The 69,694-nt window shown below is 29.0% G+C and overlaps 11 protein-coding genes across 19 annotated transcripts; 4 read left to right on the top strand and 7 right to left on the bottom strand.

Annotated features, from left to right (window-relative positions):
- Nucleotides 1–17,957: 17,957 nt before the first annotated feature.
- On the bottom strand, nt 17,958–22,989 carry Pka-c1 (Protein kinase, cAMP-dependent, catalytic subunit 1). 3 transcript variants are annotated; one of them, XM_074242893.1, is made up of 2 exons: nt 22,317–22,989; nt 17,958–22,193 (listed from the first exon to the last, which is right to left on the bottom strand). In XM_074242893.1, exon 2 carries the CDS (start codon nt 21,532–21,534, stop codon nt 20,473–20,475), a length of 1,062 nt encoding a protein of 353 aa, XP_074098994.1. In that variant the 5' UTR covers nt 21,535–22,193; nt 22,317–22,989; the 3' UTR covers nt 17,958–20,472. The 3 variants fall into 3 exon arrangements, with proteins under 3 accessions (XP_074098994.1, XP_074098992.1, XP_074098991.1); XM_074242891.1 differs by having other exon boundaries at nt 22,359–22,989; XM_074242890.1 differs by having other exon boundaries at nt 22,379–22,989.
- Nucleotides 22,990–23,898: 909 nt separating this feature from the next.
- Nucleotides 23,899–26,526, top strand: Fzy (cell division cycle 20 protein fzy). Its single transcript, XM_074242451.1, has 6 exons — nt 23,899–24,306; nt 24,379–24,518; nt 24,742–25,116; nt 25,213–25,510; nt 25,590–25,906; nt 25,998–26,526. The coding sequence occupies exons 1-6, from the start codon at nt 24,197–24,199 to the stop codon at nt 26,327–26,329; spliced, it is 1,572 nt and encodes a 523-aa protein (XP_074098552.1). The 5' UTR covers nt 23,899–24,196; the 3' UTR covers nt 26,330–26,526.
- A 459-nt stretch (nt 26,527–26,985) lies between these two features.
- In (inturned planar cell polarity protein) lies at nt 26,986–30,981 on the top strand. 3 transcript variants are annotated; one of them, XM_074242449.1, is made up of 6 exons: nt 26,986–27,131; nt 27,406–27,629; nt 27,703–27,988; nt 28,102–29,779; nt 30,150–30,316; nt 30,399–30,981. In XM_074242449.1, exons 1-6 carry the CDS (start codon nt 27,129–27,131, stop codon nt 30,885–30,887), a joined length of 2,847 nt encoding a protein of 948 aa, XP_074098550.1. In that variant the 5' UTR covers nt 26,986–27,128; the 3' UTR covers nt 30,888–30,981. The 3 variants fall into 3 exon arrangements, with proteins under 3 accessions (XP_074098550.1, XP_074098549.1, XP_074098551.1); XM_074242448.1 differs by having other exon boundaries at nt 26,986–27,136; XM_074242450.1 differs by lacking the exon at nt 26,986–27,131 and adding an exon at nt 27,230–27,338.
- A 189-nt stretch (nt 30,982–31,170) lies between these two features.
- Nucleotides 31,171–33,515, bottom strand: LOC141527134 (F-box only protein 6). Its single transcript, XM_074242452.1, has 4 exons — nt 33,290–33,515; nt 32,260–32,818; nt 31,788–31,937; nt 31,171–31,639 (listed from the first exon to the last, which is right to left on the bottom strand). Exons 1-4 carry the CDS (start codon nt 33,295–33,297, stop codon nt 31,448–31,450), a joined length of 909 nt encoding a protein of 302 aa, XP_074098553.1. The 5' UTR covers nt 33,298–33,515; the 3' UTR covers nt 31,171–31,447.
- Nucleotides 33,516–34,108: 593 nt separating this feature from the next.
- Rpl18a (ribosomal protein L18A) lies at nt 34,109–35,462 on the bottom strand. The gene is made up of 3 exons (XM_074242148.1): nt 35,386–35,462; nt 34,885–35,064; nt 34,109–34,507 (listed from the first exon to the last, which is right to left on the bottom strand). Exons 1-3 carry the CDS (start codon nt 35,401–35,403, stop codon nt 34,172–34,174), a joined length of 534 nt encoding a protein of 177 aa, XP_074098249.1. The 5' UTR covers nt 35,404–35,462; the 3' UTR covers nt 34,109–34,171.
- An 88-nt stretch (nt 35,463–35,550) lies between these two features.
- Nucleotides 35,551–39,825, bottom strand: LOC141526953 (uncharacterized). 3 transcript variants are annotated; one of them, XM_074242126.1, is made up of 5 exons: nt 39,731–39,825; nt 39,581–39,635; nt 38,120–38,988; nt 37,757–38,047; nt 35,551–37,688 (listed from the first exon to the last, which is right to left on the bottom strand). In XM_074242126.1, exons 3-5 carry the CDS (start codon nt 38,972–38,974, stop codon nt 35,850–35,852), a joined length of 2,985 nt encoding a protein of 994 aa, XP_074098227.1. In that variant the 5' UTR covers nt 38,975–38,988; nt 39,581–39,635; nt 39,731–39,825; the 3' UTR covers nt 35,551–35,849. The 3 variants fall into 3 exon arrangements, with proteins under 3 accessions (XP_074098227.1, XP_074098224.1, XP_074098225.1); XM_074242123.1 differs by having other exon boundaries at nt 39,700–39,818; XM_074242124.1 differs by having other exon boundaries at nt 39,581–39,655; nt 39,700–39,774.
- Nucleotides 39,826–40,373: 548 nt separating this feature from the next.
- Nucleotides 40,374–47,067, bottom strand: LOC141526954 (RNA-binding protein squid). The gene is made up of 4 exons (XM_074242127.1): nt 46,943–47,067; nt 45,966–46,206; nt 45,057–45,665; nt 40,374–44,733 (listed from the first exon to the last, which is right to left on the bottom strand). The coding sequence occupies exons 3-4, from the start codon at nt 45,474–45,476 to the stop codon at nt 44,218–44,220; spliced, it is 936 nt and encodes a 311-aa protein (XP_074098228.1). The 5' UTR covers nt 45,477–45,665; nt 45,966–46,206; nt 46,943–47,067; the 3' UTR covers nt 40,374–44,217.
- A 319-nt stretch (nt 47,068–47,386) lies between these two features.
- Nucleotides 47,387–53,425, top strand: Syngr (synaptogyrin). Its single transcript, XM_074242708.1, has 5 exons — nt 47,387–47,405; nt 48,515–48,636; nt 49,196–49,422; nt 50,377–50,524; nt 50,642–53,425. The coding sequence occupies exons 2-5, from the start codon at nt 48,535–48,537 to the stop codon at nt 50,849–50,851; spliced, it is 687 nt and encodes a 228-aa protein (XP_074098809.1). The 5' UTR covers nt 47,387–47,405; nt 48,515–48,534; the 3' UTR covers nt 50,852–53,425.
- Nucleotides 53,426–54,219: 794 nt separating this feature from the next.
- Nucleotides 54,220–56,170, top strand: Arf102f (ADP-ribosylation factor 2). Of its 3 annotated transcripts, none has more exons than XM_074242052.1 (2): nt 54,220–54,376; nt 55,492–56,170. In XM_074242052.1, exon 2 carries the CDS (start codon nt 55,502–55,504, stop codon nt 56,042–56,044), a length of 543 nt encoding a protein of 180 aa, XP_074098153.1. In that variant the 5' UTR covers nt 54,220–54,376; nt 55,492–55,501; the 3' UTR covers nt 56,045–56,170. The 3 variants fall into 3 exon arrangements, with proteins under 3 accessions (XP_074098153.1, XP_074098151.1, XP_074098152.1); XM_074242050.1 differs by having other exon boundaries at nt 54,232–54,515; XM_074242051.1 differs by having other exon boundaries at nt 54,232–54,525.
- Nucleotides 56,171–56,750: 580 nt separating this feature from the next.
- On the bottom strand, nt 56,751–61,066 carry LOC141526903 (E3 ubiquitin-protein ligase ZNF598). Its single transcript, XM_074242048.1, has 3 exons — nt 60,656–61,066; nt 59,855–60,382; nt 56,751–59,635 (listed from the first exon to the last, which is right to left on the bottom strand). Exons 2-3 carry the CDS (start codon nt 60,281–60,283, stop codon nt 57,359–57,361), a joined length of 2,706 nt encoding a protein of 901 aa, XP_074098149.1. The 5' UTR covers nt 60,284–60,382; nt 60,656–61,066; the 3' UTR covers nt 56,751–57,358.
- Nucleotides 61,067–61,935: 869 nt separating this feature from the next.
- Nucleotides 61,936–63,652, bottom strand: LOC141526904 (large ribosomal subunit protein eL13-like). Its single transcript, XM_074242049.1, has 4 exons — nt 63,541–63,652; nt 63,123–63,272; nt 62,492–62,741; nt 61,936–62,258 (listed from the first exon to the last, which is right to left on the bottom strand). Exons 2-4 carry the CDS (start codon nt 63,263–63,265, stop codon nt 61,989–61,991), a joined length of 663 nt encoding a protein of 220 aa, XP_074098150.1. The 5' UTR covers nt 63,266–63,272; nt 63,541–63,652; the 3' UTR covers nt 61,936–61,988.
- Between the last annotated feature and the right edge of the window lie 6,042 nt (nt 63,653–69,694).

Raw genomic sequence — 69,694 nt, 5'->3', positions numbered from 1 at the left:
GAAACTACCCTTAAACTCTTTTTCGGGCGAGACTTTGTGAGTAGCAAAAAAAAGTTTGCTCCCTTCAATTAGCAGTCCAGGTCAGTTATTAAAATTTAAAAACTTATTTGTGTGTGCTGGTAATTAAAAGGGAGCTTAACGTTGTCAATCAAAAATAAACCAATTTTATTATTTAAAGGTAGAAAATCGACTGTCTAATTTATATATCTATTTTATAATAAGTATAAATGAAATTAAAATAAATTGGTGTAGGTTAACATATGGTTTATATTATTATAACTAGTGCGAGTACTAGTGCATTGCGACTGACAGATATTGGCCTTATTCATCTCATTGTAGGAAGTCGCTTAATTGGAGAATTAGCTTATTAGAAAATAGAGATAGATATGAAAAATTACATAGTAAGTGCCATACACAAATATGTATGTATATTTATGTCTTGCGACTTGTCAAGATAAATTTTATTAAATAAATTTTATTAAAAGACAAGCTTTAATTTATGTTAAAAAAGTAAAAACTAGATTAATCTAGTTTATTATTTATTTTTGTTTATATCTGTTTTTTTTTTTTTTTTTAATAACATGAATAATAATAATAATAATAAAATTTTTTATTTATATGACTTTTGTAAAGTGGGTCAAGAAGCAATAAACTTAAAATTTAAAATCTAAGTAGATTTAAACAGCCAGCATCAGTAAAATGTTAACTTTTATTTCGGATAAGAAAAATACAATGACGTTGATATTACACCTTGACTGTAAAACACTAGTGTAGTATAATATCTAAGTGTAGTAGACGAAATGCACGATTTTATCTCGTTTTCCATCTTCCTCAAAATATACAAGTGAGTCTCATCTCATTCTTATTCTATTTTCTATATACCAGTCTATGCTGTGCTGTACTAGTTCACTTTGCATTACTTTACTTAACTTAACTTTACCTAGTCAGATACATATACAAAATGGAACCGCAAGATATCCACTTGGCAACGGAGAACCGAGACTAAAGTACATTTGCATAAGATTGTCGAAGTCTACTTGTATATTATATATCACCATCACTATACCTACCTACCTACCTACCTACCGTACGGCGTAAGCTCCTGAGCATCACAAGACGGTTACATAAGACAAATTAAATGAATTAGTTACGTTCTCGGAAATATGTCAACTCTGCATAACAACTATATTTATATATTATGTATATCCGAGTATTAATATTCTCCACAATTTTTTTTCAATTTACACAATCGGGGTTTCAATTTTTTTTTTTCTTACTATCAACATTTTTTATTCATTATAAATATTATTAAGGAAATAAGCAAAATTTTGTGACCTTATAAATAATTTAAAATTAATCTAAAATTTTATTCCAAAACTACTATTTTTCTATTATTCTACTCACAATAAGCAAGCCTCAAAGTCACAAAAAAATTGACAATTAAAAACAGATAAAGCTTGTACTGAATAATTGGAAAAAAAAAAAAAAAAAAACTATTCATAATAAAAATTTGATTTGAAATAAAAAATTACCTAACACTCGAGACTATTTTTGGACGACTCATTACACTTAGTTAATAATAAATGCGCGAGTAGAGAGTATAGTGACAGTACAATATTCATACAAGTACTTTGTTGTGTACTTTAAGCCCGGAACTACGTAACCACGTATAATTCGTTCTCTTTGCTCTCAGAAACTTAAACTTTCATTCCAGCCCCCGTATTATGTACATACTAAAAAAGTTAGATCAACATCAACAGGAGAAAGCAAAAAACAGTGCAGCGCTTTTTGCATTTAAAATGTTACTTTATTGTATTTTATCTCTGTATTACTTTTTTCATTCGGACTTTTTCTATTCCGGATTGTTTTAAATAAAATAAGAACAAAAAAATACAACATCCTTGTACTTTGCTTTTGGTAAATAAAATTATCAACAAACAAAGCATTAACTACTTCATTATTTTATTTCGTTAGATATATTTGCGTTAGATAAGAAGAAGAGGATCGAGGCAACGTCTTTACTTAAACAATCATTCATAACTTTCATGTTATAATAAATGTTACAACTTAAATGTATATATCACTCACTTTGCAGTAGCATCTATAGTTTGTTGGTGGCGTCGAAAATAATTATGTGACGGGGCAATTGTTAAAATGTGACGATTGTTCTACTGATAAATGTATACAGTTATAGCAATAGTTATTATATTTATTATAATTGAATTGAGAAAGCTCGTTCTGGTATACAGTAGCTCGAAATTTCTTAATAGGAGAACCGGCAGACAATAATATCCTCAAGAAATAACCGAGTGAGGAAAATAAAAATCGGGATATCTAAATGAGACAGGCGGAGGAAGAGATCCATTTGTTGAATGAAACAATCCGACGAGTAGAGGCGTTGTATTTATACTTTTAAGAAATACGAGTAGAGTAATAGAAGAGCTTTTACGGCTACGATAAACTATTAATTTACGACAACCACCGGCGCGGATATACGAGCTACGATCTTTGGTTGAGCGTCAAAAATTCCGAAGAATACTTGGATAACTGGGAGTGAAATTCTTATCACCTACTTCGGTGCTATGTTATATATATAAATCCGCGGAAAAATTTCATCGGAAGAATTCCTTGGGTTCTTTCTTTTACATCCTAGACAACTTTATTTTACAGTTTAATTTTATGTTACACTGGAAGAAAAAATATAATTTAAGATAAATTTGTATATTTCTTCAGGATATTCACTTTTAATTTATGAAATTCACGTATTTAATCAAAAATTTATTTACCAGAAATAAATTTTGAATAAGAGAAAAATTTATTTTTTTACGAAATTTATTAAAAATTTTAAATTATGGAACCTTAACAAAATGATTGTTAGTTTTGGAGAAAATAAATTGCAAGATAAAAAATCTTAAATCAAAAAAACTTGTTCTATATAAAATAATTTTGATCAACAAAATTTCTCTCGAATCTAAAGTAGTTTTTTTTAATGAATTAATTGTTGAATCGAGCTTTTAGGACAGCAATTTTTATTATAAAAAAATTAAAAAACACTATAATTTATTTTTGATAAAAAAAATTATCACTAAAAGGAAAAATTTATTTTATCAATAATTAAAGTTGAAATAAAAAATTCAGAAAATGATTTTATTTAAACTGCTTGTTACGAAAAAAGTATACGACGTATAGAGTTGTTCCAATCCAGTAATTAATGAGTAAATTTAAAATTTCGACGAGGGTGAATCAAAGATATTACATTAATAACAAAATATTCCATCACACGCAGTCTAATAATTTTTTATTGATGTAATATCTTAGATACCTTCTCGGTACATTAAATTCACTTATAAAGTCTATATCTGCAGATACCATTAAAATCACGTCGGTATCCTTTTCCGCATCTTCTGGAAAGTGCATGATTAGAAGAGCAATTAGGACAGCCTGAAACTGCTTAAAATTCTTATGACTTTTGAACGGCAAAATAAAACTTTTATTAATAATTACCTTGAACAATTGCGTTGACAATTATTACCAAAACTACTAAGCTCAAAAATGCTTCATGCCTAACATGATTTAAATTACAACCAATTATTAAAAAAGAAAAAGAAGTAATGATTTAAAAAATGTCACCAGTCGATTTGTAGCTACGACTAATGTTCTTATAAATATATTTAATACCTACACGCTGTTGTTATTTAGTCCAATAAATGCCTCTAACCTTTTGAGTTTTAGTCTATTTCCGTTTCATGTTTTTATTGTACCGTAAATGCTGTTAATTATAGAATTTTTATGATGATTAAGAGATATTTTAAGATACTAAAGCACGTATGATCAATAAAATGACAATATAAATAAAATTTGACGCTGTTTTGGTTCTTTTAGAGTTCATGGCCGGTAAAAAATACGTATTTTTTTTATTTTTAAAACTTTATTTTCTATTTGATAAATCTGCATCCGTTTTTACTAATTAAAAAACTTAATTATAAATATTTAAAGCACTAAAAATTAAAAAAAAATTTATATTGATTCAAAAAAAATTATTCTTTTGATATGTAGCACCCGAATCTATTCATATACTGTTCTTTCTTAAACATCAATACCATGGGCGGCGGTGGTGAAACAGAACATCCTGTAACTATTTTAAATTTTTATGACACATTGCGTGACTAAATATTTTTGTTTTCATTCACTAATAGTTACCTTGCTGCACAATTAGGTTAATTAACACAATTAAGAGTATTGAGTGGAAGAAATACTTGATGAGTAACATGTTTAATTTTTTAAGAAATATTAACTGAGTGGATGTGAATTTTCAATGGTATTATATAGTCGCTGGTTAATAATGACGGGTTTTTTAGTTGGGTTATTCCTCATTTATGGATTGGGGAAATAATTACTATTAAATATTCTTAATTATTTTTAATTAGAAAGTAATTGAATAATTATTACGCGGGCTATATATAATTGTAATAAAAAAATTTTAAACATAAAAAATTAACAATTCAATTTCAAATAAAATATTTTTGAGCTAAAAACAACATTTTAAAAATTTTAACATTTGAAATTATTTAATTAAGAAATTGATCTTGTTTTAAGTAAATTTTAACACGTCTATAATTTTTTTATTTAATAAAAAAATTATTAGTTAAAAAATTCCTTTTTAAAAATTTTTAATAATATATTTTACTTTACTATCAAAAAATAAAATAACGGAAAAAAACTTACTTAAATCATAAAAAATACCGGTGATTATTTTAACCTATTTCAACTCACAGCAGTAACGATCGATACAGAGGGTGCGTTTTTGGTTTTCCCTCCCTAATATTTCGTGGAAAAAAAAATTATTATCCTCTAGACTGAAGTTATATGATAGAACATGAAATTATTTTATTTAGAATTTGTTTCTTGAGATTGTAATCCCTGTAGGGCTTCAACGATTAACCAACCAAAGTACATAATTTATTTAAGATGATTAAATTTTTTTTTTGAACTTGAAAGTAACTGCGTAAAAATAAAATTAAAAAAATCATTCATAATCTGTGACCTATTTTAAAAATATGAAAAAGAGTTGCCAGTTAAACACAGAGAAAAGAAAATGGAAAAACTTTTTTTTGGCTTATCGCGCTGGCAAAAGAAGATATTAATGTCGCACTATACTATACAGACAGTACAATACTTTAGATGTTTTTTTAGACAGTATTTTTTTTAGTCGGTCCAAAATTGTCGTCCTCGCGCACTTTTTTATTTATACTCTCCAGCAGTACAGCAGTACAGTAGAGCAAAAGCTCTCTGCTGTCATTTATCGATTACTCATACGTACCGAGTGGGATATAATATCAAGCTGGCACGAGTACTGCCGCATGAAAGTTTAAATAAAAAATTAAACGGACGCTTTTATCCCCGGAGTAAATTGAAATATATTCAAAATAACACTGACAATACCGTTCATTTATTTATATTTATTTGTGGCAAGTGTTTTTTTTTTTTTTTTTAATTTATTTTTTTTCTTCAATCGTTACAACGCCGGGAACAGAATTGAGGGAAAATAAGAAAAGGAAAACAGAGTAAAGTGAAATGAAATAAAGTAAAATATAAAAAAAAAAAAATAAATAAATGTACAAATGCACTGAGAAAAGAAGAAGCGCAATTGAATTGTCAGTTGCATTTTTATTGGACTGGAAAGTATAAAAAGCTTGTTTAGACGCATAAAGACAAAGCCACGGAAAATGAGAGCACCAGAAAGATTCGAGTAATGAAACGGAGAAAATTTAATGCAAGGAATACTTTTTCGACTTTTAAACTCGCTATTTCATTTGTTTCATTTTTATCTTTTTTACTTTTTCATCAATAACTATTTGAGCGACTAAGTAAACTCGTAGATATGACGCGGATTTTCTCACACCTACACTTGCTTTTATTTTTCTATATATATATAAATTATATCGCACTTTTATTTCTTACTTATTTACTCCTCGCTCTTGAACTAAAATCCCGTTTAAAGAAATACTAAATATTCTCCTATTTATTTTCCTGCGTTATCAAATTAATTTGATAAAATATATTTAATAAAAATAAAAATAGTGGGTATCAAATCGAATTTCCCGAGACTACTCCAGCAAACAAATTTATATTAGTTGAAAAAAAAAAAAAAAAAAAAGCTAAGGAAATAAGAAATTTTATTGAATTACCAGATGAAAAGAATCGAAAGAAAAATTGATTAAGTATCCTTGAAATAAAATATAAACTAATAAACCTCGTTATTGATACTGTTTTTTTTTATTTATCTTCAACTCGAGTTAAGTTCCCATTCCGGGTAAAGTGAATTAAAAATCGATTGGAAATATTCATGTTAATGATTCATAATAATTGAATGGTAATATTAAAATAATAAATATAATGTAATGCAATGCAATGTCATAAAACTTTCATTGTTTTTATTTTCAAGCTAAATCGAGCACCAATTTGTAATACGACAACGGATAGGAGTAAATAATATATTTGTGTTATAAAAATATGAACATACTTTCTCATTGATAAATAAATGTCTGCTCCACAGACCGTGGAGCTGAACCATCGGATTTAATAAACGCTACCTAACCGTGATCTCAAAATGTTTTTACCTTGACCTATTTATTTACGAGCATTACGTCAGTGTACGATAGAAAAATAATAATTAATTCAATAACTTTGAATTTATTAATAGCCTATTAGTTTTGAAAATAGAAATATGATTGTTATTGTTGTATTAAAAGTTACTTCCTGTGGAACCAGAGGCTTGCTATTGACTGTCAAGGATTATTTTTTCTTTAAAATTTTAAGAGATCATTAAAAGGTCAAATGGAATTTTTTTTTACTTGTTATTGAAAGCTTTTACGCAGTCAAAGCTGTTTTGAATTTTGGGTTTTTTTAATTATAATTTAGATTAGATAATAAAGCAAAATTTCAATTTATTTGTGTTCAAAAGTCACGGCACTCTAAACAGACTAAAGCTAAAAATTTATGAACTAAGAAATTTGAATAAAAATTCCGTGATTCAAAATTTTGTTATTTTTTTATCAGAATACGAAACAACTTAAAAGTTATTTTTAACAAATTTTTGTGGAAAAAAATTTGGTGACAGGATACCCTAAAAATAAAATAACTTATAAATACTCAGAAGGTCGTCTAAATAAATGTTAATATCAAAACAATAAAAAGACCATAAATCCATCAGCTCACCTAACCGCAATCAGTGTGATGAGTGAACGAAACTATCATTGCTATAATCTGAATGTGGTATCTGTGATTTCCGTTCACGTCTTATCTACCTCAATATCTAGCATATAATACGTCATTGTGCAAATTTGTATTACATTTTGCGCTAAGCCAATCAATTAATAATTAAAAATGACAACTGAATTCCATTTTAGAATATTCAAAATTCACAAAGGTTCAATTACCCGAGTACATAATATATGTATAATAATTAAGACGTCAATATTATTGAGGTGGATGCACCGGTAATAAACAACCATACGAATTAATTAATACAGCTGGAAGTGTGTAGGATGCAGATCAACAACATCTAATCGAGATGATTTGTGGGATTGAGAAGACCGATTATCTATTATTAATAATTGTATTACTAATGGGTTTATATGTTTCGGACTAATTCTGATAATAGGTTAAAGGTTTATTGTTATTGTTATGGATTATATTCAATATTCAACTCTATTTAGATACTTAGTCAATTAATACTGTATTTTGATTATTCAGTACATTATTACAATAAATTTGCATTATACCTTTCAGTTTAAATTGCAAATACACATTCTATTACTACTCTCTAATTGGAGTTATAATAATCGATACTATATGTACAAGTTATGCTTTTTCTATGGTAGGTATCGTCAACTATTGATATCTTAGAAGTCCTCAGTAAAGGCGGATTATTTGTGCCAGCTAAGCCGAGAAAACTAATGGATATTTCTCAAGATAGAAAAATCTACACCGAAAGAAAAATTTCTTGACAAGAAATTATTTAGAAAAAAAATTTATCTTCGATAAAATATTTTCTTTCCTAAAAATTATTTTGGTTAAAGTAAATTTTTTTTTACACTGATGAAAAAATTTATTTATTTTTAATAAATTTATTTATTTGGAAATGATTTGTTAATTTATTTTATATAAATAAATATTTTTTAATTATTAATACACATTTTTTTGGAGGAATAATAAATTTATCAGCAGTTAATACTAACTCTTAATAAATATTTATGAATTCATCTAATGTCAAAAAATCGTTTAATAAAAATTAATAAAGTTTATTAAATATTTAAAATTCTTCTATCAGTCTTTATAAACTCTAAATATTGTATAATATAGACAAATTTAAATAAAAATATAAATAAACCGTAACTACTCGAATTTTTACATAATAAAAACTTTAAAAATTATTAATAAATAATTCAACTACCCGTATGATAAAAAAAAAAACCATAATTCCTTCTAATGGTTATTTTATTCAAACTGAAACTCGAAAAGTCCCGAATAATAAATAAATATGTAATAAATATAAAACAAAATAAGAGAGTAATCCGCGGATCTTTTGGTTAAACAAGAGAAAATGTTAAAAGTTTCTACACACTAATACTTACACGGGTTTCGATGTTCCAGATAGTTAATCAAAAGGGACGAAAGATAATCACGAATAGCCGGAGGCTTACAAGTTACTCGAGAGTTAATCCACGAGAGGAAACTAACTACAGAGAGAGCAGCATAGAGGACAGATAATGTATTCCCAACGACGCTCCTCAGTTAACAGCAAGCGAGTGAAGAGATGAGGACCAAATGGAATAGAAGAAGATTCGAGAGATGACACGCTATATACTCCTATCATATACTACATTCATCTATATATACTCCTTTACTTCCACATACCGCTATTATTACATTAAATCCATATGTATGTGATATCATCTTCATCATAATCATCGTATAGCACTAGCCGGTAATCGGTAGTCAGTCCTGGTGTTCAATCTCAACGATAACCGATTCGGGTCTCGATTTTCATCCTTCAGCCCCCGAGACTCTATCAAGATCACACAATTAATGCCAGAGGTAATAACAGTTTCATGTCGCATAAACAATGAGCTTGCTAGACCCGCCTACGAAAAAAAAAAAAATAATCTTGGCTCGATCTTGGAATTGGAAGGACATTCAAGTTCACTGATGGCTTCTTCATTTTTATTTTTAATAATTGACCTGGAGTTGTGCCTTTTCAAGGTTTCATATCATTCTCACCAATAATCAATTTATAACGATAAGTATTTAGACTTCATTCGAAAATTCTCTATCTCTAAATAAATAATTAAGAAATGACCTTGTATCTTGTGAACTTTTAACATTTTTCAAGATATAAGCTCATCCCGAAATTACACTGATCAAGACCTTTCATTTGAGTACCCACATCAATTTTTCATATATTTATATATATTATATATATGTAAATATAAAAAATATATAAAAATGCATGTGAGTACTCAAATGAAAGCTCTTGATGAGTAGAACATCGGGATGAGTTTAAAAAATACACTTTCGTAGAATTTGGGTTTTAATTAAATAATTTTGACTCTGATAATTTTTTTGATAGTAAGATCAATCATTTTTAAAAATATCTAGGTCCTTATGGCATCTGTAATGCGATTTATAGTCGGTTTTTAGCGATCCGAAGCTGATATAAATAATGCAAAAGTAGAATCGATTGCTTGCAAGTGATTGGTGATTTATGAAGCTTTTTGATTTAAAATTTATATAGAAACCAGTGGAGAGAAAAATATGAATGAATGAATGAATGAATGAATCAACATTCTAAACTTAAACTTGTAGTTTTATTAAAAAAAAGTTAATAAAAAATGAATAATGCATGATTTATCATCGAGACACGTATAGAGACTATATATACGCTTAATAGTGATTTACCTTCTCGGCTTTTATTATTTATTCAATGTTCGAGCGAGACGTCTTTTTATTGATATCAATGAAATTACGATTACAAACACCGGTCAATGGTTTAGTCATCAAACGTGAGTATGAAGCTGTTATCAGTTGAATATATGTATTACACAATACCAAGGAGCAAAGTTAAGTGATCGATAACAAATTTATTTTATGGCACTATTATTATATATAGGTTTTCAAGTTCAATAATACATTGCGTATCGTGAAAGATTATATGTATTTTCTGAAACATTTTTTGATGTCTAGATAGCTCTCTCTCGAGGCGTTTATTTACCGAGTGACTAAGCTTTCGCGATAATGCGCTGGACTTATGTTTGCTATTCAAATCGGTTATTGCTGAATGGATAATTGCTAAGAGGGTTTTGTTTAATCATTTGAGTGCCTGACTTTAAAGTTGTTGTCTTATTTTTAGTAGGCTTAATGCTAGCTCAAGCTAATTAGTTTACTGAGTTATAATTTATTCGAATAATTTTATAATAAAAAATGTGGAAAAAATTTTGTGAATAATCAATCGAAAATAAATTATTCAACAATACGACTTTTTGATCATTAAATTGTCAATGTAAGTTGATGTTTTGATTGTTAATAAATAGAAAAAAATTTTTATTACTTTTCTGAGACTTGAAAAAAATTATTTTTAGAATTATCATGAATTAAGATAATTTTTTATTGCAATTATTGATAATTACGCCTATAAAAAATTTAATTTTTGGTAAGTGTTTAATTTTATGGTCTATAAAATTTATAAAAACTAGCAATCTTGCAGTCACTATTTTTTAATAATCACATATTATTTTTTTAAATATAAAAATTTTTAAAGAATTATTTTGAAAATATAGAATTCTTAATAGATAAATTTTTAATAAATTTATAAAAAAAAAAAATGAATTTTTCCATTTTTTAACAGTCAAAAAATATAAATTTACTAAATAATTTTCTCATTATCTCAATAAAAATTAAAAAAACAAGGTATTTATATTTTCCAAGTATCCAAGTAAAAATTATTATAAGGAGAGGGAATAAAACTGTAAAACTAAACATAATATAACATAATAACATCCAAGACATACAATCTTTACAATAGGATTTTATTTAAATTATAATATTTACAAAAAATGAGATTGGTAAATTTACTTCTCCATAAATGATTCTTACTAGATCAAATAATACATAGTTTTATTTATTTATTTATCATAATAATAATTATTAATATTATTATTCATTATTTTGTTTTAATATTCATTATTTAATCATCATCATCTTCCTTTTAACACCTACATATATTTATATATTTATATAATATATATATTTATTTATTTATTATTTATATTTATATATTTATAGCGAATAGTAATCTAAATTTACGAACATAATCACAAGGCGACACGACCGAATTAATAATGCTTCGATGCGTGGTTAAATTTGTATAATCATTATCATTTTCCCTTTTCACTTAATAATTTAAATTAATTACTTGTAATTTTTTCCAGCAAAAAAATTAAAACATACATCAAGCTTTTTTCTGATAAAACAACAATAATAATTTTTTATTTGTTTTTCCACTCAGTAATTATAATCGAGCTGATATAAATAATTAAATTTATTTTTTTATCGAGATTCTTGCAACCGACGGCGCATCTTCTTTACTCACCATTTTTTTTTTTTTTTTTTTTTTAAATATTTTATATTATTTTATTATTATCATACCATTTAACCACATTCATACATGTATTTCACACTATACACAGAGATTCTTTTATATGATAATAATAATAACTGATAATGATAACTATTAATTTTTTTAAACAAAAATAATAACAACAATTAAACATATAATTTATCCAATCTTGTTTCTACACGCACTCGCTATAATCGCATTTACAAACTTAAAAACAAAAAAAAAAACATTTACAAACTTTTTTAATTGCTTTAACATAAATAAATCAATGTGCAATAAATGCAACACTAGATTCAATATTCGATAATTATAATTTAATAACTCATTAATTAAATTTATATTGTTAAACCTAACAAAACTAAATTAACAGTTATGCTTTTTTTTCTATTTTTAATAATAGAAAATTAAACTTGCGCAATACAATTAATTATTTGATAATCAGTGTCCCAAGTAATTTTCATTTAATTACACTTAAATTAGTCATCACAATAAAATGTCAAATAAAAGTTTTTATTCACCAATAACACAAACACCAATATCCATTTTTATTATTTAAATAAATAAAGTACACAGAAAATTATTACAAATCTCCTAATTTTTTTTTAAGTTCAACATATTAGGTACAAATAATACATAAATATATCATTAATATTTCATTATTATAAATATTAATATTATTTTTTTTTTGTTATAGTTATTTTGTTTTCTTCAGTAAATAATTAAATAAACACAAACATTGTCAATACATTAATATGCAATGTGTTGTATTTGTAATTGAGAGTAGGACAGATAATTTCGTCTCGTCTCGGACTGCAGAAACGTGCCCTGGTAACATCGAAATGTCAAGCACGTGTTCACAATTTATAATTCGTATCTTTATCTTTTTATCTTTAACTTTCTTCAACCATTTCATGTCTCACTTTTGTCATACTCTATTAACCAATCACGTTTATCACTACTGAAATGGAAATTGACCCCCGCGCTCAGGAAATGTACTTAAAATTAAATTTGCATTATTATGCAAAAAATTTTTTTTTTTTCATTATTATTTTTTAGACTTTTATCTATTTTTAATTATTTAGATTCAATTGAATTATTTTTTCTCAAGATTTATTTGACTTAAAATTTTTTTACAAAGCTTAGGAATTTTTAAAATAAAAAATTAAACAATTTTTTTTTTGTTTTTTTAACTAAAATTCATCAAAAATTTTTTAAATCCACACAATTAAAAAAAAAATAATTTAATTAATAAATAAAACCCTAAAATATTAATTATTTCAATTAGATAGAGTATAAAAAAATCAGATCTTTTTATAATAAAATAAAAATTAAATAAAAATATTGTAACATAAAATCTCTGATAATTTCAAAGGTTACTGAGTAAAATACCAACAAATTATTGGAAGCGGCATTTATAATTAATAATGACGTACAATAAAATCTGGCATAAAATATTATCCTCGGAATTAAAACAAATATTTATTTATCATAATTTAAATCATTACTCTTGTTGTAATTATCTGAGCAAATTTAATAAATTGATCCCGCTTTTAATCATATACAACATGAGATGAACCTTTAATGATCGGATTTACCAAAATGAAACTCAAATATAATTTATTATTTTTCCATTATATATTCAAAATAATTTTATTTAAAGTACAAAGTGTGTTGTGATATAGAATAATTTATCTCAATGATTATTTGCGTAACGAGCAACACAATTCAATGTTAACATACTTTACTCTTCCGACGCGTGACGTCACACAGACTAAATGTTTTAAATAAAAAATACGTCAATCGATATTATCATATATTCCGTAGTGTTATTAATGTTGTTGTTTAATGCGTTATTGCGACGCGTGTTAAACATCTGGCAGTATTATTCCAACACAGGTGTATATCTGTACGGCTAACTATAACCCTCTTCCCGTCATATATTTTGATTACACTCCCGGGCTGTCATTAATAAATTATTTCCACGACAATTATTTCTGTTATCATTCATTATTCAAAAATTGACACTTAAAATAATTAATAAGAATTTCAAATCTATTATTCAATAATTACACATTATAAATTATTATCATTCATCTGACATGAACGAAGATAATATCAAATAAATTTTATTCAAACTCTGAGAAAATTTTTTTGTCTGAAGAAATTTAAATATTAAAAAAATTATTTATTATCTCAGTGTAGTGGTCTTTAAAATTACAGACGAAAAAAAAAAAAATGAAAATTTTTCTGATGCCAAGATTCATCAAATTATCTTACAAACGTCTTTCGTCAGGATCAAAGTTATTATGCAATATATATAATAATAATAATTTTATGATGAGACGTATGCCCTGTACTTATTACATTATATTATAATGAAAAGAATTGGATAATAAAAAATGAAGAAACTCATATATATATATATATATATATATATATATATATATATATATATATATATATATATATATATATATATATATATATATATATATATATATATATATATATATATATATATATATATATATATATATATATATACGCATTGAGAAATACATTTAGCGTAAATCTTCCAGCATTGATAACCTTGTGCCGCAATAAACCCAACTCTCAATTTCTCAGATATCCCGATTCCCTCAAAGATATAGAAGTAATACCCGTCGTTTTCCGTACCGGGAATCCTGATGCTTTCTCGCTCGTAAAAAGAAATTTTTCAACCGGATTCAATCCCAAGGAGCTGTCCCCATACTTTTCCGCTACCAAAAATACTCCTACAAGATAATAATACTGTCTTCTGTACTCTCTTTTTTTTAATCTCTCAAGATTATCATTATTATTATTATTTATAGTGACCTTTGTCATTCAAGCGTCGCACATCGACCAGCAATTAAATTGTACGGCCTTATATAAATTTTTTTTTTAAATAATTCAGTCCAATAATTTGGTGACGAAAAAGTGGGCGGAAATTGTGACTGTTAATTTTAAAGTAAGTGAGACACAAGGCAGTTGAACAAAGTTTTTGGAGCAAGATGCTACGTCAGATCGCTTGATATAATTGTTCAGTATTGAGTTAATTTATATTAATTTTTATTTTAATATTTAAATATAAATAATTTAATTAAAAAGCGGCTTGTCTACTTTACTCGACTCGCCCGAAATATTTTATTGTATATGCGTGTACGTATATATATCTGGCACGGCTCTTCTATCGATTGAGAACAGTCGTTGGAAGAACACACCAGCATGGATAATTAAATTACCTGGGTCGATGAAAAACACTTTTAGAAACCGGATTATTGCAGTACCACGATACATTATATTCTTTTAGATTATTTTATCTCTCTTTCATTCTATTTTGTTATCTCGCACTCTTTTTATTATATATTATTATTATAATTATTAAATATTTCTCCCTCTCGGTCGCGACAACTATCAACATTTTTACCCAATGCAGACAGGCAATATTTTTATTATTATTATTATTATCATTATTATCGTAATAATAATAGTAATAATGATAGTATTGATAAGAAATATTATAATTATCGAAGAATAAATTTTATCGGATTCACAAGTGATTATTAATTCACTGACACAATTTTTTTTAATAATAAATACGATAATTAAAAATTAATTGTATTAAGATTTCAAGAATAAAATAGAATATATATTTTATATATATATATATATATATATATTTTTTTTTTTTTTAATTAATAATCATATCTATGAAAATTTAATTCAATAAAAAAATTTTGAGTATTTAATTTTTTTATTTAAAAATTTAAATACTTGTAAAATAAATTTTTATAATTCCAATTTTAATATTTAAATATTTATTGTTTAATCAGCAATGTAATTAAAATTTTCTCTTCAGCTACACATAACAGTATATATTTATATAAATAATTTAAATTTAAAACTCGGAGAATTATCAAAGATTTAAAAATTTAAATATACAAGATCTGAATAAAACAAAATGGTTCTCTGCGCAGAGTGTACGATATTACATAAACATTTATTTATATTTTTATTGTTTTTCATATTAATAACCTCCAGATTTAAAGAGCTTATAAATAGCACAGAATGTTTCATGCACTAAAATAATTTATTTATAAAATTAAAAAGAACAAACACATTAAATATTAAGAACTCAATCAAATAATATTTAAAAGAAAAAAATTAGGCGGTCTTAACCAGTGAATGGAAAATATTACATTCTGTGCTGATAATACATTTATTTCTATTTAAAAACTCATTGATTTATTTATTTGTTAGTTTATTTTTTTTTTTTTTTACGTGTAGCAATACTGCTGAATAGCATGAAGAGAATCTAAATATAAAATATCGCAGTGTTTATATGTATTTGTCTATTATATATTATGAATCTATATATTGTATGAAACACAGAAACAATGTATAATGTACAATAGAAACCTCCGTAATAGGTACTCTAGTCGAGCAGTGACGATCTGGGGATTATGACAATTTTTTAAATTATTTCAAATATACTCAGATAAATTTTAAATGTTAATTAATACTTTTTTAATTTTTAAATAAATTTTAATTTTTCACGATCTGGATTTTTTTCATTATGATAATTGATAATTACGACAATAATTCGGAAATTCGCTACTGCTACATTTTTTTTTTTTTTAATTATGGAAATTAATTAGATTTTTTTTTTTTTAACAATAAATTAAAATTTTTTTTACAATTACATTTTGAAAAAAAATTTAACAAAAATTTATTTTTTATTAAATTATATATTTTTTTTTTTTTTTTAGTAAACTAGAAAAAAAAAAATTTGCAATTTTTTACGAGTGAAATTTAAAAAAAAATTTTAAAATTGTAAAAAATTGAATTTTAATAAAAAAAAATACATTAAAGAATCTCGGATGGTTTATGTTAAATTGATGTAGATTTCTATAATTAACCGTACCGGTAATCCGCGAGCTCAGCAAAGGAATTTTAGGTGGATTTTAACCCAGAACGATAATGCTGTTAGTACAAGAAAAGATGTTCTCTTAATTCCCGTATTAATAACTTGATAATTACTCATTTATATTTAAATAGAAGCAGTAGCTAGTGACACACAACATACAAGATTTATCAATTATAATATTAATAGTAATTATTAAAACAATGATAATAGTATAATGTCGATAAAATTCCCAGCAGACTTGAATTCAAAGCGAGCTCTAGATAATTTTATTAAAAGATTTATTTTCGGGCCGACAGAAATATTTAAAACTGAAGGATTAATTAAACGGATGTTTTATGAATTAGTCCTTGATAGTAAAAAATATGAGGTATGCCAGATAATAATAATGTATGGCATATAAAACCATCTGTGATCTGTAAAATAGTCTAGTCACGATACAAGATATATAATAACAGCTAATATTAATAACAATGAGTAATTAGTTGGCGTAACTTGCTGACTATCAAACTGAGATAATTAATTAAATGTTAGCGTTTCAGTTTAGTTGTTAATAAATGTAATAACACAAAATATGTTGTTAATTAACAAGACAAGAGCTCGCTAAGCAGCAATGGTGGTTTCAAGAGTATAAGTGTTATATATATATATATATATATATATATATATATATATATATATATGAAAAGTTTAAACTATTTATTTGCGACCGCAAACGGGCACGTGCCAGCTTCTTCTTGACTATCAGACTTTATAACTTTATACTTTATTGTTAATGTACTGCGTATGCTTATACTCCGTGTATGTATTTATAGGCATAGTGTAATGTACTGTATGAGTGTTGATAGACGTATTACATTATTTATATGACCGTATACATTGTATAGGTGGATTTTATTACGATTTATGTTATTATTACGTGCAGAGATATTTTATAAATTTAAAATACTGCGACCGAGCATTCATAAAATAATTTATATTTATATTTATATGGCTCATCTATAAATAATAAAATTACCAGGTATTTCTAAATAGTATGTACAATGAGTGCCAAGACATATGTCGAGCGCGAGACCTAGTAGTTTTTAAAACTAAGGGCTCAATATTTGAATATTTAATTGTACGCTTTTTTTTTTTTTTTTTTTTTTTTTTTTTTTGTGTTTTGATAAATTTTATGGAAAAATAATTTTTTAATAAAATTATTTTAATTTTTAGAAAATTAACTTGACTTATTTTTTTAAAATAATTGAAATATATTTACAAATTTTTAAATAATTTTTTTGAAAAAAAAAAAAAATGTCAATTTCAAAATAAAAAAAAAAATAATTTTTCCATGATGTTGTCTAGCTCCTAAAATAAGAGAGATAAAATATAAAAAAAAAAAAAAAAAAAAATAGATGTGAAAATGGTTTTTGAGGTAGGGAGGACTATATATCCTAGAATAGATGTAAATATAAATATATGTAATCTAAAACGTGAAATAATTTTTTCTATGCTAGAATATATAATATACAATACTTGAGAATTTCTCGTAATGTTATACTCCCTTCTAGTGCAATATGATGATTTAACATATTACGCTCATTGACATAACACATTCACATCTGATGTACTCTCGTATTAACAGTCATGTCGAGACTTTATTTAACTATTATTATAATTATTAATATTAATATTATTATTGTTATTGTTGTTATTATTATTAAAGATTGCCTCTGCATATATACACTGGCACATATTGCGTTGGCAGTACATTACATATATGCAGCAGCAGTAGCAGTAGCAGCAGTTACGCCGACGAGGACGATAAACCTAACTCGGGAAATAATATCCAGATGAGATCATAACATATCGCTACTCACACCATAAATTGTAAATCGTTTATTTAATAATTATTATATTAAATATTTTTACTAATCCAACATAAAGACATTACACCATTAATAATTAATAATTAATAATATATAATTGTCAACTGGATATTTTTCCTGAATTAATATAATGCTCTGCAAAAAATACTTTTAATTTTACTTCCATGTATCCTCAATATTTTTTACATACAAAGCGATCATTAATTACTTTTTAAAGCTGATAAAAATAGCATCGACTACTGTATGCAATTAATTTTTATTTATTATTTAGATTTTTTTATACTGTTATAATAATAATAATAATAATAATAATAATAATAATATTTTATTATTTAGCACATTAATGGTTATTTTTCCGCTACTGCTATTTTTATCATTTTCAATGGATTGCTATTAACGACCGCGAAAAGCTGTTGCCGAGAGCCAGTATGTCATAAAATTTAATATATTCATCCACATACATTCATACATAATGTAACACACTCAAGGTTCGTTTAGTTTGAATCTCCGTTATCGAGTCATTGTGCTCTTGACACGGAGGAACAATAAAAGGAATCATGATACATATTCACACTTTAGCCTCTCTCTCTCTCTCTCTCTCTCTCTCTCTCTCTCTCTCTCTCTCTCTTATATTCTTTCACACACGTTCGTGAAATTTTTATGATCCACCCATAGTTATAATGTATAATATAATATATAATAATAGTAAAACTCTCTCAGTCTCAATCGTACTCCCTTTTAAATGGCTGCTCCACGATTAGACGGTGTTCTGCCGATAATCTTCCAATCTTCATTTTCTTGACAATAAAATTGATAATTATTAAAATTACCAACTCAAAAATACTCCTTGTGAATGAATTAATTAATTAATTAATTAATTAATTAATGACTGATGATGAAAATGCGGATGCAATTGGACGTGTGGTCTTATTTAAAAATATTTATGCAAGGTGCTTTGTATTAAAACAAAACTCGATAAAACATCAACTATTACACTTTAACTAATAAAACTGAATAACACTATTAGAGTTTTTTAACAAAAGTTCAAGTGTAAACATCAGAGATGCAAGTGCATCGAAAAATTTTAATTGGTGTCTTGTAAAGTAGAGATCAGTTTTTTTTTACTGATGTTTAATATAATAGATTAAAGATTAAAATATATAGATTTTAAGATTTAGTTTGGTTTTGTTTGGTTTATTTGTTTCAGTATACTGTAAAGAGATTATCTTCAATAAAGTGCATGAGTACACTAGTACTAGTACTAGTATATAGTATACTTGTAGTACTTTTCATTTTATAAATCCTCGTATGTCTCTAAATTGGCTGAATGATGAGCATTCACAAACGATTATCGTGGATGATAGTTATTTGCTACTATATACTCGATAGAATAATGTGGTTGATTTTCTTTTACATTATTAAACTCTTCTGGTGAGATGATAACGACTAGTTTTTTTTTTATTACTTCCATTATTACTTTTAATGGGAACCACATTTTATTATTTATTATTTATTATTTATAATCATACACAAAATCAAGAATCACAGCGAAATTGCAAAAGATTCCAGATAGCTCCTTGGAATGACGGAGGCCAGGTATGAAAAATAGATAATAATCATTGATACAATCACGTACATAGATTATGATTATGATTATTATTATTATTATTATTATTATTATTATTATTATTATTATTATTATTGTTATTGTTGTTGTTGTTGTTGTTGTTATTGTTGTTCTTTTTCTTGTTAATTAATAATTAATTGTCATTACAGTAGTAATAATGTAAAATGACAACAGTAACCAAAAGTAGTTTAACATTTCTTATCGAGCGGTACCAATTGACCAGTATTTGTTTTTTGCCAATAAATAATTCAGCTTGACTGAATATTTACTCAATAAAGTCCAATAGATTAAATTGGCATTATTTTAAAATAATTTAATACCAATATTATAATAATAATAATAATAAATAAATTTAAAATTCAGCGAATTCTTTGGCGCATTTTTCGGTATTTGAGATTCTCAGTGGCTCTTCCTCGTAATCATCAAAATTACTAGTGTCGCCGGGGCCCTTGCACTTGGGTATGAAGGGAGCTTCAATGCGTTTCTGGAAGACAGCAATCCAGTCGGTGCTGGCGAACCATTTGTGTCCCTTTATATCATTAACGCCAGCTTTGAGGTTCCCGTACCTCTTGGTCAAGTCAACTTGAAGTAAATTACGCAGCAGATCCTTTAAATCGTATCCAAAGTGGGATGGAAATCTTACTTTGCCGCTTACTATTTTTTCGTAAATTTGGATCGGCTGGTCGGCAAAAAATGGCGGATAACCGGCAGCCATTTCATAGACTAAAACTCCGAGCGCCCACCAATCTACGGCTTTATTGTAGCCCTTGCTTAGAATTATTTCGGGCGCCAAATATTCCGGAGTACCGCAGAGCGTCCACGTTCGCCCTTTTACTCTCTTAGCAAATCCAAAATCAGTGACCTTTAGGTAGCCCTGAGAATCAATCAGAAGATTTTCAGGCTTCAAGTCACGATAAATGAGATCAAGATAGTGTAAATACTCAAAAGCAAGTACTATTTGAGCGGCGTAAAAACGTGAGTGTGGTTCGGAGAATCTTCCAACTTTTCGTAAATGTGAAAACATTTCTCCACCGGGTACATACTCAAGTACCATATAAAGATTTGAATTATCCTTAAAATGAAAACGTAACGAAACGAGAAATGGAAAACTTATAGCCTGTAATATACGCTTTTCATTGAGCGTATGCTCGACCTGTTTTAACTTAACGACTTTCTGTTTATCCAAGATTTTCATAGCATAATACTCCTTGGTCGGCTTGTGCTGGACTATCATGACCCTCCCGAAGGAGCCGGTACCCAGTGTCTTGATCCTCTCAAAATCATCGAGCGCAGCGGTGTTGGTTGGATTCTTCTTCCATTTTTCCTCAAACTCTTCCTTGGCCTCGTCCAAGAACTCCTTGACACTCTCAGCAGCGTCAACCTTTTTGTTAGCTGTCGCAGCATTGTTCCCCATCTTTCCACCCGTGCTCGAGCCCGCTAAGGCTCCACGGATATCGAATTTTTTCAAAATTGCTGCGGCTTTACTCGTTCCTTTAAGGGCGATAATTCAAAACACTCCTGCTCGCTGGAGTGTTTTAAGCTCTCTGATGTCCTGCTCGCCAGATCCTACCCCAAAGACTATTTAAATGGTTTTATTTATAAATTATCAGTCGTTATTCTGACTGATGAATCTTATACGTGTTGTAATATTATTATTGTAGTTGTTGAGTAATTAACGATTAATTATTTAAATTAAAATGGCCTCGAATAATTACTGGCTCCTTGGCAATGTTGGAGCTTCGATCAACCAGGCGCGTGACAGAACGCTCGATTATTCTCACAAAAAAAAACTTCACGGGGGTCAACAAAATAGGTCAACACTCCTCGTCTGCACTTTGCGCCATCTTTCCTGTCAATTACAACCACCACTGCCGTCGTTTCTCTCTGCTCCAAAATCCCCACGTACCAAACACACACTAATTGTTGGGTAAGGTGCTTACCAACTTAACTGTGATAATTATTATTCCAATTCCTATTTAAATATCAACTGTTATCGGTGTTATTTAATCACCTCCAGTGAACACACTTTTTGTTGGTCAATCCATTAATATTGATTATTATTTATCTTCAACTCTAAAAATAACAAACAGATAAATAAATATATTATATATATATATATATATATATATATATATATATATATATATATATATATATATATATATATATATATATATATATATATATATGTATTACTATTATTTAATAGAATAAACCAAAATATCAATTATCACGCACTTCACTGGCACTGTACTTACGACACACTCGTTTGTTAATTCGGGCTTATGTAAAAATAATAAATTGTACACACTCGCGTATGATGATATCGCTCAACCCCTCGAGCCCGCTCCAAACCGAGGACGTCGGCACACTGTACACCGCACTCTACAGTGAGCTGAGGACCGCCACCAACGCCGCTGACGACTCTCCACATCAACTACCTCAGCACGTCACACAGTCACACTTATTTAAATTTACATCTGTGTGTACCTACACCAGCTAAGCCCTCCGTCCAATTCTCCGCTGAATGGAGACCAGCTTGCTCTCGGGATCTATACAATAGCTGCGCAGAGACTACCAACCGCAGTCATCCTTTTTATACCTTGTTTTTCAACAAATTTTCGGCTCCTACGGCTCCTGCTGCTCCGTAATGATTTATGACAGCTCTCAATGACAACAGTCTTGCACTATTGCTTCTTTTGGTAATCGATTTTGACAGTCGACTACTGTTAATTATCGATTCGGGTCATTTTTAATCGACTTTTTTAATATCGATTGTCGTGGTTTTGAAAATTTGGATAGGTGTCGCTTTTTCCCGCATTTTTGACATTTTTCCGGATTTTTTTTAAAATAAATTAAAAAATGTACTTACTGTTTTTTTTTTTTTTTTTTATTTTTTTCAATGTCACTCGTGTTAATTTTATAATTATAATAACGCAATTATTAATTGTCATTAAATAAAATTTTAATTGCAATAAGCAATATTTAAAAAAAAAAATAAAAAATTTTTTTTTCAAAACAAAATCTTGTTTTTTTTTTATAATTCATTTTTAAAAATTATTTCCTTTCAAAATAAATCTCGAAAAATATATTCCAACAATTCAATCAAAAATAATATCAATTAAAAAAAAAAAAAAATACTGACTCACCAGTGCTGCAAATCTTGGAAAGAAGAGACTGGAGCTCCTGTTGTCGCTAAAAAATAAAATTTTTTTTATACTTAAATTATTTATTTATACCGACATATTAATTACAATCAAAATAATTTTTTATTGAATTATTATGAAATAAAAAACTGCGTTATCATATCCAAGCAAGTAATAAATATCTTTAAATCATCTCTTCATTTTAATTATTATAATTTTTTATTGTTATTATTAATTCCATGTAAATGTTAAAAAAAAAAAAAAGAAACCCCACTGGTGCTGTCAATTTAGAAGTGCAAAAAAAACCGCATTCAATACTTGACACAATAAAATTTTACTTAATTTATGATCGCAACTTATAAAACTACACACTGACACTTATATTTATTTAATTACGCACTTGAAACAAAAAAATATTAAAATATAACTGCGATAACGTAAAGCTAAACCAACGGCCGTGTTCACCTTTAACGAATCGTAGAGAAGTGAGGCCACCAAAATGGCGTCACATCTTCCAACCAATCAGAGCGCGCGGAAGTTCTACGCAGGCGCCAACTGGCGGGAAAAATTCAAATCACTTATTAAAGTTGAATAAATTTGAACACATAACCATAATAACGGTTATTAAAAGTTGAATTTCGGTAGCCATAGTCAAAACACGACGTTACACGCTAAAAAAACTTTTTATAAATGTAATTTACTCAAGCATTAATAAAATAAAATTTTTTAATTATTAAATAAATAAAAAAGCGGCTAAAATATTGCAAGTAAATTTTTTAACATCTGAGTAAATAATAATAAAATAAATCGTGTGAAAAAATAATAAACAGCGTTGATAAAAAATATTGACATTTAGATTTTGTTAATAGACTTGTTACTTGCTTGGAGATTGTTATTTAGTATTATTATTAATAAATCAATTTACTAATTATGTCACACTTGAGATTTCAAAAAGAATTGAGCAACATAACCCGCATGGACGACGCTATCAAAGGACCTGCTCCTCGATGGCAGAAAAAATGCCTGGAATCATCCGCTAAGTGAGTTTTTATTTTTTAATATTATTCTTTATTGATGATAATTTATTTTGATTTTTTAATTTTATTTTTTAGCTTGAGTACGTCGTTAAATAACTCGAGAAAGCCGATGAGCAATAGCTCGATGATGAACATCATGGTTCCCGGCAAAACACCAACAAAACGTGCGGAAACACGGACAAAAAAGACACCCAAGAGTGGGAAAAAGTCTCCAAGTATGTATTTATATTTATAAATTGTAAGATAAAAATTTATTTTACAAATTTAATCAAATTATAATCTTTAAATTTACTGCAAAAATTAAATGTCATTAATTTAGCATATATTTAATCATTTAAAAAATTTTATAACAAATAAATTATGGCAAAAAAAATATTAATAATAATATAATTCAAATTTTAAATATAATCACAATTAATAAAATTAATTGAAATTTAGGCCGCAATGTGACGACTCCGAAAACTCCAAGTGGTGGAGATAGATTTATTCCTTCAAGGACAACGACTAACTTTGACCTGGCCTACCACAAGCTGACCCAGGCCAAGCTTGAGCAAGATGCCAATAAAAACGAAACCAGTCCTTCGAAAAAAGAGATGCAAAGATTAATTGAAACTATGACTGGGGTGGATATCAGCAACCAGCGAGTCCTGTCTTACCAGAACAAGGCTCCAGCTCCTCCAGAGGGCTATCAAAACCCCTTGAGAGTTGTTTACAGTCAAACAAAGACCCCAGCTAGTGTAAAAACTTCATCTCGGTACATTCCTCAAGCTCCTGATCGTATTCTCGACGCTCCTGAAATTGTTGATGACTACTGTAAGTACTTTATCTATTTTTATTTTTATTTTTTTTTTTAATTAATAATTACAATTAATTATTCTTCAAGAGTAATTTATTAAAATTATTTTACAGACTTAAATTTAGTTGACTGGTCACCAAGTAACATTCTAGCAGTTGCTCTCGGCTCGACAGTCTACCTTTGGAACGCCGCTTCTGGAACAATAGAACAGCTGTTCGAGTTAGAAAATAACGAAGTGGTTTGCTCAGTAGCTTGGATCCAGGAGGGTCCTTATTTAGCAGTAGGAATGCCTTCTGGTAGTACCGAGCTCTGGGATTGCAGTCAAATGAAACGTGTCCGAATTATGAACGGACACGCTGCAAGAGTTGGCTCTTTGGCTTGGAATTCTCACATTTTGACTACTGGCTGCAGGTAAATATTTATTGTCTATTAAAAATGTAATTAGTTGTTAATTATTGAATAATAAAATTATTTACTGTTTATTGAACAGATCAGGACAGATTGTACACCACGATGTACGACAACGCGAGCACGTAGTATCAGGTGTAAACGGGCACTCTCAGGAAGTTTGTGGTCTCAAGTGGTCACCCGACGGTAAATATTTGGCAAGTGGTGGTAATGATAATATGCTACAAATATGGTCAGCTGTTGGTGGACAACACCACGCGCATAGTCAAGCTTTATACTCGTTTAATCATCATCAAGCTGCTGTCAAAGCTCTAGCCTGGTGTCCATGGCAGACAAATATTTTAGCTAGTGGTGGTGGTACTGCTGATAGGACAATTAGATTTTGGAATTGCAATAATGGTAATTTATTAATTTATCAAACATAAATTTTTTTTTAAATTATAAAATTTTTTATTTAAAAAAATTTTATAATTTAAAAATATTTTTTTAGGCACCTGCTTAAACACCATCGACACTAAATCACAAGTATGCTCATTACTCTGGTCAACGACCTACAAGGAAATAGTATCAGGACACGGATACGCCCAAAACCAGCTAACAATATGGAAGTACCCGTCGATGGCTAAAGTTGCGGAATTAACCGGACACACCAGCAGAGTTTTGCACCTGGCTATGTCTCCAGACGGCACGACAGTGCTCAGCGCTGGTGGAGACGAGACACTGAGACTCTGGAAGTGCTTCCAGACAGATCCTCTCAAAAAGAAGAAAGAGCACACTAATATTAAATCTGTTGCTTCAAAATTAAAACAATCTATCCGATAATCAATTAAATTAAATTAACTTTTATTATTTATATTTATATTTAAACTTATACTTTGATTATTTTGTTTACCAATTACAGGACAAGGATCTTTACATCCTGACTTAGAATAAAATCTACCTGAATTAAACTATTTATAAAATTTTTTATAATTGGTGATTGCGATTGTTGAAATAAATAGCGTGTATTTTGATATAAATCATCAATTTTTAAATAATAATAAAATCCATGATAATCTATATTATTAAGAGAGTAAGCAAAAAAATTTTAAAGATCTAAACTCATCCCGATGTTACATTCATCGAGACCTTTCATTAGAGTACCTACACCAATTTTTCATATATTTTATATATTTATATATTTATGTATATGTATATATGAAAAATATATCAAAAATGCATGCGGGTACTCAAATGAAAGCTCTTGATGAGAAAAACATCGGGATGAGCTTATATCTTTAAAAATGTCAATATTTAATCAAGTATTAAATATTTAATCAATATTTAATAATGCAAAAATTTATTTATTTATAGTTCACGGTGTTCAGATAGTGACTGCAAGATTGCGAGTAAATATTAACTGTTGAGACCCGCAAAGTTTTATTATGTATTGCTGAGGTGGAGCTTAGCAGCTCGGAACAATTTGATAAATAGCCTGGATTATTTTTAATGTATGATGAAGGAGGATTGGCGGTTCGTTGAGTCCTCGTGGAGATAATATATACTTTATACATGCCCATTAATCCCCTCTACGATTATTTTGACGTAAAAAAACAGTTACGTTCCCCTGAATCCTACACCAATGGTAAGGTGAGCTTGGCTTTAAAACACAGGTATAGTTTCAGGTAATCATCTGACCCCTTGCCTGGCATTCTTTTATTGTTATTTAGCTTACCGGTTTTTTTTTTAAGACATTTAAGTCAAGCTCAGCTAGTCTATAGTCTGTATATTTAGTAGTTATACTCTGGTTTGTGTGTCGCGAGTCACGAGTCCAAGTAAATAAATAACACGGGTGAATTTTTACTTTTTTGTTTTATCATTATTACTTACTTATATATTTTATTTTATTTTATTTACAGCACAACAGAAGAATGGATAGGTTCAACAGGCTAGACAAGCAAGAAGCAGCCAGCAGTTCGACGAGATACGAGGAGCGACAGGGAACCACTGCGACTATCGATGAGGAGGACGAAGAAGATGACCACGATGAAGAGCACGATGAAGATGACGACGAGTGGTGGGCTAGCGACAGTGGCTCTTCCAGCGGGTCTTATTATTCTGACAGTGAAAGTTACACTGACAGGTAAAATAATTTTTTTTTTTTTTTTTTTTTTTTTTAATTGTGGAGAAATAAATTTTTAAATATTTCATTCTAGCTCCTACGCCGAATGGGAAACAGATATAGGACCCTTGGGCGAAGTATTTTATATAGAATCGTTGTCCGAGACTCCTGGGAGCAATAAAAAACCCGAGAAGCCAGAATCACCGCCTCCGGAATTGAAAAGAAAACGAAGTACCCGAGCTGGAAAGCTTATGAGATTGATCAGAAGGCGCGAGAGCAAGAGGTATAGCACGAGGAATAAAAAATCCAAGGGTGATTCTAAACAGGAGGGCAATGCCTCCAAGGAAGGGAGTAAAGAAGTTAAATTTCAAGATTATCAGGTATTAATCCATATTATTAAAAGGATAATAGTTAAAAAATTACAGTGCAGTTTAACAAGAGTCATTATTTAATAAAACAAAATTTTAATTATTTATATTTTTATAAACTCCAGGCAGGTGAAATAAAAGAAGTGATGCTGTGGGTGGATCCAGAAAAACGTCACAAACTAGGCCGGCGCGCAACTTTATGCGAAGCTTATCTAGGAATAGTCCCCGGTGATTTTTCCGACAAAGTAAGAGTGATGGTATCAGGATTCATCCCCGACGGCGAAGCAATAAAAAACAAGAACATAAAAATAGGAGACTGGCTAAGAAGTATAGACGACTACGACGTGACAACAGAGAATATAGAGCCTTTACTGAACCAAATATCATCACCAATGAGCCTGAAGCTCCAGCTGCAGCGAGTTGCGGGTATAGAAGTTACCGAAGACGAGCCTTCTAGTATTCCCCGACAATCTGCCCGAGTTCGTCGGCTGGTGGACCGAGAGCGGAGTAAAAAATTCATGAACGCGCTGCTGGATTACTCTTTTGGAGTTATTTACCTCCAGACATCCGGGCTGTCGGAAACCGGTCCCGAGTTGCAGGGAGTCATGTACACGTACCCGAGATCGGAGAACAAGTCACAAAATTCAATTTTGTGTTCTGCGAGAGGCGCTTTTGTCACGCTGAATCATCTTCTTCCAGAGACTTTTAGCGCGATTCCTACCAGCACGACTATTTCTGTGGGAAGCGAGAGGATCCATGTGATGTATGTAGCTCGGAATGATGAGCTGCTGCTCTTGGCTATTCCCGAGCGCTGGTACAGCCTCGAGGAATCGCGAGAATTAATGAACGATATTGTGAGAACTCTGGAGTTTTCTTACGCGACTCTGCACAAATGCTTCGCTGATGAGTACAATCACCTGGAGCTGGACCACATGTTCTACCTGGCGTTCACCAGGCTGCTGGGCATCGACAACGACGAGGACCCGGTTGACGACGAGGTTCACCAGATAAAAACCGCGATCCAGCGGCGAGAAAAATGCGAGTTTGAAAAAATAGTCGGCGCTGCTCAGCACGTCCAGCTGCCGATGGATGCCCAGTTTGAAATAGACTGCGCGCTGAATGAAATGGAGGCTATGGACTGCCGCGAGTGGAACGAAGACCCGATGGAGTGCCAGAGGCTTTACACCATCCTCGGGACTTGCGTTTATCACAAAAGCTACTTGCTGACTTCTCACATCATGCATCTGGACTTTCTGGAGGTTCACTCTTTTCTGAGGATGAACGGGCTGCTGGAGCTGATGGAGAATGAACCGGTCAAGAGCTTGGTCGTTTGGCGGTTAGTCTATCCCAAGTCCTGCCACCGAGGGATCATCACTGATCCTAAGACTCAGTTCTGCGCCCCTGATGCCAAGTGGTTTGTTCTCGTCGTCGGCTACGAAACTGAGTTTCTTGTTGCGTTGTTTGAAAGCGGGACTACGTCTCAAACTATTATTGAGGACGGCCCGGATATTTTTTATGTCGAAGAGGCTCAGGAAACTCTCAGGCACATTCAGAAAGTCGGCGTGCCCATCTATGCTGCTAAGTGGATCGCGTCCAATGCCAAACCGGAGACTGTTGATCTCAAAGATAAAATCGGGGGAAAACATCTTAGTATTGCGGAAAATTTGCTGGGGTTGATCAAGTCCTCGGATAATTCTAATGCACCGGCGAAGAGCAATTGTGGGACTATTAAAAAAGTTCCGGAGGTTACTTCTATTTTGAAGAAGAGGAGTCCTGAGCAAAGTCTTGTTATTACTGGGTCGAGTAAGTTTTTTTCGGTTAGAGAAAAAAATTTTTTTTTATCTTATTCAATTTAAATTTATTAAAATAATGCGAAATAAAATTTTTAGAATTCTTTAAAATTATTTGGTTAGAATTTTAAAAAACTTTGATATTTTTGCATCCAAAAAATCTAGTTGGGAAATTTTTATTTTCAATTTTGATAATAAGAAATTCAAAATTTTTTTATTTTGTAATTAAAAAATTTTTTTTATATAATAATGGTTTCAATAATTTTCTTTCAAAATATATAAAAAAAAAAATTTCTTTCATTTTTTCAGTGAATTTTTACATTCTTAACAAGAAAAAAAAATTTTTTTATTCATTTAAAAATTAATTAAAATTTTATTTCTAGTGTACTCATTTCAAGCATCTGAAGAATCATTGAGCCAAGGAGGAGCAATGAGTGAACAAAGTGATGATGGAGCACCAATTTTAGGCCGACGAGCATTAAGAGAAAGATATCTCGCCCAATCAAGAGTTGAGTCTGACGACAGTGATTCTGAAATAGACATGTACCGTGTAAGCAGATAAAAAAAAATTAAAAACTCCATTATTTTTTTTCTAAAACCAGAAAAATTAATCCACTGATTTTTTTTTACAGCAAGACTGTGACCAGCAGCAGCACTGTCCGTTTGATTTCACAGACATCCGTGAGAGCTTGCTGAGTCAATCAGAAGTTATTTCTCCAATTCGCATCACCACCGGACCCAAGAATGTGTTGATACACTACGTGCATCTGGACCCTTTTGAAGGGGTGCTGATGTCCTCGAGGACGATTGAGAACCCTGGGAAAAACGCAGATGTGATTAATACCTTCAACGAGTGCGCTCATACAATCCACAAGCTGCTGGGCAACACGGTCCGATTTAAGACCCTGGCTATTGAGGATCCAGCCAGTGTAGTAATTAATAAAAATCTCGTGGCGATAAAAGAGCACGGAATTTTATTCGAATACGAGGGTATTAATTTCTGGGTGATTGGGCGGCTGTTCGAGACGCCTTGCCTCAAAGAATTTTATGTGTGTTATGAAGATTCTGTTCCGCAAAATTTGATTGAAATGGCTTTTAAACTTCAAACTACATGGCATTGACAGTAATCAATTATCAATTGCTAGTTGTGATTATTTTTTGTTTACTTCGTATCGGTGCCTGCAATATGAACCATTAAATAATATTTTAATGTATATATATATATATATATATATATATATATATATATATATATATATATATATATATATATATATATGTTAATATAATAATTAAAAATTTAGACTAAGAGGAAGAATTGTGATATTTTTTAAATTAAAATAAATATTTTCTTAATTAAAATTTGTGTTAGTTTTAAGTTAAAAAAATTGCTATAAAAAAATAAAAATTATATTACAAACGATGCAATTTATTTTTAATTAATCAAAAATCCAAATTTTTCATTAAAAAAAAAATTATTTAGAATACCAATTAAGTACTTAGCTTAAGAATAATTGTTGCCAGCAACAGTTTAAATTAACTAATTATTTAATATAAACTGTACTTATTTAATATCAACTTGTAAAAGTATTATAAATATCAAAGATTCAAAAGCCTAACAGTTAGCTTGCCAAGTGTCAACAAGATTCTTAATTAAGTTTTAAGTTAACTTAATGACCTACTAGTCTAACTCTATACTAGATTTTCGTTTTCTAGGCGAACCGCTGGCGGTTTTTGGTTCCACTTTTACTATGACAGAAGCTCCAGCCATTTTGCTTCCATAGTGGCCAGCCCAGAATAAATTGTCCTTACCGCTGTGCTGGAATAATACTTTTCTCACACCGGGTCCGTAGTTTTTAAATTCATGAGTGAACTGTAAAAAGAGAAAATGTTAAAAGGAAAATTCTATTTATTTATAGTTTATTGATAATCTGAAAAATTAAGTCTGTTACTTTTTAAGCATTTAATTAAATGTTAATTTTTTAAAAACGATCAATAAAAAAAAATGTTCGATTACTTACATGTAACCATTTATTTTGTTTATCATTATCATCTTCAAGGTTATCTCTAAATACATAGACATCCAATTCTTTGTCATTCTTATCAAGTAATGACACAATGCAATCATATTTAGCTGGACAATCCCAACGACAGCTGTACCACTCTCCGACCTTAAAAAAAAAAATTCATCAATCAGTTGATCATTGAAGGGGACAATTTATATCAAAGTTTATACTTTCAAAAATATGTATCTAAAGTTTTATAAAAAATTTTGAATTTTTTTTTAGATTTCTCAAAATCTACTCGATTTTTGAAAATCTTAAATTTTGCCCAAAAATTTGCTAAAAAAAAATTCCACATGCAGAAACTTAAAAAAATTAAAAGTGCAAATTTCTAAAATTATTTTTTTTCATAATAATTGATTCATTAAAAAAATTCCAAGAATTTTCAGATGTCTGTTAATTTCAAAATGTAATTATAATTTTTAATTACTTCGATGGTTGGTTGGAAAGTATCCAAAAGAACATCAGACAATCCTTCATCCAAAAGATCAATGAGTTGTCTTTTGGAGCACTGGCTGTAAGAAGTGACGAAGCACGAGTTGCTTCCATCAAAAACAGGATCTTCTGGAAGAGGAGGGACTCCGACCGGCGGACTCTCGATTTTCCAGTGATCTCCACCTTGTCGCGTGATGACCCAGTGCTTCTTTAATCCATCTTGCCCTGAATGATTTTTCAGCAAGTTTCGCTCGAAAGGATTGTTCTTGCAAATCTTGTAGTAGATTTTCCAGGGATCCTCGCAGTTGTTCAAGCACTTGAGCGACTGGCCAAACGTCATCTCGGCCTTCTTCCTGAAAACATACTCGCGGATCAGATCCTTCCACCTTCGGCAGACCAGTTGACAGTTCAGCAGCGATTTGTGGTCCACGTAGCACAACAACTCTCCAATTAATTCCTCGGGGATGTATTTATCTGCAAGCATCAGACCATTGTTCTCGTCTTCTTCGAATGGAACTCGCTGCGGTCGTAGTCCAAGAATTTTACTTATGAACCTGAAATATTTGGTAATTTTATTAGTGTTAGTCATAAACTATTTGCGCAATTTTGGGTGATATTTAGACAGCAAAAATATAATAATATTTAACTTGACTATTTTTTAATTTTATTTAACAAATAAATTAGCTCCAAAAAATTATTTTTAAAAAATTTTATTTTTTTTTACTTTCTAAGTGTCACTTTTTTTCATAATTAATTTTTTTGAAAAATTATTAAAAATCTGCTAAATTAATTTTTATCCTAATAAATATAATTTTTAAAGAATTATAAAAACAGCTGACATTACATAAAAAAAATATATTTATTTAAAATTATAAAAAATGACAATAGTAATTATTGAAAAATTTGGACATGACAATGCACAAAAAATAATTCACTATTTTAAAAATATCAATTAAATAATTATTTTGTGTTTGATTAAAGTAATTGATAAATTAATTAATCATGAATAAATAAAAATTACTCACCCCGACATGTCAATATAACCTTAAAGGTATTATTTCACTGACTGATAAAAATTTATTTAATTAATATTTTTATTAATTTCAATTTAACACTCCTTTAAAAATAAATATTTAATATTTTAAACTACACACTTATAACCTATATATCAATTATTTTATTAGTCACTGGGCATGAAAAAAATAAAATATTTTTATCGTAAATCGTAATACTTATTATGACAACATCTACACATACCAATACTGGTACTAATGCTATTTGTGTAACGTATATGGGCATGTAATTATATGTACATATATTTAGATCGATATTGAGTCAGCAATAACGTAATAGATTTTTTCAAACATGCGTTAAGTTTCAAATAAATTACTTTTTTATTTTATTCTGACAATTTTTGTAAAATAAAATTCAGCTGTCACCTTGAATATTTTTTGATTAATGATACCGGAAATAAGAAAAACATTTTTCATTTTAAAAATTACGCCTTGATAAATTAGCTAGCAATTGAATTGCATATCAATTTTTTAAATAATTAATTTATTTTTCTAAAAAATTAATGAAAATTGAATTAGCCGACATTTAAATATTTTTTAAGTTTTTTTTTTTTATCAAAAAAATTATTACAAAATAATAAAAAAAATTTTCATTTGTAAAAAAACTTGAAAAACTGCTAGTGCAATTTTTAAAAAATATTTTTTAGTTATCTAATAATTAGAAAAAATCAAAAAATTAAAAGCGTCGGCTAAATTTAGAGTTGTAAAAAATGATCAGATTTTAAAATAAAATATTGATTGGAATAAGATAAAAAATATATAACAAATATGTAGTATGAATTACATGATCCATTTTTTATTTATATTAATAATACACAAAATCGTAGCGTATATTTAAAGGAAGTATGTACGTGGTTTGCGTACACTGAAAAGCGGCATTCGATTTTTGTGATGGATCCTCTTGGGAAGAGGGAATTTGATTTTGGAGTCGTGGAACTGTTTGACCTGTGGTCGACGGCAGTTCGCAGCTTTCACGATTTCCACTTTAATAATTTGGATTGAGTGAGCACGTGCACGATGACGGGCGCCCATGTCTCTGTAGCACTGAGTAACAGCACCGCTTACTGACATGTCACGGTATTCGCGGTACATGTTGTGGGTACCGGAACGAGAGTCATAACGGAGCCAAATTCCAAAGTTTTTAATCTTAGTTGGAGTTGACTCGGGGATCTGTAAAATGAAACAATAATAATTTAAAAAAATTAAAAAACATCAATTGTCAATTGACAATTTTTTTTGAAGAAGTTGTGTAATTAGAAACTTGAAAAAATTTTTTTTTATTTGGAATTGAATTAATTTGTTTTTATTTAACTTGTAATTAAATTGATTTTTTTTTTCAATTTGTAATTAAATCAACAAAAAATTTTTAATTAATTAAAATTTTAAAAATTTTTTAACAAAAACAAATAAAAATTTTCTTGAAAAATAAATTTAATAATATAAAAAAGTTAAAATATTTTAGATAAATTATTTATAGAGAAAAATTGTCAAAAAAAATATCTGGAATGTCCACACATATGCGTGACATACTCAAACATAATAATTACCTGTTTCAAAGAAACAATTTCGCCAGTAGATTTTTTGAATTTTTTCAACTGACGTAAAAAGTACCAAAATCTGGACTTAGCGACGATGGCATCGGGGGCGAAGATGCGCATTTTATACAGAGGAGTAGTCTTTTCCTTCTCTGTTGGAAGTTTTCTTCCAATGACTTCATACTCCACCAACTGCAAAGTAAAAAAATTTAAATAAGTTTGGATTCAAGCATTAAAAAAATTACTAATGACAATTTTATTCATAAAAACAAAAATTTTGATAAATATAAAATATATATGATTGAATTTTTATTTTTACGCAGGTAAAACGGACACATCACAAACCATGCCGTACATCTAACCTCAAAATCAAGTAATTATCTCACGCATCTTGAAAAAGTCGCGACTAGATTGCGACTTTTGGTGAGTAATTTAAAAAAAGACATTGCCTTTTAATTGAGGGTGACAATTATTAATTTTTTATAAAATAAATGCATTAATAAATAAACTTACCTCTCCTTTAGCCTTCATCGTAACGTCTTGATGCAAGTCGAGCTAAGTGCAAAAGAAAGTAGTAACGTGAGTTTTACAGGAACTAAAAAATAAAACTGAAATGGCTGACGCGCATGATAAAAAGCGGGAAATTTAAACACATAAATAAATATTTAAAAAATAAAGTATGTAATTACTTTTTTTATTGAACTAAAAATTTATAAAATTTATATTTTTGTTAAAATAACAAATTACATAAGCAAGTTATTTTTTGTTTAAGATAAATTTACTTTTTTTATAATTTTAAAATTTTACAAATTTTTTTTATGTGAAATTTAATTTTATTTTATAAAAATTATAATCATAACAATAATAACAATAATGAAAATAATAATAATAACAATAATATCTTTTAAATAAAAATAAATAAATAAATTTCAGAAAAAAACACCAATTTTTTTTTTCAAAAATTAAGAACTCAAACATTAATTATTTTGGTCACGCATAAATTCATTAGAATTATGCTGAGTTAATCGAGACTCCCTACCAATTTCATTAGACTCCCTTGATTGCAGAGATTGGCCAAGTCTGGTAGCTATTTGCTGTAAAGCGTCTGCAAAGTTAGGCTCCATATTTCTATCATTATTAGTTCCTGTTCTGGAAACCAAATTTCTTCTTTCACTTACGCTATTGTTATTATTATTATTATTATTATTATTATTATTATTATTATTATTATTATTAATATTATTATTATGTATCACAGAATCTAAATTAGCTTCACTATTTTCAGCTCTGGTCCTCGAAATATCATTAGAAATATTACGAATAGTCGATAAATATCTCAAATTGGTCATATAAGGCAAATGTCTGGAGTGGGCCATAGAGTTGCGCCTAGCAATGAAGTATCTACTTCCACCACTTCTGGAGTTAGCTAAAATTCCATTCCTGACACTTTCAATTTGCCGTTCAATATTATTGATCCGGTGTTGCTGGATCCTAGCTCTGATCGATACAATTTGATTAACAATTGCTTCGCGAAACCGACTATGACTCTGACTCTGACTATGACTGCGAATCTCTTCTCCATTGACAGGAACAGAGCGATTAACGCCAGCAGAAGCCGAGCGAGTTTGCTCGGCATTTCTTTGACTTCGTCGCATCAACGAAGCTCTAATAGCCATCGACATTCTAGCATGATCATATCTGTTGCTGGAAGCCGAGCTATGATTGTCATTCTGATTCGCTACATTTACCGGATTGGAATTAGAAAGATGATCAGGCTCCCGGTAAGGCGGAACCGCAGGTCTCAGAATCATAGACTCGCTCTGAGAACCCATTCCTGCTAATGGAACTCCGAGCACCATCGGAGAATTCCGTAGCGTGGAATTGTTATTGGCACTTGATTCAACACCAGTTCGCGCCAGCTGCTGACTTGTCCTTGACGCTGACAATTGAGGGTACCACCAATTCAACGAGCGACTTGCGTTAGAATGACTGTTCAGTGCTGCTAGATTTTCAGGATTTTGTTGAGCAGTTTGAGGAGGTTGATTTTGAGGCTGAGGCTGACGAGGATACCCAGGCCGATACCTAGAAGCAGTACGAGCTCTCATGACATTGTCCCGGCGACTGGAACCGTGAGAGTGCTGACGCTGTTCATTGGGAATAAAATGCCGGTACATCTCCAATTCCGCTGGAGTCAGCTCCCGAGGGTCTGAGTTGACTCGATGCACGGGAATCTGAGCGTAAGAGCGAGCTCGAGGCACCAGAAGACTCTGAGACTGGTTCATCAGCTGGAGCATCTGCTCGCGGAAGTTTATCTGCTTGAAAAGATCCGAAGAGCGGAGCTTTGACTTCTCCACTACTTCGGTTCTTTTTTCTACCGGGTCGTCCTTGAGGTCGCTGATGTCCGGCACCACCTGTTCTTCCTCGCCGACAGTCACGGGACTCTTGAAGGTGTAGATTATTTCAGAGAGGCTCTCGAGCACCTGGACTGCGGTCAAACGGCGGCTTGGTTGGAGAACCAGCAGATCTCGGATCAAATTTATTGTTTTTTCAGACACCCGGTTGTCTGGAGGAATATGATAGTTCGCGGCCTTTATTTTCACGAACAACTGGGTCGGAGTGTTGTCGTAGAACGGAAATTGCCCGTAGAGCATCGTGAATAGTACGACACCCAACGCCCACATGTCTGACGGCTTTCCTAGGTAAGGCTTACCGCACAGAACGTCTGGTGATATGTAAGCCGGTGAGCCTCGTTGGTCTTTGAGAAGGTCGTTCTCACTGGCTAAGTGCTTGCCCAAGCAGAAGTTTGTTATGGTTACCTAAAAAAAAATAAATTTTTTTTGTTATTTCATTCATAAAAATAAATATTTATAATTAAAGCACATACTTTTCTCGTTTTTCTATTCAATACTAAGTTTCCTAATTTTAAGTCCCGGTGAACTATATTTTTTTTATGCAACTCCGCGACTATTCTAACAGTGTCGGTGAATATCAGTAAACTCTCTTTTTCAGAGAGTTTTTTCTCCCGAATTACATGATGTTGGAGATTTAACAACTCTTCGTTCCGTGGATTGAAGTCATGAGCCGTAAGGCAGTCAAGAACTAAACAAAGTCTTCGTACAACTCTTCCAGTATAAATTCGAGTTTTTCCAACGACTTTCTCTTCTAATGCAGAGTCCTGAAATTGATAAAATTAATTTTATTATATAAATTTTGCTACTTTAATTTTTATAAATTAAAAAAATTTTACCTTAAAAAATCCGTGATGATGAATAACACCATCTTGATTTTGCAATAAGCTCAGTAGAGAATATTCAGCATGCAGAAGCATTTTTCCTTGACGATCATCCTGGGTTTCATCTTCGCCATCGTTTTTAAGAGTAAGAATTTTAATTGTATAGTACTTATCAGTCCTGACTTTCCTGGCGAGACATTGAACAATACTTCTGACCGGAGAAGTTCCAATAAGCGGCCCCAGGATGTAAGGCCCGGCGCGTTTAATTGTCTTTGGATTTACAGGAGTTCCGTAAGAGGGTACTGGGGTCTTAAAATCGAGCTCGTCGTCCTGAGACCTCCAAGTTTCAGCTCTCTTATTGGAGTCATTTTTATTACTAGAATTACTCAACTGACTAGGCTCTACTTCAGGTACTCTTTGAGCTTCTGAAGCAAATAAAATAGAGTTAGAGCTTGAACTAGGACAAGACTTTGGCTCCGTCCTGATGAGACGATGTTGGCCCAGCAGACACTCGACTCTTGGATTTTCCGTCTCTCGGTACTCGGAAACTGAAGCGTACTCGAGGGAACTCGAAGCTAAAGACATCGCCTGGACAAGGTGGATGTCTGCTGATCCATCTTCGTCTATTATTGGCAATGTGTTGGATATATTTTCTATGTTATTGTCGCTTTCTACAAACGGGACCTCGATGTTCATTGGAAAAGTGTCACCGTCGGTGTCGATTGTCGAAGGATCCATTGAAAGCGGGTCACTATCTGCTGGTATTTCTCCACCTTCTGGCTCAGATGTTTCCATTGGCTCGTAGACTGACCCATTTTCCATTCTGCTTTGAGAGTTGTTCAACTGCTCTACTATTGCTTCACTGTCCATGTTATTGGTCAATTCTGTTGAAAAATTAGATTAATTAAAAAAAAAAAAAAAATTAAAAAAATTTGTTCCAAAAAATTATTTTTAAAAAATAGCATTTTTTATTTTTTAAAATTTCTACATGTCAATTTTTTTTTCCTTATTTTTTTGCTATAATTTATTTGCTAAAAAAATTATCATATCTCTCAATTTTAGTACCATAGCTCCTCAAATAAAATAAAGTAAATATTGAAATTAATAAACATCTGAAAGCTATTTTAAAATTTTATGTATCAAAAAAATTATAGTAAAAAATATTGACCTAGTAAAAATTTCAATAAATAATTGATGCAATTATAAAACAAATTTTTTTTGTAAGAATCAATTAATTTTTTTTAAAGAAAAAAAATTGTCAGCTGTCTAGCAAGATCCGTTCCATATTAATGTTAATTTTAATTATGTCTCACGCAATATGTTTATCGTTTTTAATCATAACATCACAATTAATAAATAGCACATAATAACAGTAATTATAAATTTTTGACAGATCAATTGAATTGCTTTTTTTAATTTTTTTTACCATGATATTTAATGGAACGTCACAATTAATTAGTAAAATTAATAAATTACCTTTTATTATAACTCATAACTTTATACACTCGTTACTTGCCACTGATTCTGATTGCTATAACAAATAGTAAATTACTGAGTTTTATTTAAATTATTGCTCCATCACTTTCATAACTTACATGTAAATTTATTGAGTTCTTAATTTCTTACATGATTTTAGATTATCCAGGACTTTTATTCACACGACTGCGAGAAATGCACTAAGTACACGTAAAACAACATACAAGTCATCAACTACAAAGTCAAGTCAACAAATAAAACATCTATATTGCGTACGCGTAAATAGTAAGTACGTGTTGTACGACGTGTATTTTTTAAATAAACGGTAATGATGGTGTACTTTGATGCCGACTGATGTTATTCATATATATATATATATATATATATATACATTATATATAGACGTATCATTTTTTTTTAATCATAATTAGAATTTGAATTTGCGCGCGCCTAAATATAGAGTTTGCATATATTTAAATGCTTATTATATGTTCGACCAATCACATCACGAATAAATTGATGCCAATTTTATATTAAGGATTCTAAAAAAATTTTTAATATCTGTCAACTTCCCCTTATCCCTAATGGGTGTTTTTATGTGTGGGGTTATCCTAATAATGGGTGTTTTTATGTGTTGAAACATCAAAATAATATTTTTTACCCCTGACATAAAATTAATGTTTTAAAAATAAATTTACACGTACTTAAAACAAAGTAAAATAATAGTAAATGTATATGACGACTCAAAAAACATAACTGGTGCAAAAAAAAATAATTTAAAAAAAAGATATAATTATTTTAGTATAATCTTTATGTTCAATTAATAAATTCAAATATACAGCGTGCCATGGGTGAAACAAGCAAATAGCAATAATATAACAAATATTTATCAATTACTGAAGATTGATAATAGTATTTATTTATTTAAATCCATTGTACTTTTAATTACTCACTTCACTTAATTATTATCATTTATTGTTATTATTTAATATTTTTTATAACCGAGTTTGTCAACGGACTTATTTTTACATGCAAACATTTATTTGTGTAGTGATATAGATTTATTTCATTGAATTTTGCATACTTGGTATACAAATAACAATGCTTCCAAAAATCAATGTAAACATATATATATGCAATAATATATATTTATATATATTGGCATTACTCAAATGCCAATGCAACGATTTTATAATCAAATCTATTACTAAACAATTGTTCTCTTAATCTCTCTCACTCTGTTCATCCTTTTTTTGTTGTTTATAAATTTTGAGTTATTACAACAGTGACATAAAAATACAATTTAGACATCAGATGTATAATTATTATTATTATTACAATAAATTATTGTATAATTCGAAGACCAGTAGTTAATTATACAAATTCTATAAGTTATAATATGATAAACAGTCTTCTTTCAATGTAACTTGTAATTAGTTACATTAAAATGTATGTGTAAATGTGTAAAGACAATGATTATAATTTTTTTTTTTTCTGAGTCAGTAAATCAGTAAAACTTTATCACTCGTCTATATTTTGTTTTGTTTCTTTCAATTGACAAATATCTCAATTTAATTTATCCAATTTACGGACAAAATAATAAAATAGCCACGAACAATATTACAATTTATAAAAAAAAATTATTATAAATTTACAATCATAAATGTCGATAAAAAAATGAATATTCAGTATTTATATTTATTATAAATATATTTTTTTTCAATGCATGATATTACGACTATGTGTATTTTTGTCATTATCACTAATCACTGGTTCATGCTCTGGATTATGCCTCAATCACAACAGTAAATAATTACAATTTAAATTTATTTTCATAATTATCAGTGTTTTCTTTTTTTATATTTTTTCTTTTCTTCGTTATTATATCGCGTTCCAGATGCCACAAAGGTGTATACCGGCAAAAGGTCCCACCTCGGATGCCATAAGAGTGTATAAAAAAATTTTATTTTTTTTTCTAAGTCCAAAAAAAATTTTTAGTTTGAAAAAAAATTTTTTTTATGTATTTTTGCACATTTTATGAAAAAATACGTTAGTTTTAAAAAAAAATTTTTTTTACACGCTCTTATGGCTCTTGGGACTCACGTCAAATGCCATAAGGCCATGTAAAAAATTTTTTTTTGGGAATCAACGTATTTTTGTACAAATCGTGAAGAAATGCAAAAAAAAATTTTTCTCCAAACTAAAAATTTTTATGGACTTAGAAAAAAAAATTAAATTTTTATTATACGCCCTTATGGCATCAGTAACACGATATTCCAATAAAAAAATTTTTTTTTTATCGAGTTATTTTAGCAATCATTACTCGTATTGTTGTTCACGCACGCACGCACAAATAGATCTCGTAGTATATAAATACGTATTTATTCTTTCTATATAACTTGTGTACACTCAATTTATTTATTTATTGATAATAATAATAATAATAGTAATATTTATAATAATATTAATAATAACAAGTGTACATCAAATGTGTATAGTGGTCTAACATATAAATATATACACAAGAATATGTGCAGTTTGTTATAACTGCACAGATTTGTTCTATAAGGCGCGAGAAAAAATATTTTTTTTTTTTTTTTTTTTTTTATGTTCTTACTCTTACTTTTACTTTATTAATCGTTATATTATTACTGATTATTGATAAATTTTTAAATGAAAAATATATATGTATATATTTTTGTAATTATTTTTTTTATTTTTTTTAAATATTTTATTCTATTGTAATAAAGAAAACTAGACGTTCAAAAATTCGATAATATCGCATTTCTGAAGGCACTTTGTTTTCCTAAATAATTATAAATGGTTTCTTATAAATATAATTATTATGTAATTAAAATATATTGTTATTTATTTGAGTAATTTATTAAACTCTATTATCAAATTATTTCAATCTCAAAAAATATTTATCAAAAAATTTTACTCAAATAAATATTTAAATTTAAATCACATAATTGTTACTTCATTACATATATATTTGTTGTATATATAATAAATTACATAATAATTTCAAAAAAATAAAAATATTAATCAATAATTGTAAAGAAAAATTTATTATTGAATAATAATGTTTCAATTACATAATAATTGTATTTATAGGAAACCGCTTATAATTTTTTTGGAAAATAAAGTGCCTTCAGAAATGCGATATTATCGAATTTTTAAACGATTAGTTTTTTTTTTATTATAATAGAATAAAATATTAAAAAAAAAATTTTTACAAAAATATATATATTTTTTTTAACTTAGGTGAAAAAAAAACACTATAATAAAATGTATAAATTGATATACAAATACACAGTCATATCTTAGTTTTTTAAAAACTAGAATGTAATTTGCGCCTGAATATATTTTCATGCTTATGATATATTTGACCAATCATGTTACGAATAATTTCCAACACATTTTTTATAACGCTTCGTTTATGAGGCGTGCAAAAAAAAAAAGAAAATAATTTTCTCTGCAAAAAAAATCATAGATAAAATTTTGCTCAAATAAATATTTAAATTTTAATTAAATAATTATTAATTAATTAATGACATATAGGTTTATTATTATAATAAACTACATAATAATTTCAAAAAAAGAAAAATGGAGAAAATATTTTTTAAATACTAAGAAATGATTTCTTAAATCATTAAAAACGTTTGTCCAAGCATCTGAACAATAATCTGGATCACGTCGAATTCTGGCTGTAACCTCATGAGTTCTCCTGCTCCCCGGTCGTCTCCTCTCATTTTGTTAACGTTGATTAGCTTTGCGTTTATTGCACGCCTCATAATATAAATGTATATATCTATACACATTTTATTATAGTATTTTTTTCCTCATTTCAGTAAAAAAAAAAAATATATATATATATATTTTTGTAATTATTTTTTTTTATTTTTGTAATAAAGAAAACTAGACGTTCAAAAATTCGATCATATCGCATTTCTGAAGGCACTTTGTTTTCCTAAATAATTATAAATGGTTTCCTATAAATATAATTATTATATAACTAAAATATATTATCATTTATTTGAGTAATTTATTAAACTCTATTATCAAATTATTTCAATCTCAGAAAAAAAATCGAAAAAAAAAAAAAAAAAAAAAAGAAAATAATTTTCTTCGCAAAAAAAAATTTTACTCAAATAAATATTTAAATTTTAATTACATAATTGTTACTTAATTACATATATATTTGTTATTGTAATAAACTACATAATAATTTCAAAAAAAGAAAAATATTAATAATAATTATAAAGAAAAATATATAATGATAGACATGATTAAGTAATGAGTAAAAAGTGTTACACACACAGACTCCACATATGAATATTATATATTTAGAGCCTAATTAATTGAATAATATATAATATATCTACCATAATTCGAAAAGAAAAAAAAAAATGATTAATTTATTAACCATTAGATTACTTAAAACCTGGATGACATACCTGCCAGGTGATCATTAAACTTGAATAGTAGAAAATCATTAGATATCAACATTTGAAATGATGAAAATTTCCCAAAGTCATTGACAGATGATTGCACTCTATGAGTCATCATAACATAAGTCCAACTGCTGGTTATAATTAAATCTTTAATGATTAATAATAAAAAATATCGAATAATTAGTAAGGCTGATGTCTCTGGAACTGTCTAGGACCCTGGGCGTTGCCTCGTGGCTTATTGACAGCTGTCGTATAACTCGCGTGGTTGTCGAAGCTTTCGTACCCCGGGTAAGAGTCGTAATTGCTGTAGTTTTCATCGTAGCCTCCGTGGTATCCGTTGGTGTACTCGGGCATGTAATTGTAGCCACCTCCGTAACTGTACCCATACCCGAAGTTCCAGAATCCTTGGCGGTTAACCTCTGGGTTTACTTTAACTTTTTTAACATCAACCTCCTTACCGTTTATCGTCTGCTTGGGCGCTTTCAGCAGCTTGTAGACGACGTCCTTGGAGTCGAAGGTGATGAAACAGAAGCCCTTGCGCTGGTTCTTTGTCTTGTCAAAGGGTGCCTGTAGCTCAACTACCGTTCCAAATTGACTGAAGTATGCTTTTATGTCGTCATCGGTCATGTCTGGTGTCAGTCCTCCAACAAATACTTTTCCGTGCTGTGCTTTTTTGCTCACACGTTTAGGGTCCACCTGTTAATTATTCACAAAAATTAGATTTTTGACTTCTAGATACACAATTAAGAAATGACCTTGTATCTTGAGAACTATTGACATGTTTAAAAATATAAGCTCACCCCGACATTACACTCATCGAGACCTTTCATTTGAGTACCCACATCAATTTTTCATATATTTATATGTTTTTATGAAAAATATATAAAAATGCATGCGGGTACTCAAATGAAAGCTCTTGATGAGTGTAACATCGGGATGAGCTTATATCTGAAAAAACGTTAATATTTAAGAAAGTAAATTGCAATTTAACAAAATTCATTATTTCATAAAAAACTAACCTTGCGTTTGTTGATGTAATGCTCACCAGAAGCCAACAATTTATCAATAGTTTTAGGGTTAGTAAAAACCATAAAAGCAAAACCACGTGAAATGCCGGTATGTTGATCCATTTTAACGGTTATACTTTCTATTTCTCCAAATTTACCAAAATGCTCACGTAATTCTTTATCAGTAGTGTGCCGAGACAGACCACCAATAAATAATTTACGCTCATCGTCCATACCAGGTATACCAGCAGTTGCTTGTTGCTGATTTTTAGAATCCATTGACTGTCCACCATTATTACTACCGCTTCGTTGCATCGTTCCGGATCTCTGTTGCTGATTTTGATTGTCCTGTGTGTTATAATCGTTATCAGTGTGATTTCCCGAAGAGTTTGAGTTCTCAACTTGATTTTGATAACAGTCAACAGCCGCCATAGCTTTACTTTCTTATGCCTTCTGATTTCGAGTTACTTTTTTTTTATGTCCCTTTCTTTCGTTGCTGTCCGTGTTCGTACTCGTAGTTTTTTTTTCTTTTTATTTTCGCTACAGACGCACCGTGTACCGACACACTCATACACACAACAAGAGACTAGTTTCAGCACTTATTATCTCTCTCTACTCTATCTGAAAGTATCAAACACACGTCCGGCTACTTAATAAAATATACTTAATAAATTTTTATTGCAACTTTTACTTTATTTCATTTTTATTTTTTTAATTTTTAATTTTTAATTATTTTAAACCCACATTTACAATCCAAAAATAAAAATAATAAAAAAATAAAAAAAAAAAAAAATTCCACCATACTTTACATCAATTAAATGAAATAAAATAAAATAAATGTTTATTCTTTTTTTTATAATTTATATTTATATTGATACAGATGATTAATTATATAAAAATGCAATGCAATATGTAACATACCTTATTAAATATATTTTTTTACTCGAATGCGGTTTTTTTTTTATCGTGAATTCTACCGGTGTCGAGAGAGTGGTATTTCGCCTGCGCAAACCCCGATGAGCGATGCCGACCAAGATCTTTCACCAGTTAAACTGTAGCTTATTCTCTTTGTGTACTGGTAGTCTTTAGCTGGTAGTTCGGCTTCTCTCCTTCTCTCCCACACACTTTAAACCAGCCAAGCTCAAAATATATGTATATAAACCTGAGAAGTTAAAACAAAGACAGTGATAAAGATGAAACTATATGCCATTAGATCCAACTCTCAGCTACCAGCAATGACAAGGACAAAACACACTACGAGCTACGAATAACAACCAACACTTTAACTCAAAACTCAAACTGACTACTTATATAAAATTAAAATATAAATATATAAATTAAGTAAGTAAAGATGGATGACACTTACACTTATTTATCATATGTGTACACACGTCACATTTATATTACACTGTCTATGGCGCTAATTTTTTTATAAATGTAGCACATATTTGATAATTTTAAAAATTTTATAAAAAATAAATTATGGTAAAAAAATTGACATTTATAAATTAAAAAAAATACAATTTTTTGGAACAAATTTTTTTGTTAAATAAAATTAAAAAATTGTCAACTGACAGCTAACTTTAATGTCATTTTTTATAATACTAAAGTTAGCTAATTTTATTCAATTATAACAAAAAAAAATTTCATGTGGAATTTTTTAAATTTTCCACATGTGAAATTTTTTTTTAATAATACTGAATTTGGCAGTCAGCTGTCAATTTAAAAAATGTTTTTAACAGATTAATTACAATAAAAAAAATGCTTCTAAAAATTTTCACTTGTAATTTTTAATAATTTAATTGCTATAAAATTCTAAAAAAATGTTTAATATCTGTCAACTCAGTGTTATATTTTTTTTAAATAATTTTTCAATAAAATTTTTAAATGTCGCCTACCTTAATTTTCATCATTATTCTTTTCTCCTTTTTCTCGTGTATGTACAGCTTGATTGGCCAGGCAGCTTTGTTTTTTTTTTTTTTTAATTCTTTGCTGACCAATGGGATTGCCTTCAAGTATCTAATCTAAAAAGTTAAATTAATTTTTTTATGATTTTAATTGTCAAGATAGTTATTTTCTGACAGATGGTTTTATAAATACAGTCCTGTCAAAATAATTAGCTGGTTAGTTGATGAGTCATTTTATTTTTTGGAGGTAAAATTTGCCAAGAATCAAAAATTAGTTCAGATTTTTAGCGCTAGAGCAAACATCCTGTATTTTAAATATTAAAGCGCCACATTTCAACTTGGTGAATTAGAGAAGCTTTTTTTTGCTACTAGGTGGCGTTGGTGAATTATTTGGGAGGAACAAGACTGTTGGGAAAAAAAAGACATTTCATCCGGTGTTTACATTCAAGAGCACGTAAGTTTTCTGTGGTATTAGTAATTTTTATATAATTATGTTTTTATAATAATGTCAATTAATAATTGTGATTATTGGAGTCAAATTTTATATTTTAGTTGTGAAATAATTTTAATACGTCCATAAAATTAGTAGACGTCATCGAGCTGTCAAATCTTGAAATTATTGGCTGAAGAGTCCTCGGAAAAATCAATTAGCATTGTAACGGTCAATGACAATTTAATCGTTAATTCTGTCGTGATTAATATCATTTTTTATTGAAGAAAATTTTGTATGTCAGAATTGTCAAGATAGTTTGGGTTGACATGACATTTTATTAAAATTAGATGATATTGATATTGACAGACACAATTTTTATGGTGCTGAAATTGAGAGACATCTGATAATTTTTAGAAATTTTCTAATAAATAAATTATAGAATTTAAAATTTATTTAGAAGCTCTAAAAAAATATGAAAATTTAGTTAGCTGATATTTAAAAATTTTTATAATTTTTTTCATTGAAAAAATTGTTGCTAAAAAAATGAGAATAAATTTAGCAGATATTTATTAATTTTCAGAATTTTTTAACAAATAAATTATGGCAAAAATAAATGAGAAAATTTAATTTTATTTAACAAAAAAATTTTATTTAAAAAAATTGCGATTTTAATTTTTTAAAATTTCTACATGTAATTTTTTTTGTAATTTATTTCTTAAAAAAATTATTAAATATCTGCTACTTTAATTTTCATAAAATTGTAAAGTATCTGCCAATTTCAATGTCACAATTTTTTAAATTTTTCTCACAAAGTAAAATAAAAAAAAAATAAAAAAAATTACAAGTGCAATTTTTTAAAATTTTGATTTACTAAAAAAAAAAAAAAATTAAAAATTGTAAAAAATGATCTAATTTTAATATAATTAAAATTAGATGACTGGAACAAGGAATAGACGTCGAGTACGTGGAGCATAAAGTAGATGAGAGTCGAGCAGACGCGATTCTTGAGTGCTTAGAAAACGCGAGATATAAATTTGATATATTTATTTGATAAATATAATAATAAAAATAATGATAATGATAATTTTGCGCGTGCGCGTTTATTAACCTCGAGAGCTTTGAATTTTCAGCTCAGCTCAGTCGCTCTAAGATGGACGGTGGTGGAGCGTACGGTGGTGGAAAAGCTGGTGCACCCTTCGACCCAATTGCATTTGTACAAAGGCCTCAAGTAATCATAAAAGCAGTATGTTTGGTGAGTAATTATTATCTATAATTATCCTTGACATAAAGAGAATACTTAGGTACCTTCAATTGAAGCAACCACTCTATTTATTTGACAGTGTTTTTAAAAGTTTGAGGATGACATTGATTCAATGAAGAGAGAAGATATTTCTGGTCCCCACCCTCTTTCATCTGCCCTCCGCCCTGACGATGGGGTTGTTCTATTGATTTTTACTGTGTTAACGTTTTCATTTTCCCATCTTTATTTATTTATCTGTTAATATTTATTTTGGCTTATTTATTTTAGGTGAATAAATAATAAATTTAATTTATTATCACCTGGTTATTAATTTTTTTATCAATTCTCATGACCTCACGTTTCAGTCGATTGTCAAATCGATATCAATGCTCTGGAGTGGGAGACTAAGAATGCAGAATTCAGAGCTGCTTTTTTTTAATTCTTTGTGTCTTTCTTTATCTGTCAATAAAATTTATCACATTTAAATACAAGAATAATTAATATAAAAAAAAAAAAAAAAAAAAAAAAATTAAAATATTTTTTCAACAATTTGAATATTTTTATTTTACAGCTTTTCTCGATAATTGTCTTCGGGTGTATCAGCAGCAAAGGATACAGAGAAGATATCAATGGAAAAGAATACTGCCTTTATAATAAAGACACAAATGCTTGCCAGTATGGTGTTGGCATTGGCGTTATTGCATTTTTAGCATCTATTGGGTTCCTTGCTGGCGAGTATTTGTTCGAGCAAATGTCTTCTGTTAAAACTAGAAAGCATTATGTACTTGGAGATCTTGGGTGAGTTATTAATACACACGGAAATTATTTTATACAGTTATTGAATTTTATAAATCACTACATCCGTTTTAGAAATAAATTTTTTTATATATAGGTATACAGTTTATATTATGGTAAAAGCTACGATATTGATTAGTGAACATTTGTAATAGGGGAATATAAAGTATTGGTGTGATTTTTGTAGTAGTATCCGTTGTCATACTATCATCAGTTGTCAGATTCTAAGGATTAGTAATTTAATGCTTTGCTAGTACAATAAACAAGCGATGATAAACTATATTAGATATTTCATAATTACTGTGCATTAATATTAATTAAAATACTTCAATTAAATAATTTTTCATTTAGCTAAAAATTTTTATTTGAATGAAAATAATAATTTAAATTCATTTTAAATTTTCAATGTAATTTATTTATTATTTTTTATTAACATCTGCAATTTACAATAATTTTATTCGGAAATGCTCTATCTCTAAATACATAATTAAGAAATGACCTAGTATCTTGTGGACTAATGACATTTTTAAAGATATAAGCTCATCTCGATGTTACACTCATCAAGACCTTTCATTTGAGTATCCGCATCAATTTTTCATATATTTATATATTTTATATATATATATATATATCTATATATCAAAAATATATAAAAATGCATGTGGGTACTCAAATGAAAGCTCTTGATGAGTGTAACATCGGGGTGAGCTTACATTTTAAAAAACGTCAATATTTAAAAAAGTGAAATTTAATAAAAGTCATTAAAATTTTTTTAAATACTATTAACAAAAATAAAAAAAAATTGTGAAGAATCTAATTTCTTATCTTTGTAATAAAAATCAATAAAAAAAATATGTAAGACTGTAAATAATCTTATTAGGTGTCAGAATATAAGTAAATAATTAAATTTAAGTATAAAAATAAATTACTAAAATTTTAACTATTTAAAATTGACAGATTTTCTGGATTTTGGGCATTTTTATACTTCGTTGGATTTTGCTATCTGACGAACGCCTGGAACAAGTCTGAAACACCCAAAGATGGTTACGGAGTTAATAATTTACAAGCAGCTATTGCATTTTCATTCTTCTCGATTTTCACATGGGTAAGGACAAAAAATTGAAAACTTATTATTATGATATAATAATTATGCATTATTAAATAACTAATAACAAACGATAACAGATAATTTAATAATGACGATGCGTATTGTTATTTTCAGGCAGGAAGTGCTTGGTTTGCATTCCAGCGATTCAAACAGGGAACAGACGCAGCATTTGCACCGAGTTACGAAGCGGATCCAGTCGGCGGTGCTGGATACACGAGTTATCCCGACGCGACGGACGCGGCTTATCAAGAGCCCGGGTATCCTCAACAGCAGCAGCAACAGCAGCAGCGAGGTATGGGCGAGTTCCAAGCACCTGCTTACTAAAGAGACCATTGATAGTTAAAAAAAAAAATAAAATTAAATAACAAAAAAAAAAAAAAAAAAAAACAAGAAAAAAAAATAAATAAATAAATCACAGAAGATTATTTTGAAAAAAATAAATAAAAATGCACAGAGGCACAGCCGTTCACTTACTTATATTATCGAATGAGACTAAATTTATAAACGCGACCTTGGTTGCCTCTATGTTAAATAGTTGAACATTCTTCATAAAAAAAAAATTTATTTAATAAATAACGTAGTACTCATTTTTTCATATCGATACTTGTAATTATTTTATTTACAATTATCTAAGCCATAGGTTTATTATTTATTTATTTATAATTTATTATTACTTATATAGAATTGCTTTTGTATATTTACAATTAACTTTTCAAAGTAACAAGTCCTCGAGCTCCAATTTTTTTTTTATTTAATATTATATACAGCGTACTTAATATTTAATATTTTATTATTAGCAAGGATCATTACTGTACATTTTAAAACGTGAGTTATAAACAGGCCTCATTGCGAGCATGTAGAAGATAAAAATAAAAATAATTAAAAAAAATTACAAAAAAAAAAAAATATTAACAAATATCACTTGTGTTGATAAATTTTAATTGATGAAGATAACTATGGTGATAATTTATTAAGATTTCACTTTGAGTGTGTACGTCTGTAAGATTTTTACGCATATGCGTAATTAGATAAAAAATAGACTAATATATGGACATAAATAAATATATATTTAAAGAGAAAATAAATTTAAAAATAATGGTGAATCTTAATGAAGTTATATAGTTTGTTGAGGTACATCTTTATCATTAATTAGTATCGTACTGTGCTTTGTTTCATTGTTTTCGGAATCTTGTCACGTAGTTATTGAGAGGTGAGATCAATTGTCACGTGCAGCTAAATTTAGTTATTATTATTAATAATTTAATATTACGATTGTTTTTAAAATGTGTATTATCAAAAGCTGTGCAACGAAAAGTATTTAAATTTTTTTTTAGCGTGTAGTGATATATTTATTAAGGTGTGTCAAAATGTAAGTTCCATGGAGAATCTTTTAAAGGGTTCTCCACGAAAGTTACATTTTTGCCACAACCTAATATTTATTATTATTATTTTAATTATTAATATTATTATTATCATTGTAGGTGAATAAAAAAATATTATTAGACATTAAGATAAATAATTTGTTTGATCCGTAAAGATTATAAAGATTAAAGAGCCTTCCGATGTAGTAAAAGTTACCAACGAATGAAATAATTGTTCAGCTTGTTAAAATAATTGCGAAATTAATAGTTGATCTCAATTGTAAACTACTCGTACATCAATGTAATAAATATATTCTAAACTGACCATAAAACTGAAGAGAATAATGAAAAAAAAATATTTTCAAAATGAATAAATTTAAATAGAGGGTTTGTTTTAGTTACGCATTTTATTTTAATGAGCGATATAAAATTACTCGTATGCAAACTTACGTACAAGTTACATGGCAATGCCGTAGTAAGATAAATCAGGTTTAAATTCACATAATTGAGAGTTAGAAAAAAAAAAAAGTTTAATCTAGACTATAAAGTTTACTTAATTAAATAATCAATTATTATATGCATCCTGAGAGCAACTATTGATTATTGTTATTTTTTTTTGTTCATCTCTGGTCACGTATGACCGTCGCCAAATTTTTTTTTTTTTTTTTATTTAAATTTTGAAATGTTAAATTGCGACTTTCATTCAAATGAGGATTATTGTTTTTTTTTATTTTTTTTTAAATAAAAAAAAAAAAATTAAAAATTTTTTTTATTTTTTTTTAATAAAAAAAAAAAAAATTAAGAAATTTTTTTTTATTAAAAAACAGTAATCCTTATAATTGAATGTTCAATCAAATTTGTTACCAACAAAACTAATTCTTGTACCTGGTTAAACGTATCATTTGAATTTATGATTTATTCCTTGGATTTATTGTAAAAATTAAGTACTTAAGTTGTAAAAAATCGGTGTACTTGCTATTAATTAGAGCTGTAACATTACATGTGCCGTCGACCAATATAATATGATAATAATAATCATAATAAATATATTATTGATTATTATTATTGAAGATTGTGTGAATAAGCAATAGACGGCACGTGTCAGCTCAATCAACCACGATTGTATGGATGATTATCATATAATCGATAGTATTATTATTATTATTTATTTTATTATTATTATTGATATTATGTTATATTATATTAACTTGCGCATTATCAGTAGAGCAACAAAAACGAATGTAATAAACATATAAAGAAATAATTATTTAAAAAACAAATGTAATTCACGATGAAATTTAGCTGTAACATAAGCATACAAATAAATAAATTAAAATATATATGTAATTAATGATTATTAACGATGTTGCGGACACAGACTTTGAAATTACTCTGATGTTAATTCACCAATTAGTTTATCGTTTTCTTCCCAAACAAACTCGACTTAATTAATGTATATCTGTATACTTATTTTATGTTTTTACCAATACGTTGGGTATTATGAATAATAAAAATATATAAATATATAATCATGTAATTTTGGCTTATTTATTCAATTAATTATTATTTATTTTATCAATTAAGATATAAAACTGCTTTTTAAATTCAGAATATGTTTATAAAAAAAAATTATCCGTCGAAAAATTTTTGATTTTTTTTATTAATTAAATTATAACTAAAAAGATATTTCTAAAAAATTCCATTTATAGTTTTTTAAGTTTTTTAGATGTAAAATTTTTTTTTTAATTTTTTAATTAAAATTATTTCAATAAAAAATTTAAAAAAATTTTTAAATGTCGGCTAATTTTATAAAAATTGATTTTAAAAATTTTTTCAACAAATAAATTATGATAAAAAAAAATTATAATAAAAAACTGACAATTAGAAAATTAAAAAAGTTAAAAAATGCAATTTTTCAGAAATAATTTTTCGGAGCAAATTTATTTATTAAAAAAAAATTTTTTTTAATTGTAATAGTGACAGCTAAATTTAATGTCATTTAAAAAATGGTCTTGTAAAAATTTTAGTAAATTAAAAATGCAATTTTTGAAAAATAATTTTTTTGCTAAAGAAAATTAAAAAATTGTCAAGTGACAGCTAATTTTAATTTTTCTTTTAGTCAGCGTGTAAAATATTTCAGTGCAGTCTATAATCGTGGAAACAGTGCCATCTGTGAGTTTTAATATAATATATTGTCTAAAATAATTATATCACAATTTCTGTCTTACTCACCATCCTGCACTGATGACTGCTGATAAGTGTTGATGAAGGATTTGGAATGAAATACGTATGCAGTAGTAGCGTCGTCAATTTCACTGTAATATTTTTTTCATCATACATGTGAATCATCCTTAGTGTGCTGACGATTGACGATATTCTGGCAACGGTTGACGTGACGTTAGTGTCCACCGCTGGAAAACTACTAAAAATCACAACCTCATTAAATACTACAACAGAAACTCTGGAGCTGGCTTTTTTACCTTAACAAGTAATTATTGGACTTTAATAAATAAATCTACATCATCAATAACTTGTCCGCCACGTTTTATTTATTATTAAGACGTTCCACTTATTTTTAATACGCTATCAAGGTTACATTAACCATACGAATTGTCATTATTCTTAAGGTAAAGCCAGGTAATTTTTATTTTTTCATTCCTCCTCTTTTTATTTCTTACATTTCCTTTTTATTCTTATAAAATATTAATTATTAATTACTTACTTCATTTTTTTATTGCATTGACAGAATTTCGATTTGTCGCTCATAATTTATACTAATCAATGTCACTTCACGTCTGAGTATTTCAAAGATTTGATAATTTGATAAAATAATCATCATAATTCATCATTATTTTAATTACAGATTTTTTTCCAATAGTTTGCGGGCAAATAATTACTTACTGATAATTTTTTTTGACAAGTCTTCATTTTTTAATTAATATAGGTTACATTTGACACTTTGTGTTTATTAATAAAATTAATTTGAACTTATTAACATTTTTCATCATTTTTTTAATTATATATTTTACTAATTTTTAATTTTTTTAATAATTTATTATCAACTGACAGCTAACATTTTTGCTGACCATTAAATTTTAATATTTAAAAACAGATGATTTTACTCTTGAAGTAAATTAAAAAAATTTTTAATAATTTTTATAAATTTATAAAAAAAAAAAAAAAAAAAGTTAATAAGCAATTATTTTTAAATTCGAATTTTATGACTAGAAGTAAAGTCAGTAATTGTTTTACTTCACTGCCCACATTGCTTTTAACCCATAAAAATGATTTTTAGAATTTTTTTTTTTAACAACAATATAAATTTTATTTTTAAAATTTATAAAAAGTATAATTATCAAAAATATGGAAATTTTTTTTTTAAAAAAAAAATTATTAGAAATTTAATAAAAATAAATTTTTTCATAAAAAATTAAACAAAAAATATTTTATCCAAAAAAAATATGAAAAAATGATGAAATTGGCATTTTTTTAATTTTATCATTCCATAAATAGTAATTAATAATTTTAGTAGCAACTAAATTATTTAAAAATTTTTTTTATTCTCAAATGAAATAAATTAACAAAAAAATTTTTGATGTTTAGATAACCGAAAATGGGACTGACAGTGAGTAGTCTATTCACTCGTTTGTTTGGAAAAAAGCAGATGAGAATTCTGATGGTAGGATTAGACGCTGCGGGTAAAACGACAATTTTATATAAACTAAAGCTCGGTGAAATAGTAACGACGATCCCGACAATTGGCTTCAACGTGGAGACCGTCGAGTACAAGAACATCTGTTTCACCGTCTGGGACGTGGGTGGCCAGACAAAAATCCGTCCGCTCTGGAGGCATTACTTCCAAAACACACAAGGACTTATCTACGTAGTGGACAGCAATGACCGCGAGCGAATTTCCGAGGCGGAGATCGAGCTCAACAACATGCTGAAGGAAGACGAGCTGAGAGACGCAGTCCTCCTGGTGTTTGCCAACAAACAAGACCTGCCGAATGCGATGTCCGCCGCAGAACTGACTGAAAAATTAGGCTTGAACGCTTTACGAGGCCGTCACTGGTACATTCAGAGCACTTGCGCTACCCAGGGCCAGGGGCTTTACGAGGGTCTCGACTGGCTCAGCAATGAACTCGCTAAAAAGTGATAAGATCAGTCTTAATCATTATCCACTCGCGGTATCATCATAATTTAATGTAAATCGTAAAATAATTAAATGTAATTAATTATTATTAAGGGCTGAAAAAGATAAACAATAACAATTACTATTAAATTTGTCATTAAATTTTTTATCTAAACTGTATTCAAATAGATTTATCGGTGATGACCAAAGATAACGATCTGGTCTTGCATTCTTCATTATTACAATTATTATCTAAAAATAATTATTCATTAAAATAAATTTAATTAATTAAATAATAATTTTTTGCACTGACTGCTGCATTTTTGAAGCATTGCAACTAAAATTAAATTTATTTACTTTGGAATTTTATTTTTTTTTTTGTATAAAATAAAATCTTACGAAATAATTCCTGTGATTATTTTTATGAAGCAATTAGATAAGATAAAAATAAAATTTCAAATAAATTATTTTAAGCTTGAATTTTTCCTGGTTGAGCATTTTTTCATTTAAAAAAAAAAGTATTAAGATAATTGTGTTAGTTTAGGTATAAAGGTGCATTTTTTTTTTTAAATTTAATAATAATTGTTTATTTTCTTAACGTTGTATTTACACGGTGTTCTTTAAAAAAAAAAAATACCAGGAAATAAATTTAGTTTTTAATTTTAATCTTAATTATTTTACTTTATTTATTATTTATCATCATCAATATCTTTAATTAATATATAATATATATAATATATTTATTTATTATGTTACTATAAGAATTATTGTACAAAATGGTACATTGCTCATGAACATTCATGTTATTAATTAATTAATATTTTTTATTACTTACAACGTAAAATGATTCTCCAGCATCACTGATTTATTTATATATTTAATATACAATCAACTAAAAATTGTTAAATATCTGGATCAATTAATTAATTAATTAATTAATAATTATTACTGTTATGTACAGTTAACTCATCAAAAAAAATCCAGCGTCGCATAACTTTTTTTGGCAGTTATCGTTAAGATAAATATAAATAATATTAAGACTAAGGTAAAAGACCCAGTTATTGACACCTGCAATTTTATTTTAATTAAAAAAAAAAAAATCAACTCTAAAAAAAATTAATAAATATAATTTTTGAGAACATTTTTTTTTTTAATTAGAATAAAATTTCAAGTGTCTAATAATTAGGCCAGTGTCAATAACTCGGTCTTTTACCTAAATTGATTAAAAAAAAAATTATTAATCAATATTAATCCGCTGGCTTAAAAAAAAAAAAAAAAAAATAAAGTAAAATATTAAATCCGTGTTTTATAATAAAATTTTTCAATAAAAAAAAACCATCATGTAAATTTCCGCCAAGAGTTAGAGTTGAGAGAACCTCCACCGCTACCTAGTGCCGGAAAGTGGCTGTCGCGTGAATGGCTGAAGTAATGAGCTTTGGCGTCAGTTCCAATTTTAATGACTTGCTCGCAAGTTGGACAGACTTCTAACAGAATAATATTCCCACTTTCATTTCTATGAACATCAAAGAGCTCTCTCTGCTTATGAATATCAGGCAAAAGGACCAGCATCTCCGAGAAGACACTCCCGAATTCTTTAGCTCCCATAGAATCTCTGCAGTGCCTGTAATAATCCTCAGCGCTGCACAAATCTTGTCTAAACAATCCACTGATATACCGAAACTCTTCAATAGACTCCTGACGGTCTAGAACTTTTGAGATTCTAGCCACAAGCTCTTGATTGCGCTTCTGAAAATCAGGCGGCGGTGAGTACGCGAATAACTTGGTAGATTTGTCAGGTAAAATAGAGTAGCTTTCCCCGGAGCTGCTGGTAAAAGTCAATCCATTGTCGTTGTTTTTAATCTCGCGGTTTATCAGCTTAACCGCGAATCCCGGAGGCGGTGGAGCTGTCATACTAAATCCCGGCGGCGGGTTTGATTTAGAATTTTTAAACTCTGGAAAATCATCAGTCACTTGTAAATCATTAGTAGCTTTATTTAAGCTTTCTATTTTTAATTCCGAGCGTTTTCTCGGAGTGTCTTGTGAGCTTTTATCAGTGTTTTTAATCGTTGTACTTGAAGCGGATGCCGTTGACGAATTAGAAGAAGAAATAGAAGATTTATTGCCAGATTTTTTCTTAGAATTTTTACTGGAATTATTGGTCTCATTTTTTCCAATAGAATTTCCAGTAGACCTTTCCAAATTATTATTATTATTATTATTATTATTATTATTGCTATTATTATTACTAACCTTACTCTCGACCAACAAAGCGCTTAAATCTCCTTCGGCTTTAGTTTTCTTCTTCTTTTTTTTCTTAGAATTATTCTTAGCAACATCACCCGTGTTAGGATCCGAGCTTTCGCTGGTCTTTTGGTTCCAAGCGGAGGATACCGAGCTGGTTGAGGCGGGTTGCTGTTTTTTAGCCCGAGTCGACTTGGGCAAGCTGGGAAAAGCATTGCAATTTGACATCGGCGGCGGTGAAGGAGTTTTTGACTCAAGCTTAGGAGCAGGAGCTACTTTGTTAGCATGTGCGTTGGCAACGGTTGGTTTTACGCAAGTAACTTTGGTCCACTGGCCTACATTTGTAGTGGCAGTGTAAGGAGTAGACTCAGCGCGACCCAAAGCGGGGAACTCCCTCGCGTTCATTGATAATTGACAAGGTCTTATCCTTATTTTCGGTCCAGAAACACGAGTAGTTATGCTGCCATTGGTGTTGTGATTTACTTGGATGGATACATCAGGCGCTGCGCTTTTAGGACGTTGCTGAGCAGCGCCTTTTTTATTGCTAGAAACACTTAAATTAACAGTCCTACTGCTACTGCTGTTGGTGCTGCCGCTATTAGCTGCTGGAGAATCAAGATTAAGACCAAGACCGAGAGCCGGGAAGTTTTCGTCAGTGACCGCTAACGCTGGGCCCTTTATCATGCTCCTTATCGTGAAATTTCTGCGACTTTTGGTCTTCATTAAATTAAAATTAGGGATGACAGTCGGAGAATTGCTCAGCGAGGGAAACTCTGCGGTGCTTTGAACGTCTGGCTGCCGAGCGATGGGTTCATCGACCCAGTTCACCTCGTTGTCATCCACTTGGCTCTCTCTTTCGCGAATGTCCCTTGAAGATCCCATTCCCATTCCATGATCGTAGAAGTTTCTCACTCCAGAACCTCCCATAGCTCTATTTTGACGGCCATTCCGGTTTTCTCGCGGCGTAAATGCAAATTCTAATTCTAAAGTACGGGCTTGCTTCGCTGCGTGCTTTCCTAAGTGCTTGCCGTGAGCTGTTGCGATGTGGGCTTTCAGGTCGATGTCGCTTCGGAAGACACTGGTGAACTGCTCCGCGGCGCAGGTTCCTTCTTCGCACAGGTAGTGCTCGCTCCGGAAATGCTCCCGCAGGTACTCGTAGGAACTGTAGTACTGGTGCAGGCCATCCGCGTCGCAGAAGTGACAGAACAAATGGTCCCGCCGCAAGTGACGGAATAACTCGTCGTTGTCCATGTATCTGCAGTCGCAGAACTCGCACAGGGGGTGCCCTTTGTGGCTCTTGTCATCTTTGTCGCCCTTTCGCCGGTGTTGGGCTAAGTCTGTTCGCGAGTAGCAGCGACGCTCGAAGGAGAAGATCTGGAAAATAATTTATAGGAATTATTTTAATAATTATGACTAGAGGTAACAGACGTTTGATTATTTTTTTTTTTGGAAAATAAATTAGGTTTAAAAATATTTTTTGGAAATTTTAAGTGAAATTTTTAAGATGGAAATTTTTTAATTTATTTAAATCAATATAAAAAAAAAAAAAAAAAAAACAAGTTTTTTATTTGATATATTTTTATATAAAATTACCTTAAGATTTTCAACACAAAGATCACAATAATGTAGCTCATGCTTTCTTCTCATGTGATCCTTGAGACTGTTGAACGTACTAAAGACTTCCTTAGGCTCGCAAATAGTACAGACCTGAGCCAAGAGTTTGGTGAACTCCTCTTGGATTTCCTGATCGTCAAAATAAATATTATACCGCTCATCGAAGAGCTTCCCCTTGCGAATATGACGGAAGGGCTTTATTTCACGGGTGAAAACAACTTTTGGCAAGTCTTGGCGGCATATTGGACATTCGTTCTGCTGGCAAAGCACTCGCATTCGCGTACTGCACTCATAACAAACGGGATGCTCGCACATTCCAATGCTGTAGATTTCAACATTCTTGTAACAAACGCAACACGTGCCTGCATTGTTGTTGAAGGTATCAACCTTTTCACTGGTTTCAGCCATGATTTCCAATAATTTTTCTTGACAATTTAAAAAAATTATCTGGGTATAAAATTATTTTTACTCACTTTGGATTTTTAAATTTTTTGTTGACTTTTTAATCTGTAAAAATAAATTTTTTATTTTAATTAATTTTTAAATGTCTATTTTTTTCTAATTTTTTTTGCCATAATTTATTTGTTAAAAAAAATTCTAAAAATTATTAAATATTTGCTAAATTAATTTTCATATTTTTAAATTTAATAAATTTAAAAATTTGATAAATTTTGAGGGTGAAAATTTAAAATTAGAGGTTAGCCATTGAACCACATGAAACTCTGAGACAGAGCACGAGTTTGTGTATAGTAATTATGGTGGAAATAATAAATAACTTACCTGGCTGTCTGTTGGTGAGATAAAAACAAAAATATCCTGATTAAGTCCTGGTAATTATTTAAATTAATTAATTATTAATTGACACTGGTACGGTGATTGTAAACAGAGCTGTATCGGGTTTTAATTTCAACATACGACACAACCCACAGCAAGTCAGCAGACGTAAAGACACTTGTGTGTAAAAAAACACTATTTCTATGATCGGTGATGACAATTATAATAATGTCGTCCGTAAATAGAATTAAAGGATATCACGGTGGTGTAAAAACATTGACTGCAGATACAAATACATACATACAGGCTAACAGATGGTGGATCTACTTTTTTACTTGGACCCTACTCAACTCAACTGTTACTGTTATATACTTTTATACGTAAGACATGTGAACAAGGTTATTCCAATGAATTTCAACATTTCAAGGTGCTACCAGAGCTCAGCGACTTGCGCCCTCAATCATACAGTGGTTAACGCTTAAATTAATACTAAAACTAAATATACGCGATAGTACACGTTACATTACGTACTTATTTACATCTTACATGTCATGTAATGTTGTACATAGTATTAATATTTGCACACTTGCTTCCGCCAACTGAACAAAAAATTATTCGCTTAATTTATTGCAAGTTTTTTTTTTTTTTTTTAAAAAAAACATTAAAATTAAAAGTATTGCAAAATTTTGAGTCAAGATTTTTTTTTTGATAAAAATTAAGTTAGCCAATATCTAAAAGTTGTTGTATTTTTTTTTATTGAAAAAATTGATTTAAAAAAATTTTTTTGTTCTAATTTAAAAATCAAAAAATAGTCAAAAAATTAAAAACGTTAGCTAATTTTAGTATCATTATTTTGTAACATAAAATATAAGAAACTTTTTTATTCATTAAGAATGACATTAAAGTTTGCAGCTACTTTTTAATTTTATTCAACAAACAATTTTTTTTTTTGAAAAATTATTTTAAAAAAATGAAATTCTTATTTTTTCAATTTTTAAATCTTAATTTTTTTTACCGTAATTTATTTATTAAAAGTTTTTTTGAAAATTAATTTTTATGCGCATTAAATGACTTATCACTGGACTAAAGTATCAATCTAAAAATTATGCCAGCATTAAATAAATGCTCCATTTTTTTTCCAACATTTTGGACGAATTAAATTTTTTTTAGAATAGTTGTACAATAAAAAATGGTCATGAGGGACCCATTTCTGATTAACTATTTTAGGACAACTATTAAATGATTTATTAATTAAATTTAAACTGTAAATAAAATAAAGATAAATATTAAATTGTATTTTTTCATTTATTTAGTTAATTATAAAAGTTAAAGACGCGGTTTATTTTTTAGCTTTCTTATCTCCAGCAGGAACCTTGGTGACATCATCTGGGTTCTCAGCAGCGTCCTTAACTCTCTTAGCTCTAATTCCAACTAATCTGGCATCAGAGCGGGCTTTACGGAGGGTCACGTAAGCAGAGATCTTCTTCTCTTCCTCGGTGATCACACGGGCCTTCAATTTGGGAGCATTCTTCTGACCGAATGGCATTATTTCTCCACGCAATTGTGTGGCAACCTTGCACTCTTCTTCAGTTGCGTCTCCCTTCTTCGGCTGTTGAATAAATCAATCATATATTAATACACTATTTTTAATTTAAAAATTAATTTTTTTTTTAATTTAAAAATAACAATTGTAAATAATTGTAGAAAATAAAATTTAATCTGTAAAAAATTTGAAAAATTACGTGTAATTTTTAAAAAAATATTTTTAGTACTAATTAAATGATAAAAAAAAATTATAAAATGAAAAACGTCGACAAACTTCTGTATTATCAATTAATTTACCTTCTTAGCGTTCTTGGGGAAGAGGATCAATTTGGAGCGGTATTCCTTCAATCTAGCGACATTGATCTGAAGAGACTCAATAGATTTGTTACGTCTTCTGTAATCGACAGCAATTCCAATAGTTGGTGCCTCTCGTCGATTAATACCAGCAGCCTTGAGCTCGTTCAATGTGAATCCACGACCCTGACGAACTTTAGTGTGATACCTGACAGTTGGGCATCTTACGATTGGTCTCAAACGTTTAACGGGGCTGGAAAAAATTTAATTAATTAAAATTAAAATTCTAAAAATTTTAAGAAACTCAATATACATTAAATTTAAATAATATAAAAGTTAGTCGACGTTTCTATTTTTTTTTATTTATTAAATTAGACCAAAAAAATATTTTTTAGAAATTTTTTACAAATGAAATTAAAAAAATTTTTTTTGCAATGATTTTCTCAATAAAAAAAATTATAAAAATTTTTAGATGTTGGCTAACTTAATTTTTATTAAATTTAAATAGATGAAAAAAAAATATCGAGTGCGGTCAATTTAATTTGGTGCAAAAAATTAAAAACAAAATTAATGTATCAAGAGTTAGTACTCGTAAAATTAAGATTTAATAATTAAAACAAATAAAAATACATACCGGGGGGCAACAGCCCTAGCCTTCTTAATTCTGTTGTTTTTGCGTCTTAATTTCCTGGCAGGCTGGTTAAACCAGGTCCTGACGTTGCGCTCCCACGCTTTGTGGAAATGCCCATTGGGCACCATGTTGTCGCGCTTACCCATCTTAGATCTGTAAAATAAATAAATAATTAGTAAAATAAATTAACAATTAATTTGAGCATCACAACAATTAAATTATCATTGATATCAACACATGTGAAACATAAGCTCTAAACTAACAAATATTTTTAAAATTTATCTTTTTAAAATAACTGCAAATAAATACAACATATTATTCATCCGTCGTAATTATATTTTTTAAATTAATTTGTGTAATCACTTTACCAAAGATGTTATTAAATATTAAAGATTAAATAAATTTATACACCATTACATACTTTTTCTAAGGATAAACGTTGGGGAAAAGAATGAGCGACAGTTGTCGCCTTTCGCCGTCAGAAGTTCGCGTTTCTTCTGCCGCGAGCATGCGCGGCGCCACTAGTCATTTTCTAACGGTCGATTCTAGCCGATAAGTAACTTCAGGTCAGTATGGTGGGTAGTATTGTTCTGAACGGGACCTGCGCGAACGGCTTTAATGGTTTTAAGAAATGACAAAGCAAAAATGACAATTAAAAGTCAAAACTTTAAAAATAATTTCAATTAGATTGCCGGCAATCGACTTATATAGGTATAAACGTTAATTCACAGACTTTTTTCATATTTATAACATTAAAATTAGCATAACACTAAAAATAGCCGCCATTTTGAATTTTTTCCTTTGATTAGAACTAAAAAATATTTTTGAAAAATTGCTCTTAATTAATTCTTAAAATTAAATAAATATATGCTTAATTTATTTTTACGTCATTATTTTATGACACTGGTCAACAGATATAAATATTTTTTTTTTTTTTATAAAAATTAAATTATCATGAAAAAAAATGAGTCAGCAAAAAAAAAAAAAAATTGCGAATTTTCGCAAATTATTTTTCTTATCAATTTTTTTTTTTTTTTTTAACAAATGTAATTTTCTTAGAACAATTTTGACTTTTTTGTAATAATTTTTTTTTTTTTTTAATTTACAAAATTGACAAATGGCTGATAACTTCAACTTCATAAAAAATGAATAATACTGAAGTTAGCGGTCAGTTGTCAATTTAAAAAATTTTTTTAACAAATTAATTACAATAAAAAAATTTTCACTCGTAATTTTTTTATAAAATTTTTTTTTTTTTTAATAATTTAATTGCTATAAAATTCCAAAAAAATTTTTAATATCAGTCAACACCAGTGTTATAAAAATTATCAAATATCTGTAAATTTTTTTGCATAAAATATTAATAAAAATAATTTAATGTCTACACGGAAAAACCAAAATGACACTGGTTATCATCCCAGATTATACTCAGTGATATCTGTGATAAAAAAAAATTTAAGATAGTAGCTGGTATAATCCAGATTACAATGAGTATAATCCAGATATCACCCACTATAATCTGGATTATACTAGCTACTATCTAAAATTTTTTTTTCACCACAGATATCACTGAGTATAATCTGGGATGATAACCAGTGTCATCTTGTTCTTTTCGGGTAGAAATTAAAAAAAAATCAAAAGAGCAAATTTTAAAAAAAAATTTTTTATGATCGATTTGTAATAAAAATAAAAATAAATCGTGAGTGTCAGTTTGAAGTGCATAAAAAATTTTAAGTTAGAATCAGTGGTCAGTTTACTATCAAGTCGCCATCACCCAGATAGCTAGGTAGCCGCTTGAACCAGTTGGCGGCAATTTGATGCAGAGCTTTCGGTAAGTTTTTCATAAATTTTTCATTTTCATCAAAATTATACTCATCGATGCAAAGCAAAATTTTTGCTAAAAAAATTTTATCAATGCAAAAGTTTCAAGTATCTATTTTATCTGTGCTTGATAAAACTTTTTAGAACCTTAAATAAAACCTTCCTTATCAGCAGTGAATTTAAATAAGGACTGCATTGGGAATTATCTGTACAATTCCTCTTATCAACCGGGTGGTCATTGAACGATAGTCTAGACAAAGTCCAGAGGATCGGTTTGAAATAAATATAAATGAAGAGGTTTGATAGTGCGTAGGGGATGAGGTGGTTATTAAAGCGCAATTCTTTAAATATTGATTGAAAGTACTTTAAGGAAGGCGGCGCCGGGAAATGAGGAGACCAAGATGTGTAAGTAGGTGTGGATGTAGATGCGGATGTGGATGTAGAAGAAGTTGAAGCTGAAAGGAGGAAGTGAATGAGGAAAGATGAAGGAAAGTTGCCTCGAAGCACCAGATGAAAGAGTATAGGTGAAGCGAGAAGGGTAGAAGCGTCTATTATATATGTATGATGGGCGCGGTCGGTGCTCTCTATGGATTTTTTTTACTCTCTACATTATTAAACTAGTGTTGGCTTAGAGTACCATTTCATCCTTTCAAATTATGAATTTATTATGCAAGTTTGTTTATTTTATTTAGATTTTTTTCTACCAGGTACTAGTTACTTCTTTGCATTATTGATGAGGTCAGTTGGTTTTTGCATTTTAGTTATTAATTAATCAGGAGTTACTTTGCTCTACTAATTAATGTCTATTTTATGACTAGAGAATTTTTTTTTTTCAAGTTTTGTTTTTATCAAATACGAAGTCATTAATTATTCATTTAATTAGAGGAAGATAATTGAGTTTTTTCATTGTTTATTATTTTTTTAATTTTTTTTATAATCTTTATTTATTTTTAGTGCGTTCATACATTTATTTTAAAAGAAATATTAATTAAATTTAATATTTAAATCAGTGTCTAATTAGTAATTTAATTACATTGCATTTATTAAATTAAAAAAAAATTACTTTTTGCTTTTATGAAAAATAAAAGATTTTAACTTTATTTTTGTCAAAAAATACAATTAAAATTAAAGAAAAAATAAATTATAATTTTTGACTTTAAATTCAATTTTTTAAATACTGATAATAAGATTTACAAATTAAAGTTTGTTGATTTTAAATCAAATAAAGAAATTTTTTAATTGAGAAATTAATTCAAGAATTTTTATCTTGAATTTTTTGTCGATAAATTGCATTCAGATTAATTAAACTAACTTGCTTTAAAAAAAAATTTTTTTTTTTAATTCTAATCAAATTTATAAACCAAAGCTGTCTTCCTTATCTTACGTAACAAAAAATTAAATTTATTACTGAATAAAACATTGATTAATAATTAGTGCCATAAATTTTCCACAATAATAATAAAAAAAAAAAAAAATTAATGTCTGTGAACGCTTATTAAAATTTTTAATTTAATTTCATGGCAATTACTTTTAATGGTGACTCGAGAAAAAATTTAATACACAGACAGTATCCAACTAAAAAAGAAAAAAAATTAAATAGTAAATAGGTAGTAAATAGGTAAAAAAAAAAAGTTGAAGCCTCATTAACGGTATGAAATATATTAACGAAGCTTGATGAGTCCTCGGTGCGCCATGTTTTCCTCGATGCGTTGCCGAAGGTCTCTCCGGGTTTCATTTAGCCTTTGGCACGACGAGACCACCCCCTCGGCCGTTTCGCGACCCCACCAGCCCCTCTCTGACAAGTTTTAGAGCGTGGTGAGAGTAGAAACCCTTATGGATTTTTTTCTCGCAATACTACCACTAGCAGGAGCTACCCCCATAGCGGAGACCCCAATCCGGTCCTGCCGACGTCCAGCACCCCTCAGCCTAAAAAATTCAACCCCCAATTTGTAAGCCGCGGCCGTTTAATTGCAATATCCAGCTCACAGTTTTTTATTCTTTCTTCTTCTCGCTTTTATTCACCAGTAACTTTGTTTGGGGTCTTTCTTCATTTCACGACCTTCCCCGTCTCCACAGCCTTGAGACTCTTCTCATTTCATTTTATTCCATACCCAGTACTCACTCTGTACTGTTCCATCCCTCTGCCTTCTCCTTCTTTTTTCTACACCGCAATTTGCTCTTAATTATTCAACTTGCTGAGCAAGTAATTTAAGATGTTGATATACTACTTTTAAAAGAATACTTGCTTTTTTACTCGACTCTCCTTTATTTATTTATTTATTTCGGTCCTTCTTTCTCCTCTTTACGCTATTCCAATTCCTATTTGAATTAATCATTCTTCAAATTCATTTCACATTACATTTATTTAATTAAATTTTCTTTTAGCTCGTCTATTTAATCAAAAACTAATTTATCATTTACCCTCATTTTCATTTGATTACTATTTTATAAATTGAAATAAAGTGATCACTTTCTTCAAGAGTCTTCATCTAGACCACCAATCAAATTAATATTCATATCATACGTAGTATACAAATTAAAATTCCCTTTTTAAAATAACTATTTTACCAACCATAATTTAATATTAATAATAAAATTAAATTAAACTTTTAAAATTAAAAAATTGATTATTTAAAATTTTATTAAAATTCATATTAATTTTATTTTCTTAATTTTTAATAAATTTATCACCCCAAACTCGAAGCAGTAAAAAAATCTGTATGCATTTGACAGGACGTCTTTTCAATCATTTTTTATTACACTCCACTTTCTTCAAATTTAATGAACTGAATTAATAGCATGACCATTGTACCGCGCAATAATTATTATTTTATCTCTGAAAAAAATATTTTTATCAATTATTAACCCGCTATTAATTTTTTTCATTTTTTAAATACCGAAAAAACAATTAATCAATTTTAACAATTAAAAAAAAAAAAATAAAACCACTTCTGACATTTGAAGCAAAAGTTAGTCTCCTTAAAAGCCAATTAATACCCCTCGTAATTTAGTTCCGTGCAAAAAAAGTCCAGCAAAAAAAAAAAAACAAAAACAAAATAACAACTGTGACACGTATTTGCAAATGACAATTTCAACGCCGGTGTCACGGTAATTTTTTGTTATTGTTTCTCCTCTATTATTCTCATTGTCTATTATTAATATATATATAAACTCTAAATTGTTATGCTGGTTAAAGTGTGGCTGTAAAAAAAATTCAATATCAACTGAGCTCGGCGGGAACCAGTCTGTAGTCGCTTCTCCGCTATTATTTCAACATGTAGAGGATAGAATCGTAGTACAAGTCAGGGTAAAAAAAGCAGTGTGCCCATTTTATCACCCTTTAGCTCCGGCAGGGCAAGTAGAGTTCACCCCTCGAGTAGAGAGATCTATCTCGGACCCTCGGCTCGATTTGTAGGATCGTGGCTGTCTAATTGCGATATCCTATTTTTTTCTCGGGTCGGCTCTTTTAATACTTTTTTTTTTTAGCCTCAACTAGTGGCCGTGATCTTTGCGAGAGTTTCATCCTTTTTTCGCCCCATTTTTTTTTTTTTTTTTTTCTTTCTATTGTACTGCATCAGATTATATTATATTACATTCTATTCTATTCTAGCGCGTGCTACTGTGTATATTCTCGCTTTTACCCCCTTAGTGCTCTGGTAGAAAAAAAAAAAAAAAAAATATATATATATATATATATATATATATATATATATATATATATATATATATATATATATATATATATATATATATATATATAAAGGTACGGTTGTGTTTTTTAGCCGGTTATTTTACCGCCGCTCGGTAATTATGTGGGCGCGGCGGACCAAACAAGGGGTAGAAAACGAGAAGATCCACAGTGTGCTGTCGAGACAAGAGGGATCACCGATGAGATTTTATGCTGTTTGGCGAAAAAAATTAATAAAAAAAACTGTCGCTCGGGATATTTAAATCCAGCGTGAGTTTGTCGGTAGGAGAAGGGCTGAGAAAGGGAAAGGAGTGAGTTGATAGGTCTCGGGGTTGGCCTCGGTAAAAAGGAGTGAAAGAGAGTTAAAATAAAGGGAAAAAAATTTATAGAGCGAGAGAATAAAAGAGATAGATAATGTATACCCTGATGAAGGTAAGGTATACGTATATGTATATGGATAATATACAGAGAATAAGAGAAGAGGCCACCCTCCGTGCGGAAATCGGCGTGAGGGCGCGTGCGCTCGACAATAGCCGTGTTTGCACACCCGAAAATTGCCCGGCGCAAAAAATCTTGGCTAAAAAACTAAACAAAGACCCCGTTGATATTATGTATACAGAGAATAGAAGGAGTCTCCTAATCCGACAACACGCGCTAAATACATCTAGGCCCGAGCCAGTATATGCTTTTTTTTTTCTGACAAGTCCCAAACACCACAAATGCCATCATCCAATGCTCATCTTAATTTTTTGCCGGGCTAATTTCAGGTTAGAAGTTATTTTATTTTATTCATTAGTTTCTTTTTTTATTATTGGTATTGTTATTTTATTATTAATTTATTATTGAGTTCATTGTGCTGCTGGAGGTGACTGACAGCAACAGTCACGATCAATCTTGCCAGGCTGTCTATATCGCGATCTGTATATCCAGGTGTGTTTACAAGATTTATTGGCGTTTTAATTTAAGCATTCTGATGTACAATATAATCTTGAGTGATAAAATATACTTGATTATCTAATAATATTTTACACGTGAAAATTATCTCCGATTATTTTACACGATTGAC

Source organism: Cotesia typhae, unplaced genomic scaffold, assembly GCF_013202065.1.
Source record: "Cotesia typhae breed Kobodo isofemale line unplaced genomic scaffold, CoteBio_Ctyphae contig_4, whole genome shotgun sequence".
Lineage (NCBI taxonomy): Eukaryota > Metazoa > Arthropoda > Insecta > Hymenoptera > Braconidae > Cotesia > Cotesia typhae.
The sequence above is the reverse complement of the archived record's forward strand: the minus strand, read 5'-3'. Positions and strand labels throughout refer to the sequence as shown.

What these genes read in the sequence shown, in the direction of transcription:
- LOC141527134 (XM_074242452.1), bottom strand. An exon ending in CTTTCCAACCAACCATCGAA is followed by an intron (nt 31,938 to 32,259) that starts GTAATTAAAAAT and finishes TTTTTTTTTAAG; the next exon opens with GTCGGAGAGTGGTACAGCTG. An exon ending in AACAAAATAAATGGTTACAT is followed by an intron (nt 31,640 to 31,787) that starts GTAAGTAATCGA and finishes CTCTTTTTACAG; the next exon opens with TTCACTCATGAATTTAAAAA.
- LOC141526953 (XM_074242126.1), bottom strand. Translation starts at nt 38,974, where the DNA reads ATGGACAGTGAAGCAATAGTAGAGCAGTTGAACAACTCTCAAAGCAGA. An exon ending in ATCATCACGGATTTTTTAAG is followed by an intron (nt 38,048 to 38,119) that starts GTAAAATTTTTT and finishes TATCAATTTCAG; the next exon opens with GACTCTGCATTAGAAGAGAA. An exon ending in TGAATAGAAAAACGAGAAAA is followed by an intron (nt 37,689 to 37,756) that starts GTATGTGCTTTA and finishes ATTTTTTTTTAG; the next exon opens with GTAACCATAACAAACTTCTG.
- Syngr (XM_074242708.1), top strand. Translation starts at nt 48,535, where the DNA reads ATGGACGGTGGTGGAGCGTACGGTGGTGGAAAAGCTGGTGCACCCTTC. An exon ending in TATGTACTTGGAGATCTTGG is followed by an intron (nt 49,423 to 50,376) that starts GTGAGTTATTAA and finishes TAAAATTGACAG; the next exon opens with ATTTTCTGGATTTTGGGCAT. An exon ending in TCTTCTCGATTTTCACATGG is followed by an intron (nt 50,525 to 50,641) that starts GTAAGGACAAAA and finishes TGTTATTTTCAG; the next exon opens with GCAGGAAGTGCTTGGTTTGC.
- LOC141526954 (XM_074242127.1), bottom strand. Translation starts at nt 45,476, where the DNA reads ATGGCGGCTGTTGACTGTTATCAAAATCAAGTTGAGAACTCAAACTCT. An exon ending in ATTACATCAACAAACGCAAG is followed by an intron (nt 44,734 to 45,056) that starts GTTAGTTTTTTA and finishes AATAATTAACAG; the next exon opens with GTGGACCCTAAACGTGTGAG.
- LOC141526904 (XM_074242049.1), bottom strand. Translation starts at nt 63,265, where the DNA reads ATGGGTAAGCGCGACAACATGGTGCCCAATGGGCATTTCCACAAAGCG. An exon ending in GCTAGGGCTGTTGCCCCCCG is followed by an intron (nt 62,742 to 63,122) that starts GTATGTATTTTT and finishes AATTTTTTCCAG; the next exon opens with CCCCGTTAAACGTTTGAGAC. An exon ending in TCCCCAAGAACGCTAAGAAG is followed by an intron (nt 62,259 to 62,491) that starts GTAAATTAATTG and finishes TTTATTCAACAG; the next exon opens with CCGAAGAAGGGAGACGCAAC.
- LOC141526903 (XM_074242048.1), bottom strand. Translation starts at nt 60,283, where the DNA reads ATGGCTGAAACCAGTGAAAAGGTTGATACCTTCAACAACAATGCAGGC. An exon ending in TTTGTGTTGAAAATCTTAAG is followed by an intron (nt 59,636 to 59,854) that starts GTAATTTTATAT and finishes ATTATTTTCCAG; the next exon opens with ATCTTCTCCTTCGAGCGTCG.
- In (XM_074242448.1), top strand. Translation starts at nt 27,059, where the DNA reads ATGCCCATTAATCCCCTCTACGATTATTTTGACGTAAAAAAACAGTTA. An exon ending in AATCCTACACCAATGGTAAG is followed by an intron (nt 27,137 to 27,405) that starts GTGAGCTTGGCT and finishes TTTTATTTACAG; the next exon opens with CACAACAGAAGAATGGATAG. An exon ending in AGTGAAAGTTACACTGACAG is followed by an intron (nt 27,630 to 27,702) that starts GTAAAATAATTT and finishes ATTTCATTCTAG; the next exon opens with CTCCTACGCCGAATGGGAAA.
- Rpl18a (XM_074242148.1), bottom strand. An exon ending in AAATTGTTTCTTTGAAACAG is followed by an intron (nt 34,508 to 34,884) that starts GTAATTATTATG and finishes TTCATTTTACAG; the next exon opens with ATCCCCGAGTCAACTCCAAC.
- Pka-c1 (XM_074242893.1), bottom strand. Translation starts at nt 21,534, where the DNA reads ATGGGGAACAATGCTGCGACAGCTAACAAAAAGGTTGACGCTGCTGAG.
- Fzy (XM_074242451.1), top strand. Translation starts at nt 24,197, where the DNA reads ATGTCACACTTGAGATTTCAAAAAGAATTGAGCAACATAACCCGCATG. An exon ending in GAGTGGGAAAAAGTCTCCAA is followed by an intron (nt 24,519 to 24,741) that starts GTATGTATTTAT and finishes ATTGAAATTTAG; the next exon opens with GCCGCAATGTGACGACTCCG. An exon ending in ATTTTGACTACTGGCTGCAG is followed by an intron (nt 25,511 to 25,589) that starts GTAAATATTTAT and finishes TTTATTGAACAG; the next exon opens with ATCAGGACAGATTGTACACC.
- Arf102f (XM_074242052.1), top strand. Translation starts at nt 55,502, where the DNA reads ATGGGACTGACAGTGAGTAGTCTATTCACTCGTTTGTTTGGAAAAAAG.